The sequence below is a fragment of the Macaca mulatta genome, chromosome 14, assembly GCF_049350105.2.
Source record: "Macaca mulatta isolate MMU2019108-1 chromosome 14, T2T-MMU8v2.0, whole genome shotgun sequence".
Classification (NCBI taxonomy): Eukaryota; Metazoa; Chordata; class Mammalia; order Primates; family Cercopithecidae; genus Macaca; species Macaca mulatta.
The window spans coordinates 11,663,546-11,735,259 of record NC_133419.1 but is presented as its reverse complement, the minus strand read 5'-3'; the positions used below and the strand labels follow the sequence as shown (position 1 = coordinate 11,735,259).

Sequence of the window (71,714 nt, the reverse complement as noted above, 5' to 3'; positions counted from 1 at the left end):
TTCGTCCTGGAAGGGCAACCGCCAGATGCCAGCCAGAGCTCTCCTGTATGAGGAGTCTGTCAGTCCCTGCTGGGAGGTGTCTCCCAGTCAGGAGACACAGGGGTCAGGAACCCACTTGAGGAGGCAGTCTGACCCTTAGCAGAGCTCGAACGCTGTGTTGGCAGATCCACTGCTCTCTTCAGAGCTGGTAGGCAGGGACGTATAAGTTTGCTGAAGCTGTGCCCACAGCTGCCCCTTCCCCCAGGTGCTCTGTCCCAGGGAGATGGGGATTTTATCTATAAGTCCCTGACTGGGGCTGCTGCCTTTTTTTCAGAGATGCCCTGCCCAGAGAGGAGGAATCTAAAGAGGCAGTCTGGCTGCAGTGGCCTTGCTGAGCTGTGGAGGCCTGGTTTTGTTTACATTGTGAGGGGAAAACCACCTACTCAAGCCTCAGTAATCGCGGATGCCCCTCCCCTGACCAAGCTCAAGTGTCCCAGACTGACTGCAGACTGCTGTGCTGGCAGAGAGAACTCCAAGCCAGTGAAACTTAGCTTGCTGGGATCCACAGGGGTGGGATCCACTGAGCTAGACCACTTGGCCCCCTGGCTTCAGCCCCCTTCCCAGGGGATTGAATGGTTCTGTCTCACTGGCACTCCAGGTGCCACTGAGGTATGAAAAAAAAAAAAAAAAAAAAAAACTCCTGCAGCTAGCTCGGTGTCTGCCCAAACAGCTGCCCAGTTTCGTGCTTGAAACCCAGGGCTCTGGTGGCATAGGCACCCAAAGGAATCTCCTGGTTTGTGGATTGCAAAGACCATGGGAAAAGCATAGTATCTGGGCCAGAGTGCACCATTCTTCATGTCACAGTCCCTCACAGCTTCCCTTGGCTAGAGGAGGGAGTTCCTTGATGCCTTGTGCTTCCCTGGTGGGGTGACGCCCCACCCTGCTTCAGCTCGCCCTCCGTGGGCTGTACCCACTGTCTAACCAGTCCCAATGAGATGAGCCAGGTACCTCAGTTGGAAATGCAGAAATCACCCGCTTTCTGCGTTGATCTCACTGGGAGCTGCAGACTGGAGCTGTTCCTATATATATAGGTTTAATTTTCCATCAATCCTTTAACTTATTAGTACCTGTGTTGTTCCCCAAATAAAATAAGTGCACTAGCTCAGTCTCACCTCCCTTCAATCACTTCTACATTATACCTCCATCCTCACCATTTTACAACATCTAAAATTAATCCCTGGTTGTCTCAGTTCACTTTCTCCTTTTTTAGATCTTGCTTTCTTGGAATACAATAAACTTTACTAAAATATTTGCTTTCCCACACCTCTCATATCAGCATTCTGGTTTTATTTCTCTTCTTACTGAAGTTCTTTCTTTAAGATTCTGTTCACAGAAAGTTTTTGTGTGGCAAGTCGTATTAGGCTATGTATTAGTCCATTCTCACACTGCTATAAAGAAATACCTGAGACTGGGTAATTTATAAAGAAAAGAGGTTTAATTGACTCACAGTTCTGCAGGCTGCACAGGAAGCTGGTGGCATCTGCTTTGAGGTTTCAGGGAGCTTTTAGACATGGTGGAAGCCAAAGTGGGAACAGGCATCTTACATGGCAGGAGCAGGACCAAGTTGGGGGGAAGGCCACACACTTTTAAACAACCAGATCTCACGAGAACTCACTATTGTGACAACAGCACCAAGAAGAAATGACGTTAAACCATGAGAAACCACCCCCATGATCCAATCACCTCCTACCAGGCCCCACCTTCAGCACTGGGGATTACATTTCAATATGAGATTTGGGTTGGGACACAGATCCAAACCGTATCAGGCTACATGTATCAGTTAGAAATTTATTTGGCTACAAATAACACCCAAATGACTGACATAAACAAGATGGTGGTATTTTGTTTTGTTTTGTTTTGTTTTGAGACGGAGTTTCACCCTTGTTACCCAGTCTGGAGTGCAATGGTGTGATCTCGGCTCACTGCAACCTCCACCTCCAGGGTTCAAGCCATTCTCCTACCTCAGCTTCCAGAGTAGCTGTGATTACAGGCGCACGCCCCCATGCCTGGCTACTTTTGTATTTTTAGTAGAGATGGGGTTCACCATGTTGGCCAGGCTGGTCTCAAACTCCCGACCTCAGCTGATCCACCAGCCTTGGCCTCCCAAAGTGCTGGGATTTCAGGCGTGAGCCACCGTGCCCGGCCGGTTTCTCTTCTTTTATATAAAAGAAATCTGGAACTAGTTGTTGTAAAGTTGGTACATTGACTCCATAATAATCAATTTCCCAGGCTCCAGGCTCTTTTTCTCTGTCTGAATTTCACCCTACTCAGTTCATGGTTTCAATACTCAAGGTGGCCTCATATTCTAAGAATGCCAGAGCTCCAATCATCATGTCCATGTTCTGCGAAGGGACAAGGAGAGAGGGAGAGCAAGGGGCACATTTCCCATCCAGATGTGCTGCCTGGGCCGGGTGGGTGAGGGCTGCACACAGAGCAGAAGTTCATCTGGAGACTTACACATCCACCACACAGAAGCTCATCTGAGTCCCTGGCCGAGTCCTGATCCAGCTGCAGTAGCTTTTTCCCTGTGAAAGTTAATCTTCAGGAAATGGGCATCCCACTCCGTATGTGGCAATGAATTCCAGGGCTTCCAGGTTGAAGCTCCTCTGCCTCTGTCACCCGCAAACATCAGGCAGCAGCGATGTTCAACAGGACCGGCCCGCGGTGCTCTCTGCCGCTGCGCCACAGCACCACCTGCTGGTCAGGAGACTGCTCGGCATCCCCGCCGGGGCTGGAACTCCACTGCCACCTCAGATCAAGAGCAAGTGGAACCTCTCCTGCAGATAATGCACGATGAGAGGACATTACAAGAGGCCCCAAGCCTGTAATCCCAGCACTTTAGGAGGCCAAGGCGGGCAGATCACCTGAGGTCAGGAGTTTGAGACCAACCTGGCCAACATAGTGAACACCCCGTTTCTAATAAAACTACAAAAATTAGCCGGGCATGGTGGTAGGTGCCTGTAATCCCAGCTACTTGGGAGGCTGAGGCAAGAGAATAGCTTGAACCTAGGAGGCGGAGGTTACAGTGAGCCAAGATCGCGCCATTGCACTCCAGCCTGGGGGACAAGAGCGAGACTTCATATGAAAAAAAAAAAAAAAGACATTACAAGGAAGTGCCACAGCCGGCTGGGTCCTCTGCTCTGGCTGGTACTATAGAAGGACGCATGGAGCCCTTGACAGCATTTTCAGGGCAGGGTAATTCCCCATTTTATGCTCAATCGCAAGACCTTATTTATTTTCTTTTTGTTTATTTTCTTTATTTTATTTTATTTTATTTTTTAGATTGAGTCTCATTCTGTCATCCCAGCTGGAGTGCAGTGGCACAGTCATAACTTACTGCGGCCTCAGCCTCAGTGGGCTCAGGTGATTCTCCCACGTCAGCCTTCCAAGTAGCTGGGACAACAGGCGAGCACCACCACACCCAGTTAATTTTTGTATTTTTTGTAGAGACGGGGTCTCATCATGTTGCCCAGCCTGATCTCAAACTCCTGGCTCAAGCAATCCACCCACTTTGGCCTCCTAAAGTGCTAGGATTACAGGCATGAGCCACCGCATCCAGCCTGGCCATTAAGCCTTAATTCAAGGCAACCAGTTCTTTCCAATCCCTACACTCTACCTTCCAGGCCAGCCCAGAATAAGACTAGCACCTCCCACCTCATGAACCCAGAACTACCCTTCTTGCCGCCTCAGAAACCAGCTCCCCACCCCAGAATGAAATCACTTCTCATTTAAGCTCTCAAAATACATAGGGTCTTATCATAGTCCTCGCCTCAGATGCACAGGGCCTCCTTCCCTACTCCTGTGCTTCCAAGGATGGCTACTGCGATGGAGGTCTTGCATTGGTACCCACCCCACCTATCATAATTTATAATTCTCTATCCTGCTCTAGGACCTGGTGGGCTAACCTGTGTGTTCTACATAGACAGACCCCTTTGCCCTCTGGATTCCAGTTGGATTTGGCCAATGAGAAGCACTGGCAAGAGATGAGGGAGAGAGCCTGGGCACGATGGCTCATGCCTGTAATACCAGCACTTTGGGAGGCCAACACGGGCAGATCACCTGAGGTTCAGGAGTTTGAGGCCAGCCTGACCAGCATGGCAAAACCCAGTTTCTACGAAAAATACAAAAATTAGCCTGGGGTGGTGGATGTGCCTGAAATCCCAGCTACTTGGGAGGCTGAGGCAGGGAGAATTGCTTGAACCCAGGAGACAGAGGTTGCAATGAGCCAAGATCTTACCACTGTACTCCAGCCTGGGCAACAGAGCATTACTCTGTCGAGAGAGAGAGAGAGAGAGAGAGAGAGAGAGAGAGAGAGACAGACAGACAGACAGACAGACAGAGATGAGGGAGAGAGGAGAAAGAGATCAAGTCTTTATTTCCCCACTTCCCTCTTTGTAAGGTGGCAGCATCCCTTGACCAAAGGCCACAGCTCTTATCAAGCAGCTCCCTCCACAGAGCTCTTTCTGACCCCAGGTTCTGGCAACTGCTTATTTCCCTTGTATCTTCAGGGCTAGGAGAGGTCACAGAGCCCTGTCGCTAGGGTACTGTGCTATCCCTTGTGTTTCCTACCTCCCACCTACACCTTTGTAAAGAGTCCCCCTATGTACTTCTCCTTGATCTGAGTGTGCGCTCTTCTGCCAGGAGCCTAAGACAGTTACCTTCAGTGGCAGTCATTTCAAGGTGGTTTTCTGTACCAGGATGCACTGTAAAAACCTAGAGCTTTTCTTGCTAAAGAAAAGAATAATCACAAACTAATCCCAAGCAGGACAGCCCTCTCCAGAAGTTTCCCCAACCTAATTTACAGAGATGATTTTCACAAGGGTTATGTCTTTTGACCCTAAACTTTTATATACCATACAAGCAAAATCATATTGACTGCTAGGTGGTTGGCTAAGTCCCCTTGAGAGCTAATTGGCTGACTCCCTCCCACTAACCTTGAAACATGAATGATTTTACTTTATACCTCAACAAAAATACAAACTTCTGGGAATATTCAATCTGGGAAGGCCAAGAGTAGCCAGCTTCAGAGGGAAAACACAGTGACCAAAGAAGGCACAGGACACGGTGCTCAGGCCACCCAGCTCATCCTCACCAGCTGAGGTCACGTAAACCATACCCCACCCCTCCCATACACAGGACAGCATCTCAGGGAGAGAAGCAGGGGCGGGGTGCAGGCCAGTTGAGAGTAGAACAATTTTATCCAAAAGAGGGTGAACCCTACCTAAAGGTGATTTGCTAATCAGATCCTAAGTTTTTAACTGGATTGGACGTTTAGTGAAATGTTTTTGTTTTTTGTTTTTTGTTTTCTAACCAGTAGGTAGGGGACTTAGGAGGAAGGCCAGATAAGTTATAAGAAAAAAAATTTTAATTATACTTTTTCTGTATTTCTAAGTTGTGATATAGGTTAAATTTTTGCAACTTGTCACGCTTACTAAGGAGCATTTCTGTCAAGGAAATCAAAGGGAAACGTGACTTGGAAAAGAGACTTCCAGCAGGAGTAAGGAAGTAGGAGACCAACTGGGCACTGGTGCCAATGTAACTATAGATACTATATATATATCCTATATAGATATGCTATACTATATAGCATATACACTCCACTATTAATATTACAATAGTATGTATACTATAGTATACATACTGAGTATATATGAGTAATAATATATTACTGTTTATACATAAAAATAATTATATATTGTGTAATAATATATTTGTATGATAGATTACTATATACATTATTAGTTATATTATTAGTATAACTATTAGCATAATATGTTATTATATATAATCATATATAGTTGTATATTATATTTACTATATATAATTATGGTTATTACATAAGTGTATATACATAGCTAGTTAAGTATATAATAATCTATCATACAAATATAATTAAATTATTACATAATTAATACATAATTATTATGTATAAACGGTAATATATTATTACAGTTTTATATCTGTATACTCAATAGTATATAGATACACACTACACACACATGCACACATGCACATACACAAATGTGTACATCGAAGTGTTTCTGGTGCTATCTCCATATATTAATACTTTAGGTGGGAATATTCAATCCGGAAAGATCAAGAGTAACCAGCTTCAGATGGAAAAGGCAGTGACCAAAGGAGACACAGGACACTGTGCTCAGGCCACCTATGGATATTTTTCTTTTAAAAGAATTTGAATATTCTGGTTACACCTGCATTTGATATTTCAGGTGAATTTGTTTCCACAGATCTTAGCCACTCCCTTGATGTTTCTGACCCAAGCACAGGGCAGAGCCCTTTGTGGCTGGCTTGCAAAGTAAGGCGAGAACACAGTAGAAGTTTCTCCAACCCCAGCCCTTTCCCTCCAGCAGAAACCTTCGCAGATCCGCGTGGAGACTCTGGCCCAGCAGCAGGGTGTTGGGAGCCCCTTGACATTCTCTTGGTTGCTGGTATCTGGCCCCATCACGAGCGCTGCAGTTGGAAAGCTGCAGAGGCAGGGGCCTCGCCTGCACCTGGAGGGCAAGGTTCTGCAGCTTACATCCGACTAACGGGGTCACTGATGGCTTCTTGGCACAGTAAGGGCAGCACATGGAGCTCCCAAGGGTGAGGAACTGGACTTCGGTCATTTTGATCTTTGGTCTTTTCTTCACACCCTCTCCTTGAATCTCCCTCTCCCTCTGCCAGAAAAATTGCAGATCCCTTCGAGAATAATCTATGGAGCCTCCTTATCAAAAAACGCTCACACTTCAACATGATCTTTCCATGCTGAGTTCCCGTAATTTTCCGGTCTAGAGACTCTTTACTGGAAGGTTTTGGGAGAGGCAGCTTGCTCCCCTAAGGAGATGCTAAGAAGTTGACGGGGGCACTATTGGGCTGCGGTGAAAAGCACAGGCTCAGACATCCGTTGACTCTTGATCCCAGTCCTTTGCTGTGTCACCATGAACAAGTTAGTCAACCTGTCTAATCTTGATCTCCTCACTTGTAAAATAGAGGAAATAATACATACTTCGTACAGTTGTAAGGATCAGTTGAGATGTGCCTGGAAACTCCATATCACAGTTTCTGGCCCTTAGTAAACAGTAAATTATCGTTATAATTATGACCGCAGGGAGCCCTCTTCTGCCCATTCTTTCCAGATGCTTAGTGAGGACCACTGTGCATAACAGAATCTTCCCAATGGGGACCTGTGGCCCATGTGAACCCTGCGGAGTCAGAACAAAGATCTAGATCCACTGCATTCGCCAATTCTGCCCAACCTCATACATTTGGGCACATATACTTGTTACCCACACTAGAATGAAAGTGTCTTACAGAAATGTCATATTCCTTTTGTATCCTCCACAATGTCTACAAATCCCTGGGTTGGGCATGCTATTAATATTTGATAAATGCTAGTTGATGAATTGTTGCTAGTAGTACACTGGAAAGTAATTAGGATGAACAGTGGCCTATCATCATCGGAAAGCATCTGGCATCATGGAAAAGTATTTACTGCCTACCATTCATCCTTTAGTAGAAATAGCGCCCTGCTTATAAATTAGAAACCCTGATTGTCTTGATGGATGCCTCTTTTGCAGCCTCAGGTAGTTTGACTTTGCTTACTGTTAAGGAGGTGTTCAAATTATTTAAAACAATTACTCAAATTGTTTTGCAAAGCCTGGAGAGCATCATAAAAACTCTAGATCATAAATCAGAAAGAAAAACAAGACAGAGGCAAAGTCACAGATGTGACCTTTGTTTTCAGTATTCTTTCCAATGAACAGCTTGGAACTGCCACGATGTCAAAGCCATGGCTGCCTTAGTTTTCATGTAAAGTATTACTGCCTTTTTCCAATCAATGAACAGTGTCCACTATGGGCCAGGTTCTATACTGAGCTCTGAGGCTATAACAGTGAAGAAGATGGATAAGGCCCCTGTCCTCCTGGAGTTCACAGTCATGGCTTTTGTGTTTGGCGGCGGGGGTACTTGTGTCCTTCAAAGATGTTGTCCATTAACCTAGGGATTAGCACTTTGTAACATTCTGTGTGTCACTTTTAGAGAGGCAGCTCCCAAAAGACAGGGCCCATGTGAGGTCCATGGCATGATGTGCTACATGGGGCAGCCTGCAGCCTGGGAATAGAGGAGATGCAGAACCGAAAAGAAGATGGGATCTAAACAAAAGTCAGTGTCCACAGGAGACATGCAGGAGAAAGTGAATATCGAGTGACAGAAACAAAAGTCAAAATGAGGCTGGGCGTGGTGGCTCACGCCTGGAATCCCAGCACTTTGGGAGGCTGAGGCAGGCAGATCACTTGAGGTCAAGAGTTCAAGACCAGCTTGACCAACATGGGGAAACCCCGTCTCTACTAAAAATACAAAAACTAGCTGAGTGTGCCAGCGCATGCCTATAATCCCAGCTACTGGGGAGGCTGAGTCAAGAGAATCGCTTGAACCCAGGAGGCAGAGGTTGCAGTGAGCCGCGATCATGCCACTGCGCTCCAGCCTGGGTGACAGAGACTCCATCTCAAAAAAAAAAAAAAAAAAAAAAAAAAAGTCAAAATGGATGCGCCTTCGCGAGGTGAATCAAAATCCATCCCTGCCTGCGCCAGGCCCCATGGATACACACGGGAGCCGGAGAGCCACAGAGCTGACAATGCAGACGGGGAGAGCCATCATAGACTCCAGCTGCACGGTTACTGATTTCAGCGGGGAAAGACTCTCCAAGGGAGAAATAGGGGTTCTACGAACGCATCGTACAGGGACCTATCCTGGCCTGAAGGGACTGCTATATCCTTTCCAAGAAACCTAGACATAAAAGATGAAATAAAGGGCAGGCACGGTGGCTCACGCCTGTAATCCCAGGACTTTGGGAGGCCGATATGGGCGGATCACGAGAGGAGATCAAGACCATCCCGGCTAACACGGTGAAACCCCGTCTGTACTAAAAATACAAAAATTAGCCGGGCGAGGTGGCGGGCGCCTATAGTCCCAGCTACACGGGAGGCTGAGGTGGGAGAATGGCGTAAACCCAGGAGGCGGAGCTTGCAGTGAGTGGTGATCACGCCACTGCACTCCAGCCTGGGTGACAGAGCGAGACTCCGTCTCAAAAAAAAAAAAAAAAAAAAAAAAAAAAAAAGGTGAAGTAAAATAAACATGATAGAAGAACTGGACACACGGGTGGGTAAGGAAAAACCAAAAATTCCAACTTAGCAACTGGGAACTGATGGTGCTGTTTATGAGGTGGGGAATTCTGGAGACAGAAAAGATTTGGAGGAAGCATATTAAGTTCAGCTTGGGATGTGCTGAGTTTGAGATGCCTAGAGGACATCAGAGTAGCCAAAGTGATCATTTAAATTGTTCCATAGAGGCTGGGCGCGGTGGCTCACGCCTATAATCCCAGCACTTTGGGACGCCGAGGCAGGTGGATCTCCTGAGATCAGGAGTTTGAAACCAGCCTGGCCAACATGGTGAAACCTCATCTCCACTAAAAATACAAAAATTAGCCAGGTGTGGTGGCACACGCCTTTAATCCCAGCTACTCAGAGGCTGAGGCAGGAGAATCACTTGAATCCGGAAGACGGAGGTTGCAGTGAGCTGAGATCATGCCACTGCACTCCAGGCTGGGTGACAGAGCAAGACTCCATCTAAAAAAAAAAAAAAAATTGTTCCATAGAACCTTCCAGTGGCTTGCCAGCAGAAGCCACACTTAGGATAGAAGCCACACTTTTTTCTTTTTTTCTTTTCTTTTTTTTTTTTTAAGGCAGTCTGGCTCCGTTGTCCAGGCTGGAGTACAGTGGCACAGTCTCGGGTCAATGCAACCACCGCCTCCGGAGTTCAAGGGATTCTCCTGCCTCAACCTCCCGAGTAGGTGGAATTACAGGCGCATACCACCATGCCCGGCTAATTTTTGTATTTTTAGTAGAGACAGGGCTTCACCATGTTGGTCAGGATGGTCTCAAACTCCTGACCTTGTGATCCACCCATCTCAGTCTCCCAAAGTGCTGGGATTACAGGCATGAGCCACCGTGCCCAGCCATGAAGCCACACTTCTTACCAAGGTTTTTGGGGTGTGGACCTTGCTGACTGGCACAGCCTCATCTCATGTTTCTCTCTCTTACTATGCTCCACCCACAGCAACCTTCTCTCTCTTTGCTGAGTACGCCAAGCCTGCTCCTCCTTCCCTGGACAGATCTACCCCTGGATTTTGCACAGCTGATTCTTTCTTACTATTCACAGTTAAACCTAAATATCCTCCCATCAGAAAGAGCTTTCCTAACTAAAAGAGGTATTCATGTCCTATCACCCTGTTTTATTTTCTTCAAATGCCTTTTGCTCCCTGAAATTATCCCATACACTCATTTGTGTCTGTCTTTCGACACCCTAATTTTACCCAGAATGTAAGCTGCTCCATGTGGGTCAGGGGACTAACCCTGTCTTGTTCAAGAATGTACTGTGAGTACTTAAAACATGGCCTGGAACATAATGGAGGCTCAATAGCCATGGAATGAATGGATAAGATATTAAGGAATACGTAATATATGTGGATTTGCAAGTGAGATAAAAGGTCTGACTGCAGGTAAATACCTTGGAGTTGTCAGTGTACAGATAACAACTGAAGTCAGGGAAGTAGTGGGTCTAGGGAGAAAGATTACAGTTAAAAGAAAAAAAAAATTTTAAGCCAGTCTAGGCTGGAGCCTGAAAAACACCCAGTAGGTCAGGTGGGGCTCATAATGGAAACTGAGAAGGAAGGTCCAGAGAAGGAGGGAGGAAGAGGCCTAAGAGAGTGCGAGGCCACCGAGAAACGGAGAGGAAATTTGGAGGACAGAGCGGTAAAAAGACTCAAATGCTACTGTGAGACCAAGCAAGACAAGAATTACGAAGTGTATTTTAAATGTAGTGCCTTTTAAAAGTTTTTTATTTTTAATTTTGTGGGTACACAGTAGGCGTATGTATATTATTTTCGAGTTACATGAGATATTTTAATACAGGCATACAATCTATAATAATCACATCAGGGTAAATGGGGTATCCATCACCTCAAGCATTTACCCTTTGTGTTATAAACAATCCAATTATACTCTTTTAGTTATTTTTAAATGTACAACTGAATTATTATTGACTCTACTCACCCTGTTGTGCTAGCAAATACTAGGTCTTATTCGGTCTTTCTATTTTTTTGTACACATTAACCATCCCCACTTCCTCCCACCACCATCCCCCACTACCCTTCCCAGCCTCTTGCAACCATCCTTCTACTCTCTGTTTTCTTTTTTTTGTTTGTTTTTTTGTTGTTGTTGTTTTGCTTTTGAGATGGAGTCTCACTCTGTCGCCAGGCTAGAGTGCAGCCGCGCAATCTCAGCTCACTGCAATCTCCGCCCCCAAGGTCAAGTGATTCCCCTGCCTCAGCCTCCAGAGTAGCTGGAATTACAGGTACGTGCCACCCAGCTAATTTATTTTATTTATTTATTTATTTATTTATTTATTTTCTGAGACGGAGTCTCGCTCTGTCGCCTAGGCTGGAGTGCAGTGGGCAATCTCAACTCGCTGAAGCTCCGCCTCAGAGCTTCAGCTCTGAGAATGGTTCGCACCATTCTCCCACCTCGGCCTCCCAAGTAGCTGAGACTACAGGTGCCCGCCACCACGCCCGGCTAATTTTTTGTATTTTTAGTAGAGACAGGGTTTCACCATGTTAGCCAGGATGGTATCAATCTCCTGACCTCATGATCAGCCTGCCTCGGCCTCCCAAGTGCTGGGATTACAGGCGTGAGCCACCGCCCCCGACCTACTCTCTATCTTTAGGAGTTCAATCGTTTTAATTTTTAGCTTCCATAATTAAGTGAGAACATGCAGTTTGTCTTTCGGTGCCCGGCTTGTTTCACTTAACATAATGACCTCTAGTTCCATCTATGTTGTTGCAAATGGCAGGATCTCATTCTTTTTATGACTGGATAGTACTTCCTTGCCCATATGCACCACACGTTCTTTATCCGTTCATCTTTGATAGACATTTAGGTTGCTAACAAGTGTTGGCTATTGTGAATGGTGCTGCAGTAAACCTTGGAGTATGGATATCTCTTCAAAATCCTGATTTCCTTTCTCTTGGGTATACGCCTACCAATGGGATTGCTGGATCATATGGCAGCTCTGTTTTTAGTTTTTTGAGGAACCTCCAAACTGTTCTCCATAGTGATTGTACTAATTTACATTCCCAGCAACAGTGTACAAGGGTTCTCTTTTCTCCACATCCTCACCAGTATTTGTTATTGCCTGGATTTTGGATATAAGCCACCTTAACTAGGGTGAGGTGATATCTCGCTGTAGTTTTGATTTGTATTTCTTGGATGAGCAATGATGTTGAGCACCTTTTCATTTGCCTGTTTGCCACTTGTATGTCTTCTTTTGAGAAATGCCTATTCAGATATTTGGCCCACTTTTAATCAGATTATTATTTTTTTCCTATAAAATTGTTTAAATGTGGCCAGGCATGCTGGCTCACGCCTATAATCCCAGCACTTTGGGAGGCCAAGGCAGATGAATCATTTGAGGTCAGGAGTTCGAGATCAGCCTGGCCAACATGGCAAAACCCCATCTCTACTAAAAATACAAAAATGAGCCAGGTGTAGTGGTGGGTGCCTATAGTTCCAGCTACTCGAGAGGCTAAGGCGGGAGAATTGCTTGAACCCAGGAGGCGGAGGTTGCAGTGAGCCAAGATTGCTCCACTGCACTCCAGCCTGGGCAACAGAGTGAGACTCTGTCCCAAAAAAGAATGTTTAAATGTAATGTTTGAGCAGACAGGTTGACCTTGGAGGGAAGAGTTTGGATGACAAGTGTGCTGGTGGCAGGAATGGAGTGAGTGGGTGGTGGGATGGGGACACAGGGAGAGAAGAGGATTTTAGAGAGAAGATAACGCAGTTGGCAGATTCTCTAGAGCCTATTAAGGCATTGCCTTGTGGGATGAAGTCATTATAAATATGGGATCTCAAAAAAACAATGGGTATAGGGATCACGCAAAATCGTGAATTTATGTACAAAGCCTCAGCTGCCCACATATAAAACAGGCCAGTGTGAAACTCCCAGTTAACCGTGCTTCTGAGGAGAGTGTCTGTTCATCTGAGGCTAAGGCAACACTGACCATTATATCTCCCACTGAAAGCTGATGGTTCTGGCTTTCAAGTCAGGGACCTGTGGTTATCAGTCCTGGATAAATCTAACAAAAGGAGTGACAGGCAGAATTGCCTGCAGCAGTAATGAGAGAATCCAAAACCAAAAAAGATATATAGGATGACTCCTCCAGGATACTTGGACATGCACCTGGAGGCTCTGCAGTTAACCTGCATATAGGAAGGGAGGAGCCTGGGATTCTGTCGCTGACACTCCAGCTTCTGTTGCATCCCCTCTCCACTTTTCCCAAAGGCACAGCAACTCCTTGGGTCATCGTACATTGGCAGGAGAAAGCTGGGTTTGCCATCAGACAAAGAGGATGACCTCGGTTAACAAAAGTAAAGCATTTGGGAGGCCAAGGCGGGTGGATCACCTGAAGTCAGGGGTTCGAGACCAGCCTGACCAACATGGTGAAACCCCATCGCTACTAAAAATACAAAATTAGCTGGACATGGTGGCACATTCCAGTAATCCCACCTCCTTGGGAGGCTGAGGCAGGGTAATCACTTGAACCCGGGAGATGGAGGTTGCAGTAAGCCGAGATCGCACCATTGCACTCCAGCCTGGGCAACGAGAGCGAAACTCTGTCTCAGAAAGAAACACAAACAAAAACAAAACTAAAATAACAGGAATGCTAACGAGAAAGGGCAGCTCTGGGTCAGCAAGCACACCCTTCTTTGTCCAAAGGTCAGAACCCAACACCAGCAGCAGAGAAGGAGCCCAGGATAACCTGGAGGAAGACATCAGCTGGCAGTCAGAAAGGCTGCTCCGGGGCTGGTCAGGCAAACGAAATGACCTCAGCCAAGCCTATCTTATAAAATAACAATCATGTCCAATATATCATTCTAGTCTACATCTCATAAAGTACTTTCACATACATTATTTCTTCTCATTAATCAGTTGGAAGGAATATATTCTAGAGTGGCTCCTGGAAGAGAATGGTCTAGATTTATTTGAGCATAGGGAGGATAACAGTGTTGGTCCAGCTCAGAAGAAGCAAGTGAGGCTGCCAGGGTCACCCAAGGCAGACACACAGCATGGGAATTTCGGCGTGGGCCCTTGACCCTAAGATGCACAGGAATGGAACACTCAGGCTTCATTTTAAGCTTTCCCTGCTTGTGAAGGTTAATTTCAGGTGTCAGCTTGACTGGATTAAGGGATACCCAGATAGCTGGTAAACCACTGTTTCTGGGTGTGTCTGTGAGGGTGTATTCAGAAGAGGTTGGCATTTGAATCACTGGGAAGATCCACCCTCACCTAGCGTGGGCCCAATCAGCTGAGGGCCCACATAGAACAGAAAGGCAGAAGAAGGGTGAGTTTGCTCTTGCTGTCGTTCTGCTGGAGCTGGGACACCCTTCTTCTCCTCCCCTAGGCCATAGGAACTGGAGGTTCTCTGGCCTTTGGACTCTGGAACATACATCAGCTGCCTCCCAGTTTCTCAGGCCTTCAGCCTCAGACTTCCATTTCACAATATCAACTCCTCTGGTTCTGAGGCCTTTGGGCGTGGACTGAGCCATGCTTCAGGCTTCCCTGGTTCTCCAGCTTGCGGCTGGCCTGCCATGGGACTTCACAGCCTCCATCCTCACATAAGCCAATTCCCCCTAACAAATCCCCACATATATTTATACAGATATATAGTTATATATAATCTCCTGTTGGTTCTGTCTCTCTAGAGGACCCCAACTAATACACCACTCCACACAGCTGTACAGTAATGGAGGTCTAAATGATAATCTTAGTAAAATGTTTGCTAACTACCTGCCGTCTCTAATTAGCTACCCCGTTAGCTAGATCAAATAGCTAATCAACTAGCTAGACCAACATGCAAAGGAGAGAATCCTCCTCTCATTACACATACTTCTGGAAAGGCTAATAAATGTAGAAGAAAGAAAAGTGTCAATCGCCTAACTCAGGATCAGCAAACTTTCTGCAATGGACCAGGAAGTAAATATATGAGGCTTTGTAGGCCACCATACTCTGTTCCAGCTACTCAACCCTGCCACTCTAGGGTGAAAGCAGCCGGAGGCATTATGTAACAAACAAATGAATGTCAACTAATAAGAAATAAGGGCCGGACACGGTGGCTCACACCTGTAATCCCAGCACTTCGGGAGGCTGAGGCGGTAGATCATGAGGTCAGGAGATTGAGACCATCCTGGCCAACATGGTGAAACCCCATCTCTACTAAATTACAAAAAATTATCTAGGCATGGTGGTGTACGCCTGTAGTCCCAGCTACTCAGGAGGCTAAGGCAGGGGAATCACTTGAATCCAGGAGGCGGAGATTGCAGTGAGCAGAGATCGCACCACTGTACTCCAGCCTGGCGACAAAGCGAGACTCCGTCTCCCCCACCCCTCCCCACAAAAAAAAGAAAGAAAACCCCTGCAGGGCAGCAAACAAGAGAGGAATTGCAATGCAGGAGACACAAATCTAGCAAGCAGCTAAATCACGTTCCCTCCAAGTGAGGTTGAGCAGGAGATTATAGAGGTTTACTGTAAATTTACACAAGTGGGATAATTTAGCATGGTCTATGATTAATGGTGATTGATTGACAGCTTCGAGTGTCTCTAGCAGATGACCAGCTTATGTTGGCACAGGTCTCTCCCCAGGAGATTTGTGATCAGGCCCAATATAAATAGGTTAAACTAAAAGTACCTGCTTCTTCAGGATGTTTACAGTTTGGCCCAGTTCCACAGGTGACATTCTGTCTGGGTGTATATAGGCCTGGGTCCAACTCTTCCTGCCCACCCAGCAACTTTTTAGATGCCTCTGACATAGCCATTTCCATCCTGGATTTCCTTCCATATGAATGTGTTTGTTTCCCAATAAGACTTTATTTCTGAACCCTGAAATTTGATTTCACATAATTTCCATGTGTCACAAAGTACTGTTCTTCTTTTGATTTTTTTAACCATTTAAAAATATAAAATCCATTCTTAGCTTTCAGAATGTATCAAACAAACAAATAACAAAAAAAAAAATGTAGGGCTGGAGTTGGCCCACAGGCCATGGTTTGTGAACCTCTGATCTAACTCACTAAAGATTGCCAGCGCAGGTAAGATTTACTAATTTTCACAAACCTTCAAGGATCAGATCATTTCCATGCCATTTTGACTGTTTCAGAGCACAGGTCAAACAACAATAGCTAACATTTATTGCGCGTTTAGTGTGTGTCAGGCAATGTGTTATGTTCGTTCTACCTACTATTTAAATAGTCCATGTTCCAGAATACCAAACTGAGACTCAGAAAGGGTGATTTGCCAAAGGTCACAAAGCTAGTAAATGAATGAAAGGATCAGGATTTGAACCTGGGTCCTCTGCCTCCGGAGCCCACACTGTTGCTTTGAGGGTATGAAGGCATCACATCTCTTCTGAGTTTTGAATCAAGTGAAAAACATGCCTGGGAGTAAAATATTACTTTTAATGGCGAAAACCGCAATTACTTTTGCACCAACCTAATAGCCATCACAAGATCTCAACATCAAGTTAGATTCTAGGCCAAAATGAACTTTGCGAACCACTGTGGCTCCATCTTCAGGCCTGCCCCACTGAGCTTAAAAACATTCAGAAGGGCCGGGCACAGTGACTCACGCCTGTAATCCCAGCGCTTACTTTGGGAGGCCAAGGCGGGCAGATCGCCTGAGGTCAGGAGTTTGAGACCAGCCTGGCCAATGTGGTGAAACCCCATTTCTACTAAAAATACAAAAATTATCTGGGCTTGGTGGAGGGCGCCTGTAATCCCAGCTACTCGGGAGGCTGAGGCAGGAGAATCACTTGAACCCGGGAAGCAAAGGTTGCAGTGAGCCGAGATCGTGCCACTGCACTCGAGCCTGGGCGACAGAGCGAAACTCCGTCTTAAAAAATAAATAAATAAATAATTTTACAATGATAAAACTCAGTTTAAAATAATAAAGCAGAGGGCTGGGTGCGGTGGCTCACACCTGTAATCCCAGTACTTTGGGAGGCTGAGATGGGCGGATCACCTGAGGTCAGGAGTGTGAGACCAGCCTGACCAACATGGCAAAACCCTGTCTCTACTAAAAATACAAAAATTAGCTGGGCATGGTGACGGGCACCTGTAATCCAGCTACAGGCGCTGAGGTGCTGAGGCCTCCCAAAGCAGCTACAGGGAACCTGAGGCAGAAGAATCACTTGAACCCAGGAGGCAGAGGTTGCAGTGAGCCAAGATCGTGCGCCACTGCACTCCAGCCTGGGTGTCAGAGCAAGATTCCGTCTCAAAAAAAAAAGAATAAAGCAGAAAAGGAGAAGCAGTAAATGATCTAAATCTTCATCTAGCCAAGCAAGAAGTCAGTAAGTAATGTTAAATCGGGGAGTTATGGGTGTATACACTTATCCGTAAAAGATGTGGTGCAGCTTTTCCCTGGTGTGATTCCAACCTGCGCGGCTGTTCTCTTGAGCAGTGGTCATTTATCTCCATCCACCTTCTCTCCCACCTAAGTGCGTGCGGCCACCCAATGGAAGATGCCATGGACATGGACATGAGCCCCCTGAGACCCCGGAACTATCTTTTTGGTTGTGAACTAAAGGCCGACAAAGATGATCACTTTAAGGTGGATAATGATGAAAATAAGCACCAGTTATCTTTAAGAACGGTCAGTTGAGGGGCTGGTGCGAAGGATGAATTGCACATTGTTGAAGCACAGGCAATGAATTACGAAGGCAGTCCAACTAAAGTAACACTGGCAACTTTGAAAATGTCTGTACAGCCAATGGTTTCCCCTGGGGGCTTTGAAGTAACACCACCAGTGTCTTCTGGTTGAAGTGTGGTTCAGGGCCAGTGCATATTAGTGGACAGCACTTAGTAGCTGTGGAGGAAGATGCAAGAGAAGATGAAGAGGAGGGGGATGTGAAACTCTTAAGTATATCTGGAAAGCGATCGGCCCCTGGAGGTGGTAGCAAGGTTCCACAGAAAAAAGTAAAACTTGCTGCTGATGAAGATGATGATGATGATGATGAAGATGATGATGATGATTTTGATGATGCGGAAACTAAAGAAAAAGTGCCAGTGAAGGAATCTATATGAGATACTCCGGCCAAAAATGCACAAAATTCAAATCGGAATGGAAAAGACTCAAAACCATCGTCAACAACAAGATCAAAAGGACAAGAATCCTTCAAAAAACAGGAAAAAAAAACTCCTAAAACACCAAAAGGACCTAGTTCTGTAGAAGACGTTAAAGCAAACATATAAGCAAGTATAGAAAAAGGTGGTTCTCTTCCCAAAGTGGAAGCCAAGTTCATCAATTATGTTGAAGAACTGCTTCTGGATGACTGACCAGGAGGCTATTCAAGATCTCTGGCAGTGGAGGAAGTCTCTTTAAGAAAATAGTCTAAACAGTTTGTTAAAAATTTTCCATCTTATTTCTTTTTGGTAACAGTAGATATCTGGCTGTCCTTTTTATAATGCAGAGTGAGAACTTTCCCTACCATGTTTGATAAATGTCGTCCAGGTCCCATCGCCAAGAATGTGTTGTCGAAAATGTCTGTTTAGTTTTTAAAGATGGAACTCCACCCTTTGCTTGGTTTTAAGTAGGTATGGAATATTATGATAGGACATAGTAGTAGCTGTGGTCAGACATGGAAATGGTGGGGAGACAAAAACATACATGTGAAATAAAATTCAGTATTTTAATAAAGTTAAAAAAGAGAGAGAGAGATGTGGTACAGTCTCCCAGAAGATATAACCAAAAGTTGTAAAGTGGCTGTCCCTGGGTAGAAATGCCAGCGTTGGGAGGTGGGGAAGTGGGGAGTGGTGAGGGGGAAAAGAAGAAGACTATACCTTTAATTTTAAATTATTTTGTGCCATTTCATTTTTTAACTATATGCAATGGAATAAAATTATGTGCTTTTCCTCTTTCCTGTATTTCTCTTCATATCATGACTCTCCTCCCAATGAGACTTCCAGACTTCAGTTTTGTGTGTGTGTGTGGTTTTTTTGTTTTGTTTTGTTTTGTTTTTGAGACAGGGTCCAACTCTGTCACCCAGGTTGGAGTCCAGTGGTGTGATCTCAGCTCACGCAACCTCTACCTCCCAGGCTCAAGCAATCCTCCCACCTCAGCCTCCTGAATAGCTGGAATTACAGGCATAGGCCACCATGTCTGGCTAATTTTTTTTGAATTTTTGGTAGAGACGTGGTTTTGCCATGTTGCCCAGGCTGGTTTTGAACTCCTGAGGTCAGGAAATCCACCTGCCTCCGCTTCCCAAAGTGCTGGGATTACAGGCGTGGACCACTATGCCCAGCCATGGATTTTGAGTTTAAAAGAGACAGCCCAGATATAAATCAAAATATTTATAGGAATCCAAATTCAAGCACCCATACATGCCCCATCCTAATGAAACAGGAAAAGTTCCTTATCCCCCTCGCAGGGCATGCAACAGAGGGAGTGGCTCGCTTCTTCAGTGCCCCACGGCTCAAAACTCTAGGGAAGCATGCAGATGGGCAGGTTGTGTGGCTCCGACCCCTCGGCAGCACCTGCGGGTGAATGCTGACAGCTCCTGAAGCCCCAGTGGGCGTGTGTTACAGGGTGCTCTTTTAGTTTTGCCATCCACAGGCAGCTTGTGTTAATCAGCTCTATTAGACCTTCTGCCTTATCACAAGGACAGAGGGCTTTCTGTATCCCGGGGTTCCTGCCTTGGTGTACCAGAAGAATTGGATCACACGTGGGCTTGGAGAATGAGTGCAAGGTTTTTTATTGAGGAGTAGCTCTCAGCGAGGTAGATGGCGAGGCCAGAAGGGGGATGGGGTGGAAAGGTGATTGGTTCCCCCCTGCCCCGCCCCGGCTGCCCAGTGGCCAGGCTCTCCTCTAACTGCCCCAGGCAAACTCCACCATTGTTCCACCGCTCCATGGCCTGCTGGCATCTGTTGGTGCCTGTCAGTGTGCTCTTCCACCGATGTGCTCCTCTCAACGTCCAGCCACTTGTGTTCCTGCCCCCTAGGGTCTTGAGGTGTTTTTTTGTTTGGTTTGGTTTGGTTTGGTTTGGTTTGGTTTGGTTTGGTTTGGTTTGGTTTGTCTTTGAGACAGAGTCTCACTCTGTCACCCAGGTTGGAGTGCATTGGTGCGATCTCGGCTCACTGCAACCTCCACCTCCCGGGTTCAAGCGTCCTCCTGCCTCAGCCTCCTGAATAGGTGGGATTACAGGCACACACCACCACTCCCGGCTAATTTTTTGTATTTTTAGTAGAGACACTGTGTTAGCCAGGATGGTCTCGATCTCCTGACCTCGTGATCCGCCCGCCTCGGCCTCCCAAAGTGCTGGGATTTCAGACGTGAACCAGCCACCACACCTGGCTGGGTCTCGGGGTTTTTATATGCACAGGATGGGGGTGTGGTGGGCCAGAGTGGTCTTGGAAAATGCAACATTCTAGCCCGAAGGCAGGAGTGCCTGTCCTCACCTAGGTCCATGGGCACAAGCTGGGGGTGGAGCCCTAGAAAGGGACCATGCCCTTCTCTACCCAGCACTTCCCTGCCCCCATCCCATATCACTAACTGAATTACAACTCTCTGGTCAGAGGGGAGGAGAAGAAAGTTAGAAAGAAGTGCTATTGCACAAAATGCTGATGTGGGCCTCCTAAAAACAGCCTCACGCCCCGTTCCTGAACAAATTCATGAGTTCTAGATCTCCTAAATAAATTCAGGGATCTCAGAGTTGAAAGGTACGTGTCCCGCTTCTTGTTTGAAAGCCCTGGAAGGCAGCAAGCTCAAGATACTTTTACACATTCTAGAATTTGGAGGGAGCCTCACAGATTCGCATCCTGCCCCCAGTGGGGTCAGCCAAAAGCCTTTTCCTCATGTAGCTGAGACTGGCGGGAATGGGAAGTTGCTAGGCAGTAAGAACGTAGTAAAGGCAGCCTGCCGGTTCCCCAGTGGACCTTCAGAAAATGTTAGTTGTGGCCAGGTGTAGTGGCTTACACCTGTAATCCCAGCACTTTGGGAGGCCAAGATGGGCAAATCACTTGAGGTCAGGAGTTTGAGACCAGCCTAGCCAAGATGCTTAAATCTCATTTCTACTAAAAATACAAAAATTAGCTGGGTGTGGTGGTGCATGCCTGTAATCTCAGATACTCGGGTGGCTGAGGCAGGAGAATCATGTCGGAGCCTCGGGAGATGGAGATTATAGTCAGCCAAGATCACACCACTATACTCCAGCCTGGGCAACAGAGTGAGACTCCGTCTCAAAGAAGAAAGAAGAGAGAGAGAGAGAGAGAGAGAGAGAGAGAATGAAAGGGAAGGAAAGGAAGGAAAGGAAAGGAAGGAAATGTTACTTGCTTCTTTCTTTCTGTCTTCTCTTCCTCCCTCCCTCCCACCCCCATTCCTTCTTCATCAGTCTCTCTAACATGCCTCCTTCATTTCTGACCCAGACCCTCCCTGCTCAGTCCTCCTTTTCTGGTCTCATCTCCTCTCCCCAACTCTGGCATTCCCTAACGCAAGCCTCCTCCTCCTTCTAGAACATCCAGAGCCACTGTGGTTAGAAGCACCTCCTCGGGACTCTAGTCAACCTCCCTAGTCAACCTCACACAAATGGGTTACCCCTCCCTTTAAAATCCCTCTAAAATGATAGTAAACAATCTTAAAAAGAATACTACCCACAAAGACAGGAAGAATGGGAGAGATGACAATGGCAGGTGAAAGAGATCACTTTGGAAGATGAATAACAAATGGCAGATTAAAGGAAGTTATAATCTACTCGAGAGGTGAATCCATTTGTTCTGGAGAATGCTTGAGAGACTCAGTGCCTAGACACACAGGAATCTCAAAGATGGGGAGGCAGGCGTGGCAGGTGTTCCCAGCTGTCTATCCAATAGCCTGTCACCCTTCCTTCTTGCCAAGAGACCTTGATTTTATCCAGGGCCATGATGTACTCTGCTGAAATAAAAACTCATTCCCCAGACTCTCTTGCCACTAGAGGCAGCCCCTCAATCCAGTTCTGGCCAAGGAAAGTCCACTTGGAGGACTTCCAGGAAAGCTAAAGAGTTTTCCTGAATTAAAGGAGCAAAGGGGAGCAAGCAAAAGCCTTCTTCCCTCTGCCTTTCCGCATTCCTCCTGCCCCAATAGTGATCAAAGTACCTAGCAGTGCCACAAGTGTGAAAGCCACACTCCGAAGGGAAAGAGAAGGAGATGGGACATCTGTGTCACCTTGGAGCTGCTGCATCAGCCTGGGCAGCAACCACTAGATTTCTTGTTGTTGTTGTTATTTTCTTTTTTTTTTTTTTTTTGAGACGGAGTCTTGCTCTGTCACCCAGGCTGGAGTGCAGTGGCCGGATCTCAGCTCACTGCAAGCTCCTCCTCTCGGGTTCACGCCATTCTCCTGCCTCAGCCTCCCGAGTAGCTGGGACTACAGGCACCCGCCACTTCGCCCGGCTAGTTTTTTGTATTTTTTAGTAGAGACGGGGTTTCACCGTATTAGCCAGGATGGTCTCGATCTCCTGACCTCGTGATCCGCCCGTCTCGGCCTCCCAAAGTGCTGGGATTACAGGCTTGAGCCACCGCGCCCGGCCGTTGTTGTTATTTTCAAATTATCTGGTTAAACCACTGTGGTCACATTTTGTCAGGGACAGTTGAATACAATCCTTAATCCATAAAATGGTTGTTGCTGGAACATCGTCTACAGAGGAGTTAGCCAGGTTCCTTCTCCTATCCCACAGAGTCAGACAAAAAGATGCTTCCTCCTTCCTCCTCAAAGACCAGAAGGTTATTTTCTAGAGAATTTATCTAAGAGACTTTGCACTGGGACAGGGAATATGAAGCCCATCAGAGAAGTAGATATAGGCATGAGGCTGAGATGGGAGGATCAAATGGAAACCAACACTCTACCCGCCTGGGCCACCAGCCGCCTTCCCCAGCCTCGACAGATTCTTACATTCCAGATCCATCAGGAAAAACAGTAGCGATGGGGTTTGAGTTAGGGCTGGGCATAGGGTAGGGTTTAGGTTCCTATAAATAGCTGAACCCAAATGATGGTGAGCTGTGTTACGATGACACAAGCAGGCTCACAAACGAGACACGTGCTAAAATAATCCTCTTCCAAGAGGTGAGTGTGGTAGACAGAATAATGGCCCTCAAAGGTGTCACATCCGCATCTCCACCTGTGAACATTCCTCACGTGGCAAAAGGGACTTTGCAGATGAGAATACAAATTGTAAGAAAGGGAGACTATCCTGGACTATCTGGGTGGACCCAATGTCATCCCTAGGGACTTCCTTTAAGAAGGAGGCAGAGGCCGGGCACGGTGGCTCAAGCCTGTAATCCCAGCACTTTGGGAAGCCGAGACGGGCGGATCACGAGGTCAGGAGATCGAGACCATCCTGGCTAACACGGTGAAACCCCGTCTCCACTAAAAAATACAAAAAACTAGCCGGGCGAGGTGGCGGGCGCCTATAGTCCCAGCTACTCGGGAGGCTGAGGCAGGAGAACGGCGTAAACCCGGGAGGCGGAGCTTGCAGTGAGCTGAGATCCGGCCCTTGCACTCCAGCCTGGGAGACAGAGCGAGACTCTGTCTCAAAAAAAAAAAAAAAAAAAAAAAAAGAAGGAGGCAGGACAGTCAGAGTCTGAGAAGAAAATCGTGATTATGGTGACAGAGAGAGAAGTGACACAGCAGCAGAAACAGAGGCCAGAGGGAGAGAGAGTTAAAGATGCTAGGCTGCTGGCTTTGGCAATGGAGGCCGAGGCCATGAGCCAAGGATACAGGCAGCTTGTAGAATCAGGAAAAGACGGATTCTCTTCTGGAGCTTCCCCAAGGGACTCAAGCCTGCAGACTCAGTTTGAATTTCTGATCACCAGAACTGTAAGATAATGTGTGTTGTTTGAAGCCAATAAATTTGTGGTAGTCTCTCACAATAGGTCACTAGAAGGGGAATGACCGATCCTTAGTGGGATGCCAGGGAGGCTTTGCAGGAGGGGTTCATTTAAACTGGGCCTTAAGGCAGGAAACGAAGGTAAAAAGGAGTAAAGGGAATTCCCAAGAGTGGTAAAATATGTTATTAGTGTGGGTAAACAAGAAGGGAAGGGATTCTCCAATCCACAGGAGATCAATCACAGTTTGCCTGGATCTGTCCCTGTTTATGCCCATTGTCCCAGTATAATTTTTTTTTCTTTTGTTTCGGAGTTTCACTCTTGTTGCCCAGGCTGGAGTGCAATGGCGTGACCTCGGCTCACCGCAACCTCCGCCTCCCGGGTTCAAACGATCCTTGTGCCTTAGCCTCCCGAGTAACTGCGATTACAGGCATGCGCCACCACGCCCGGTTAATTTTGTGTTTTTAGTAGAGACAGGGTTTCTCCATATTGGTCAGGCTGGTCTCGAACTCCCGACCTCAAGTGATCCGTCCGCCTCGGCCTCTCAAAGTGCTGGGATTACAAGCCTTGAGCCACTGTGCACAGTCTAGCGTAGATTTTCAATCTGCAATTACAAAACTGTGGCACGCCACTTCACGCTTCTCGCCACCAACCCAACCACCCAGCCTCTGCGCTGGTCAGGAGGAGGAGGGTCTCCGCATGCCACCACTAAGCTCGCGCCGGCCAAGAGCCGAGACTCAGAATAAGAGTGAGATCGGTGCGTGCCGGCCGGGCTTCGGGGCTTTACGGGAACTGGGCGGTGCGGCGGCCCCGCCCTCGTGCGCAGGCGCAGAACCGTTGTGGCCGGAGCGGTTGCGGACTGAGCGGTTTCAAGCCGGCGTCAGGGAGCGGCGGTACTGGGCGATTGCTGGGGCGGCTCGACCCAGCCTGAGGCCTCGGCGTCCGCCTCCCGCGGTGCGCTGGGTAAGTCGGCGGCCCTCCCGGAGCAGCCGCCCGAAACGCGGGAGGGCGAACGAAATAAACGAAAATAGACATTTTCCCCAAGGCGAAATAGACATCCTCCCACGGCGCCGGGGCTTGGAGGCGGGCGGCGGTGGGCGCGGGATTACGTCCCCGGGGAAACTGAGACCCCAGCTGGTCCGGGCCGGGGCGGAGATGAACGCAGGAAGGCGCCGGGCCCCTGGGCTCTTCGTACCAAGCCCGACCGAGCCGCCCCTACGCACCCCCAGCTGCGAACCCGGCCTCGCATAATAGAGACTGGGCATTATCCCACCGGGGTCTCCCGAGGACCTTGTGCCCGCGCGACTTCCCTGGGCTGGGTTTGGACGACGCTTTCGCCTTCCTGCTGCCTAGGATCCGCCGACATGAATCCCATCGTAGTGGTCCACGGCGGCGGAGCCGGTCCCATCTCCAAGGATCGGAAGGAGCGAATGCACCAGGGCATCGTCAGAGCCGCCACCGTGGGCTACGGCATCCTCCGGGAGGGCGGGAGCGCAGTGGATGCCGTGGAGGGAGCTGTGGTCGCCCTGGAAGACGATCCCGAGTTCAACGCAGGTAAATGTGCCTTTCAGCTAGTAAATAATGTGAGTCAGGTCAAGCTCCTTCTTCAGAATAAATATAACCTACGTAAAGCGTTAGGGAATCTAATGAGCCTTGGGGTGAAACTCTGTAAAAAAGAAACAATATTTAATTTTTCTACCTGTGATGAAGAGAGTCAAACGCTAAAATATTTGGAGAGATTTATACTGAGCCAAATATGAGTGACCAATGGTCTGTGATACAGCTCTTGGGAAACCCTGAGAACATGTGCTTTTAGAGACATTAGATGTCAATCAATACATACTAGAGGTACATTGGTTCCATCTGGAGAGGCGAGACTACTGGGGGAGGGGGAGTGGCTTCCAGGGCATAGGTAAGATTCAAAGATTTTCTGATGAACAGTGGTTTAAAGTTTTGTCTAAAGACCTGGAATCCACAGAAGGGAATGTCTGGATTATATAAGGACTTGAGACTGCAGATGGAAGTAATAGAAGGCGGTTTAGCATGGTGGCTCACTCCTGTAATCCCAGCACTTTGGGAGGCCAAGGCCAGTGAATCACCTAAGGTCAGGAATTTGAGACCAGCCTGGCTAACAGGCGAAAGCCCATCTCTACTAAGAATACCAAAAAAAAAAAAAAAAAAAAAAAAAGCCGGGCATGGTGGCAGGAGCCTGTAACCCCAGCTACTGGGGAGGCCGAGGCAGGAGAATCGCTCGAACCTGAGAGGCAGAGGTTGCAGTGAGCCGAGATCATGCCACTGCACTCCAGCCTGGGGGACAGAGCAAGACTCCGTCTCAAAAAAAAAAAAGCTGAAAAAAGAAGGTGTGCCTTAAGATAAGGGGTTGGGGAGACCAAGATTTCCCTTATGCAGAGGAAGTCTCCAGGTAGCAGGCTATTGAGAGAATAGATTGTAAATATTTCTTATCAGAGTTGATCTCTTCTGAATCAGGAAAAAGGCCTAGGGGATTTTCAGAATCAGGAAAAGGAAGGGGATTCTCTTCAGAATGTAGATTTTCCCCACAAGAGATAACTTTGCAGGACTATTTCAAGATATGGCAAAGAAACATAATTTGGGGTAAAATACTTCACTTTCAGGGCTTACTGTCATGTGATGTCATACTAGAGTCCCGCTGCAATTTGGTATCTTGTTGCTACAAAGTCTGCTTTGTCCGTCTTAAGATCTGTTTTATTGTAAATGCTGGTCAACTGGGCTTGAATTCCAAAAGGGAGGAGGGAATAATGAGGCATGTCCTACCTCCCCCGAGAAGGTTCCAAAGTTTTCAGGTTAACCTTGGAATGCAGAGTGTATTCCTTTGTGTTTCGCTTCTTTCACTCAGTTCACCCTTTTTTAGAATACTAATCATTATAGCTAATTATGAGTATCTACCATGTATCAGGACATGGTCTAAGAAATTTACTTGATTTATTTAATCTGAACATTAAATGAGTTGATCATTTAACTCAGTTAAGTTGGTTAATTTGTGTTAAACTAACTCATGCTAACTCTTAATGAACATTAAATGATTAACTCACTTATGAGTTAATCACTTAAACTCACTTGAGTTAAATGAGTTAGGTATAAGTTAGGAATAATTATTATCCTCATTTCTCAGATCAGACTAAGGCACAAAAAGATTAACTTGCTGGAAGACATTCATCTCCTTGTTTTAAAATGGAACACCTAACATCTAGGCTAGGGATTGAAATACTTCTTGGAATTATACCACCCACCCAACATCTGTCAGGGAAAAGAATTTCAGGAAATCTTAATTAATCATCAAATATTTACTGTTTGTTCTGTCCCCTTTACGCAACACTCTTTAACACTTGTGAAAAATTGTGTAAGTCTTCCTGAGACTGGCGCAGTGGCTCACGCCTGTAATCCCAGCAATTTGGAAAGCTGAGGTGGGTGGATCACTTGAGCTCAGGAGTTCAACGCCAGCCTAGGCAACATGGCGAAACCCCATCTCTACAAAAAAAAAAAATACAAATATCAGCTGAGCATGGTGGCATAAGCCTATAGCCCCAGCTGCTCAGGAGGTTGAGAAGGGAAGATTCCTTGAGCCCAGGAGGTCAAGGCTGCAATGAGACAAGACTGCGCCACTGCACTCCTGCCTGGGTGACAGAGTGAGACCCTGTCTCTGAAAATAAAACTAAGTCCATCTGAATTTAAAATGAGACCTAATAGTGTGCTTTCATGGCTCCATTTGTAGAGCCAGAATTTACCAGATAGGGACTGACTTTGCCAGCAGAGGGAGCAGCCAGCTCTTTCTGTAGGTGACTTGTTAAACCATATGCCTCCTAGCACTCAGAGCCCCCTGGACTGACAAACCCTCACTTATTTACACAGGACCTTCATTTGAAATGGGTCACTCTGGTTTCCGACCATCTCTTATTCTAACCATTTGTCATGTGCATGAATTGGGAAGCACAGATTAGGGAATTGGAGCAGCTAGTTCTCATTATTTTTGCTCTGTATCCAGAGGCCTTCCTTCTCAATGTCTGCCCTCTCATCTTTCAAATGTCGTCTATTCAGCACATTGAGGAAGAAAAGAGTAGAGCTGAAAAGAAGGAAAGCAAAGATTATGGGGGGAAAGGTGGGACTTTAAACGGCATACTGTGTACCTTGGCTTTTCCCAGCCGAGGTCAGTACAGGCAGGCAGCATTCCCAGCAGCCTCTGCTATAATTCTCTAGAATAAATAACTGTTTGGGAACTTCATACAAAAAGCTGACTCTCAGTAGATATTGAGTTCAGTGGCAGTGATTAGCATTCATGACACAACTTCTCTGAACATTTGTAAAAACATTGTTTATTTACATTCTACTCCTGTTTCAGTATGGATTTTACTTTATGTTTAAAGCTTATTTCATAATAGTTTATTAAAAAGTGGTTGATTTTTAGATACCAACACTGTAAAGATTGAACTTTTAAATTTGAATGCTAGAAATATTCTTTAAAAACTTACTTAGATTGGCAACCAAATGACCATTTGCTTTCACTAGAGTTCAACGATATTTACACAGCATTTGAAATATTCTCTCTACAATTCAATTTTATAAGCTATTAAAGAATCTTTGAGATAACAGGATTTTTTCTTTTTTTGTTTTGTTTTGTTTTGTTTTGTTTGAGACTGAGTCTTGCTCTGAGACTGAGTCTCACTGTGTCGGCCTGGCTGGAGTACAGGGGTGCGATCTCGGCTCACTGCAGGCTCTGCCTCTCAGGTTCAAGCGATTCTCCTGCCTCAACCTCTTGAGTAGCTGGGACTATAGGCGCCCACCACCACGACTGAGTAGCTGGGACTATAGGCGCCCACCACCACGACTGGCGAATTTTTTGTATTTTTAGTAGAGATGGGGTTTCACCGTGTTAGCCAGAATGGTCTCGATCTCCTGACCTCGTGATGCGCCCGCCTCGGCCTCCCAAAGTGCTGGGATTACAGAGGTGAGCCACCGCGCCCGGCTGAAAACAGGATTTTTTTCATTTATCCACTGTCTTTCTGGACTTACAATGTAGAATCAATGAGGTAAAATCTGTGGTGGGGTCTAGGAATTGTGATTCATTTCTTTGTTTTGAAGATTCCCAGGCGATTCTGAGATACAACCAGGTTTAGAATGTACTAGCCTAATACCATACAATTTTAATGGGTTTGGTGTTGGTTTGTTGGTATAATTTGCATACAGTAAGATCCCCTTTTTAGTATACAGTTCCATGGCAGTGACAGATACATATAGTCATGTAATTACCACCACGATCAAGATATAAAACAGTTACATTACTCTCCCACATCCCTTTGAGTCCACGCCTCCATTCACTCCCAGCCCCTGGCAGCAACTAATCTGTTTTCTATCCCTGTCGTTTTGTCATTTCCAGGATGTCATATGTTTGAAATGTTTGGTTTTTGGTGCTGTAAAGAAATAGTACTCGAACATAAATGTATTTAGTAAGGCCATTTTTATTTTTTGTAGAAAGGGTACACTTGTCACCATTTTCGTCACGAGAGTATACTGAACACAGGAGACGGGGTTGTTTATGACCTGACGCATTTACCCTACTGCTGTGTCCAGTTTCTATTGGCTAGAACGGGACCTTACATTCTGTATTTGTGTCGATTGGCTAGCAACTTAGAATTTCTTAAAAGAGGCAAAGGTAGAGGAGAACAAAGGAAGGAGGAAGTAACCTGTGGAATGCTGAGGAAGGTAAAAACACCTTTAAATAAGAAAGAGGAACAGGCTATGACCTGATGCTCGCTTGGACCAATATAAGCCTGCCAGGGCAAATATTTAGGCTACATTGTGGGAGCTAAGAACGTAAAGTACAGTGATTTGTTTATTACGGCTAGCAGATGCTCAAGAACGTTAGCACAGGTCTTTGAATACATTTTGCTTCTAAGAGAAGTTGCTGTTTATTCCTAATTAGACAGGAAGGAAAGTCTTTGAAGAGGAACCTCCACTTTACTTTTTACACATAAATGGCAGCACTTTCAGAGGCCGAGGCAGGTGGATCATTTGAGGCTAGGAGTTCAAGAACCGCCTGTCCAATATGGCAAAACGCTGTCTCTACCAAATATACAAAAATTAGCCAGGCATGGTGTGGCACACCTGCAATCCCAGCTACTCAGGAGGCTGAGGCACGAGAATCACTTGAACCCAGAGGGGGAGGTTGCAATGACTCAAGATTACACCACTGCACTCCTGCCTGAGCAGCAAAGGGAGATTCTGTCTCAAAAAAAAAAAAAAAAAAGTCATAAATGGAATCATGCAATGTGTAGCCTTAGTCTGGATTCTTCGGTTCACATAATGCATTAGAGTGTTACCCGTGTGGACACGGGTATCAGTAGTTTTTCCCTTTGTATTGAGTAGTATTCCACTGTATGAATATGCCACAGTTGGTTTAACCGTGTAACAGCTAAAGGACATGTTCCATTTGGGGCCATTATAAATAAAATCACTGTACACATGTGCATACAGGTGTTTATGTGAACATAAGTTTTTATCTCCCTTAGGTGAATACCTGGGAGTGGGACTGCTGGTTTATGGCAAGAATTTAACTTCAGTAGAAACTGCCAGCCGGGCGTGGTGGCTCAATCCTGTAATCCCAGCACTTTGGGAGGCCGAGGCAGGTGGATCACCTGACATCAGAAATTCAAGACCAGCCTGGCCAACATGGCGAAACCCTGTCTCTGCTAAAAATACAAAAATTAGCCAAGTGCAGTGGTGGGCGCCTGTGGTCCCAGCTGCTCAGGGGGCTGAGGCAGGAGAATCGCTTGAACCTGGGAGGTGGAGGTTGCAGTGATCTGAGATCGCGCCACTGCCCTCCAGCCTGGTTGACAGAGTGAGACCCTGTCTCAAAAAAAAAAACTGCCAAACTTGTACATTCCCACTAGCAATGTATGAAAGTTCCTCTTACAGGCCGGGCGCGGTGGCTCATGCCTGTAATCGCAGCACTTTGAGAGGCCAACATGGGTGGATCACGAGGTCAGGGGTTTAAGACCAGCCTGGCCGACATAGTGAAACCCTGTCTCTACTAAAAATACAAAAATTAGCCAGTTATGGTGGCACATGCCTGTAGTCCCAGCCACTCAGGAGGCTGAGGCAGGAGAATCACTTGAACCTGGGAGGCGGAGGTTGGAGTGAGCCCAGGTCACGCCACTGCACTCCAGTCTGGGCAACAGAGTAAGACTCCAGCTCCAAAAAAAAAAAATGTTCCACTTAATCCACATCTTCACCAGCACTAACGAGTGTCAGCATGTTTTATTTTGGCCACTCCAGTAGGCATTTAGTGGAATCTTATTATGGTATTGATTTGCATTTCCCTAAATGGGAAGAGATATTTAACATCTTTTCATGTGCTTTTTTGTTGTTCTTTTTTTTTTTTTTTTTTCTTTTTGAGATGGAGTCTCATTCTTGTTGCCCAGGCTGGAGAGCAGTGGTGTGGTCTCAGCTCACCACAACCTCTGCCTCCCGAGTAGCTAGGATTACAGGGCGTGTGACCCCACACCCGGCTAATTTTTGTATTTTTAGTAGAGATGGAGTTTCATCATGTTGGCCAAGCTGATCTTGAACTCCTGACCTTGTGATCCACACACTTCGGCCTCCTAAAGTGCTGGGATTCCAGGCATGAGCCACTACGCTTGGCCTGTTGTTCATATTTCTTCAGTGAAGTATCAAAGTCTTGCTGATTTTTTGGTTGGTGTTGTTGCTTACTATTGAGTTTTAAGAGTTGATATAGTCTAGATATACCTTTTATCAGATGCGCCGACGTGGTCTGCAGATATTTGCTTCCAGGCTGTGGTTTGTCTTTTCTTTCTCAGTATTTTATTGCAAAAAGCAGAAGTTCTCAATTTTGCAGAAGTCCAGTTTATCAGTTTTTTAAAAATCAGTCATGCTTTTTGTGTTATATCTTAATATTTGCCTAACCCAGCATTGCAAACATTTTTCTTATGTTGTCTTCTAGAAGTTTTAGGTCTGTGATTCACTTTGAATAAATTTTTGTATAAGATGCAAGGTATATATCAAGGTTCCATTTTTTGTTTTTGTTGGGTTTTTTTGTGGCTACTTAGTAGGTGTATTTATTTGTGGGACTACATGAGATACTGTGATACAGACATGCAATGCGTAATAATCAGGGTAAATGGGATATTCATCCCTTCAAGCATTTATCCTTTGTGTTATAAACAATTCTATTCTTTTAGTTATTTTGAAATGCATAATTAAATTATCAACTATAGTCACTGTTGTGCTATCAAATACTAATTCTTATTCTATTTTTTGTACCCATTGCCTATCCCCCCTTCTGCCCCAACCCCACTGTCTTCCCAGCCTCTGCTAACCATCTTTTTACTCTCTATGTTCATGAGTTCGATTGCTTTGATTTTTAGCTCCCACAAATAAGTGAGAAAGTGTGAAGATTGTCTTTTTGTGCCTGACTTATTTCACTTACCATAATGACCTCCAGTTCCATCCATGTTGTTGCAGATGACAGAATCTCATTCTTTTTTATGGCTGAGTAGTACTCCATTGTGTATATGTGTCCTTTCTTTATTCATCTGTTGATGGACACCTAGTTAGCTTCCAAATCTTGGCTATTGTGAACAATGCTGCAGCAAGCAAGGAGTGCAAATAACTCCTCCATATACTGATTTCCTTTCTCTTGGGTGTATAGCCAGCAGTGGGATTGCTGTATCATATGGTAGCTCTATTTTTAGTTTTTTAAGGAACTCAGGGTTGTTTTTTGTTTTTGTTTTTGTTTTTTCCTGGAGTGCAGTAGCATGACCTCGGCTCACTGCAACCTCCACCTCCTGAGTTCAAGCAGTTCTCCTGCCTCAGCCTCCCAAGTAGCTGGGATTACAGGCACCCACCACCATGCCTGGCTCATTTTTGTATTTTTAGGGGAGACAAGGCTTCACCATGTTGGCCAGATTGGCCTTGAACTCCTGACCTCAAGTGATCCACCCGCCTCAGCCTCCCAAAGTACTGAGATAACAGACATGAGCCACCACCCCTGGCGCAGCACCAATTGTTGAAAAGGCATATTGCAAGTCCCCTGGTTATGCACACTTCTGTCCAACGTGGCCACAAATCAAGGGTTACCATGACCCCCCCCTCAGGCTTGATAATTTGCTAGGATGGCTCATAGAACTCAGGAAAACATTTATGTTTACCAATTTATTATAAAGAATATGATAGAGCAGTGGTCCCCAACCTGTTTGGCACCAGGGACCAGTTTCGTGGAAGACAGTTTTTCCACAGAGACTCGCTGGCCCAGTTCACAACAGGGTGCACACCCCTATGAGAATCTAATGCTGCCGCTGATCTGACAGGAGGCGGAGCTCGGGCAGTAATGCTCACTCGCCTGCCACTCACCTCCTGCTGTGGGGCCCAGTTCCTAACAGACCACAGACCAGTACCAGTACCGGGGGATTGGGGACCCCTGTGATAAAGGATACAGATGAAGAGTTGCACAGGGCGAGGTCAATTCAGTTCTGACGCTGTCTATCTGGGGTCAGAGTCCAATCCCACAGGTTCAGGGCTCAGTCCCATAAGACTGTGTCCTACTTCAGATGCCAATCTTTAGTAGTAGCTTGTCACTTCTACTTCTGACCAACCAGCTATAAATCGGGGTTCCCGTGACTACCTCCTTGAGTTCAGTTAATTTGCTAGAGCAGCTCGCAGAACTCAGAGGAATGTGTTTACCGGTTTATTATATGAATACTGGATACAATGGAGGATACAGACAGATGAAGAGATGCAGAGGGCCAGGTGTGGGGGCAGGGGTGTGGAACTGCCCTGCCCTCTTCAGCACACCACCCTCCTGGCACCTTCACATATCCAGCAATCCAGAAGCTCTCCCGTCATCAGCCCTATGGGTTTTTAGTGAAGGCTTCTGTGCGACTGAGTAACAAATGTAAGAAGTCATGTTTGCTCATTTCTACATGCCAACGTCATTTCACAAAGCCCCTGACTCTGTGACCATGTGCAGATGTGCCGCTCTCTGGAAGAATGATTTGAAGACAAAACTGGATAGAGCACACGGCCTCCATGTCGCTTGCCTGAGTCACTGTATGTCTTAAAAGATAAATGGGCCGGGCACGGTGTCTCACGCCTGTAATCCCAGCACTTTGGGAGGCCAAGGTGGGTGGATCATAAGGTCAGGAGTTCAAGACCAGCCTGGCCAAGATGGTGAAACCCCCATCTCTACTAAAACTATAAAAATTAGCCAGGTGCGGTGGCAGGCTCCTGTAATCCCAGCTACTTGGGAGGCTGAGGCAGAAGAATTGCTTGAATCGGGGTGGCAGAGGTTTCAGTGAGCTGAGATCACACCACTGCACTCCAGCCTGGGCATGAGACTCTGTCTCAAAAAAAAAAAAAAAAAAAGTAAATGATATATGATCCTAGTCCTTGCCTTTACCTACACTTAAGATAACATCTGGGCCGAGAGTGGTGGCTCACACCTGTAATCCCAGCACTTTGGAAGGCCAAGGCAGGCAGGTCACCTGAGGTCAGGAGTTCGAGACCTGCCTGACCAACATGGTGAAACCCCATCTCTACTAAAACTACAAAAATTAGCCAGGCATAGTGGTGGGTGCCTGTAATCCCAGCTACTTGGGAGGCTGAGGCAGAAGAATTGTTTGAACCCAGGTGGCAGAGGTTGCAGTGAGCTGATATCACGCCACTGCACTCCAGCCTGGGCATGAGACTGTCTCAAAAAAAAAAAAAATGGTAAATGATATATGATCCTAGTCCTTGCCTTTTCCTACACTTAAGATGACATCTGGGCCGAGTGTGGTGGCTCACACCTGTAATCCCAGCACTTTGGGAGGCTGAGGCAGGTGGGTCACCTGAGGTCAGGAGTTCGAGACCTGCCTGACCAACATGGTGAAACCCCGTCTCTACTAAAACTACAAAAATTAGCCAGGCATAGTGGTGAGTGCCTGTAATCCCAGCTACTCGGGAGGCTGAGGCACGAGAATCACTTGAACCCAAGAGACGGAGATTGTGGTGAGCCAGGATGAAGCTGAATTTGTCTCACGCCAAGTACTCCAGCCTGGGCGACAGAGCGAGACTCCGTCTCAAAAAAAAAAAGGTTAACATCTGACAGGATTAGTGATTATACATACCTCTGTCATCTATAGCCAGATGCACTCTTGCACCCAAACTTTGATGTGATTCTGCTTTAATGTAACTTCTGAGCAAGTCTCATGTAACCTCCGAGCCTGTACTAACCCTCCACAACCTGTGTATCAGCTGTGAGCGGAGACACGGTTTGGGAGCAGTTTGAAGCACCTCTCTGAAGGACCCCTCCGTACTGTAGTCATCAGTCTGTAGTCCTCAGTAAGATTTCTAAATAAAATGAATTCTTTAAAAGCTCAGTTATTTTTTTCTCTAGTTGACATTTCATGGCATAGGCACAGTTGATTAAATCGTTGGCCATTAGTTATCAACCTTCAGCCTCTCTCCCTGTCCCCGGAGGTAGAGAGGTGAGACTGAAAGTTCTGGCCCTCTAATCACACGGTTGGTTCCCTGGCAACCAGCTCCCCATTTTGAGGTTATCCAGCCCCTAACCATCGGTCATCTCGTTGGCATACAAAAAGATGCTTTACCACTTTGGAGCTTCCAAGTGTTTTGGGAGCTGTGTGTCAGGAAACAGGAAGACCAAACTTTGTGTCCAGGCCTTCCACATCTGTGGATTTACCTAATCTCAGGTTGAAAATATTTGGGGAAAAAAAAATCCATAGAAGCCTGCCTTTGCAGGCCAGGTGTGGTGGCTCATGACTAATCCCAGCACTTTGGGAGGCTGAGGCGGGTGGATCACCTGAGGTCATGAGGTCGAGGCCAGCCTGGCCAACATGCGAAACCCCATCTCTACTATAAATACAAAAATTAGCCGGGCGTCGTGGCTCACACCTGTAATCCCAGCTACTCGGGAGGCTGAGGCAGGAGAATCACTTGAACCCGGGAGATGGAGGTTGCAGTGAGCCAAGATCGCACCACTGCACTCCAGCCTGGGCAACAGAGCGAGACTCCTTCTCAAAATAAAAAAAAGAGAAATGAAAGGGGGCTAAAACTGTCCTCTTTTCCACTGAATTGTTTCTGGGTGAGGCCACAGGGGAGGGGGTTGGCAGGTCCAGGTAGAGCCATGCATGTCAGACATGCATAAAAACCTAAAAAGATATTGCAAAAGGCCAGTCTGCAGTAGTGGTGGTATCTGAAGGAATGGTTGGCAGTCTGTATCTACACCTCATTAGAATCAGGTTCCCCTCCTCCCCCAGCTTGATGAACTTTTTATTTTTTTGAGATGGAGTCTCGCTCTGTTGCCCAGGCTGGAGTGCAATGGCATGATCTCGGCTCACTGCAACCTCCACCTCCCAGGTTCAAGCAATTCTCCTGTCTCAGCCTCCTGAGCAACTGGGATTACAGGCATGCACTGCCACGCCCAACTAATTTTTGTATTTTTAGTAGACAGAGTTTCACCATGTTGGCCAGGCTGGTCTTGAACTCCTGACCTCAAGTGATCCACCTGCCTCAGCCTCCCAAAGTGCTGGGATTACAGGGTTGAGCCACCGCGCCCGGCCCCCTAGTCATTCTTTTAGGTTAGGCCTGCTGGCAACAAATTCTTTCCATTTGCCCTTATATGTGTTATGGACTGAATGTTTGTGTCCACCTGAAAATTCAAGTGTTGAAGCCCTAACCTGGTTGTGTTTGGAGATGGCCTCCGAGGAAGTAATTAAAATGAAGTGAGGTCATAAGGATGGAGTCCTGAACCAATAGGATTAGTGTCCTTATAGGAGGAGACACCAGAGAGCTTGCCCGCTCTCATGGGCACAAGGAGAGGTCATGGAGCAGTGTGCACGCGGTGAGATAGTCACCACCTACAAACCAAGACAAGAAGCCTCAAGGCTGGGCGCGGTGGCTCATGCCTGTAATCCCAGCACTTTGGGAGGCTGAGGCAGGTGGATCACTTGAGGTCAGGCATTCAAGACCAGCCTGACCAACATGGCGAAACCCTGTCTCTACTAAAAATACAAAAATTAGCCGGGTGTGGTGGCACATCTGTAATCCCAGCTATTCAGGAGGCTGAGGCACAAGAATCACTTTGACCCAGGAGGCAGATGTTGCAGTGAGCCAAGATCACACCACTGCATTCCAGCCTGGGCAACAGAGTGAAACTGTGTCTAAAAAAAAAAAAAAAAAAAGGCCGGGCACTGTGGCTCATGCCTGTAATCCCAGCACTTTGGGAGGCTGAGGCGGGCAGATCACGAGGTCAGGAGATCAAGACCATCCTGGCTAACACGGTGAAACCCCATCTCTACTAAAAAATACAAAAAATTAGCCGGGCGTGGTGGTGGGCACCTGTAGTCCGAGCTACTGGGGAGGCTGAGGCAGTAGAATGGCATGAACCCGGGAGGCAGAGCTTGCAGTGAGCTGAGATTGCGCCACTGCACTCCAGCCTGGGTGACAGAGTGAGACTGTCTCAAAAAAAAAAAAAAAAAAAAGCAGCAGCAGCCTCAGAATGAAACCCACCCCTTTTTGGCACCTTCCTAATACAATCTGAGAGTGTCTTGATTTCTCCTTCGTTCCTGAAGAATATTGTTGCTGGATATAGAATTCTGGATTGATAGTTCTTTTCTTCAGCACTTGAAAATGCTGTTCTTCCTTCTGGCCTCCATGGTTTCTAGTGACAAATTGTTTTGTCATTAAAATTGGTTTCTGCCCTATAGGTAAGGTGTCATTTCTCTCTTGCTACTTTGAATATTTTTTAGTCTTTCGTTCACTGGTGGTTTGGTTATGATGTGTCTTAGTGTGAATGTCTTTGTGTTTAGTCCTATTTAGGGCTTGCTCACCTTCTTAAATTGGTAGATTTATGCTTTTTACCAAATACAAGGAATTTTCAGCCATTATTTTTTTGAATACTTCTCATTCCCACCCATTTCTCCTCCCCTCTGGGAGTCTAATGACTTGAATGTTAGTTCTTTTGTTATGGTCCCACTGGTCTGCGGGGCTTTGTTCATTTTGGTGTTTTCCAGGCCCTGTTCTGCTGTTCAGACTGAGTGATTTCTAAGTCCAGTATTACATTTTTTCAGCTCTAACTTCCATTTGGTTTTTCTTTACATCTTATATTTCTTTGCTGAAACTTAATAATTTTTTTAGTTATTTCAAGTTCATTGAAGCATTTTTATGATGCTGCTTTTTTTTTTTTTTTTTTTTTTTTAGGGACAGGGTCTCAGTCTGTCACCTAGGCTGGCGTATGGTGGTGTAATCACAGCTTACTGCAACCTCGAACTCCTGGGTCAAGTGATTCTCTTGCCTCAGCCTCCCAAGTAGCTAGGGCTTTGAGTGTGTGCTACTATGCCAAGCTAATTTTTTTTTTTTTTAAAGATGGGGTCTTGCTATGTTGGCCAAGTTGGTCTTGAATTCCTGGCCTCAAGAGATGCTTTTGCCTCAGCCTCCCAAAGTGCTGGGATTACAAAGCACAGGTATGAGCCACCATGCCTGGCCAATGGCTGCTTTAAAATTGCTGTCAGGTAATTCCAACATCTGTGTCATCTTGGTATTGTCATCTGTTAATTGTTTTTCCTTAGGTTGAGCTGTTCTTGGTTCTTCGTATGATGAGTGATTTTCTCTTGGACTCTAGACATTTTGCATATTATGTTTTAAGACCTTGGATCTTATTTATTTAAATCTTTTATCAGGTCTTCTCTAACCTGTGCGGATCAGTGTAAGGGGATGCTGCCTTGTCATTGCCAGATGGAAAAGGTGTGAGCTGCTTTGGCAGAAGAAAGTGTCTAAGCCACACACCTGGATTTGATTCCTTGCTCTTTACCCAGAAGACATTTGATATTGGAAAGTTGCCTTTTTGGTTTCCCCACCTGTGAAATTGGCATGTAATCAGGGCAGCAAACACTTACTGTTTACCTCCACATGCTAGACATTATTCCAAGTGTTTAATATGCAATACCTACCTCATTGATGGTTGTAAGGATTAAACGAGTTGATGTTCTTACTCATTTTACTCATGAGGAAACAAGCACAAAGAGATTGAGAAGCATAGCTGGATTGGTAGGCATTATCTGGGCAGAGAAGTATGGAGAAAGGGTGCTAGTGGTAAAAACAACAGCATGTGCAAAGGCACAGAGACACACAGGCTCCTGGCATATAGTAGCCCTCCCTTATCTCTGGGGGATGTGTTTCAAACCCCCAGTGGGTGCCTGAAACCACCAGTAATACTCAACCTTTTAGCAACTGGTTTGGTTTTTTTCTTTTCATATATACATTAATTAGCCACAGTAAGAGATTAATAACAACTGATAATAACATAGAACAATTGTAACAGTATACCAGCATCACTACTCTTGTGCTTTGAGATCATTATTAAGTAAAATAAGGGTTTCTTGAACACAAGCACTTACAGGTGCTATTGCAGTTGATCTGCTTGATATTCAAGACAACTGCTAAGTGACTAACAGGCAGGTAACCTATACAGTGTGGATATGCTGGACAAGGGGAGGAATCACATCCCTCTGAAGGATAGAGTATGATGGTGCAAGAAGTGTTTATTTCTGGAATTTTCCATTTAATAAGGGGCCATGGTTGGCTAAGGATAGCTAAAACCCCAGAAGCAAGGCTATAGATAAAGGGACTACTGTATTCAGGGAAAGCTAATATTTCAGTAAAATGTAGCCAAGGAGAGAAAATGAAGCTGGAAAAGCAGGTCAAAGGCCAGGTTAGGAAGGGCTTTGTACTTTTTATTTTGTAGGTCATGGAGTGCCAAGTCAGATTTCTCTTTTTTTTTTTTGAAACGGAGTCTCAGGCCGGGCGCGGTGGCTCAAGAGGCCGGGCGCGGTGGCTCAAGCCTGTAATCCCAGCACTTTGGGAGGCCGAGACGGGCGGATCACGAGGTCAGGAGATCGAGACCATCCTGGCTAACACAATGAAACCCCGTCTCCACTAAAAATACAAAAAAAATTAGCCGGGCGTGGTGGCGGCGCCTGTAGTCCCAGCTACTCGGGAGGCTGAGGCAGGAGAATGGCGGGAACCCGGGAGGCGGAGCTTGCAGTGAGCCAAGATCGCGCCACTGCACTCCAGCCTGGGCGACAGAGCGAGACTCCGCCTCAAAAAAAAAAAAAAAAAAACGGAGTCTCACTCGTCACCCTTGGCTCATGGCAACCTCCGCCTCCTGAGTTCAAGTCATTCTCCTGCCTCAGCCTCCCAAGTAGCTAGGATTACAGGCACGCACCACCACGCCTGGCTAGTTTTTATATTTTTAGTAGAGACAGGGTTTCACCATGTTGGCCAAGCTGGTTTCAAACTCCTGACCTCAAATAATCCACCTACCTCCTTCTCCCAGAGTGCTGGGATTACAGGCGTGAGTCACCACATCCAGCCTCTAAGTCAAGATTTCTCTCTCTTTTTTTTTTTTTTTTGAGACAAAGTCTTGCTCTATTGCTCTATTGGAGTGCAGTGCCGTGATCTCGGCTCACTGCAACCTCCACCTCCCGAGTTCAAGCCATTCTCCTGCCTCAGCCTCCCGAATAGCTGTGACTACAGGTGCGGGCCACCATGCCCAGCTAATTTTTTGGATTTTCAGTAGAGACGGGGTTTCACGTGTTAGCCAGGATGGTCTCAATCTCCTGACCTCGTGATCTACCCACCTCGGCCTCCCAAAGTGCTGAGATTACAGGCATGAGCCACGGTGCCCAGCCAAGATTTCTCTCTTAAAAAATAAAATGTTCCTCTGGCAATGGAATAGAGGATGGATTAAAGGGGGCAAAGCAGAGGAAAATCTGGAGCCATTTCTAAATTCTTAATTCTTGCTTTTCAACTTCTTTTTGGTTTTAGGTTGTGGGTCTGTCTTGAACACAGATGGTGAGGTTGAAATGGATGCTAGTATCATGGATGGGAAAGACCTGTCAGTAGGAGCAGTGTCCGCAGTCCGGTGTATAGCAAATCCCATTAAACTTGCTCGGCTTGTCATGGAAAAGGTATATGTGACTAAAGCAGCCTTTTCTTATGAATTGTTATCACTATACTTCAGTGATAAGGGCTCCAACTGTGTGGAAATACTTGAGATCACTGTTCTCCTAAAACATATATACAAAACAGAAGCAGTGTATTTGAGTTTCTCACTCAGCCAAGATTGTTGACTAAGAATCACTTGACCAGTGAGTGATTACTTTATCTTCCTGTATTGTCTTCATACCACATACAAACTGACCAGACCAGCTATTTAATAGCATGTGTTAAAGATGGATTGAGGGCCGGGCGCGGTGGCTCACGCCTGTAATCCCAGCACTTTGGGAGGCCGAGGCGGGCGGATTACAAGGTCAGGAGATCGAGACCACGGTGAAACCCCGTCTCTACTAAAAATACAAAAAATTAGCCGGGCGTGGTGGCGGGCGCCTGTAGTCCCAGCTACTCAGGAGGCTGAGGCAGGAGAATGGCGTAAACCCAGGAGGCGGAGCTTGCAGTGAGCCGAGATCACGCCACTGCACTCCAGCCTGGGCGACAGAGCGAGACTCCGTCTCAAAAAAAAAAAAAAAAAAAAAAAAAAGATGGATTGAGTTCTCTAAATTTAACGTAATATGTAAATCGCATCTCTAGTAATGTTCCATCAATTGGGGTCTTTTCTTTTTTAATGCAAAAACTCAGTCAGGCTTTTTTCAGCATACAGAAAAGCAAACCACTGGAATTTGTATTTTGGATCCTTTGCACGCAGAGAGAAGTAATTATTTCAACACAGTTGGAACAGTTAAAAAGATTTAAAATTTTCAAAAAAAACAATCATTTTCTCTTTTCTTTCTGGCCTCAGACACCTCATTGCTTTCTCACTGACCAAGGTGCAGCACAGTTTGCAGCAGCTATGGGGGTTCCAGAGATTCCTGGAGAAAAACTGGTAACAGAGAAAAACAAAAAGCGCCTGGAAAAAGAGAAGCACGAAAAAGGTGCTCAGAAAACAGATTGTGAAAAGTAAGTTATCAGGGGAACCCACCCCCAATAATTCAACGTAGTTTCTTTTCTATTTGCCTAAGTGTCGGCCGGTCTGAGAAATAAAGGGAAAGAGTACAAAAGAGAGAAATTTTAAAGCTGGGTGTCTGGGGGAGACATCACATGTCAGCAGGTTCCGTGATGCCCCCTGAGCCATAAAACCAGCGAGTTTTTATTAGCAATTTTCAAAGGGGAGGGAGTGTACAAATAGGGTGTGGGTCACAGAGATCATATGCTTCAAGGGCAACAAAAGATCACAAGGCAGAAGGTCAGGGCGAGATCACAAGGTCAGGGCAAAACTAGAATTACTGATGAACTTCCGTGTCCTGCTGTGCACGCATTGTCATTGATAAACATCTTAACAGGGTTCAAGAGCAGAGAACTGGTCTGGCTAGAATTCACCAGGCTGGAATTTCCTAATCTTAGCAAGCCTGGGGGTGCTGCAGGAGGCCAGGGCATGTTTCATCTCTTATCTGCAACTGCATAAGGCAGACACCCCCAGAGCGGCCATTTTAGAGCCCTCCCCCCCCCCCAGAATGCATTCTTTTCCCAGGGCTGTTAATTATTAATATTCCTTACTGGGGAAAGAATTCAGCGATATTTATCTTACCCGTTTTCAGTAATAAGAGAAATATGGCTCTGTCCTGTCCGGCCCACAGGCAGCCAGCCTTTAAGGTTATCTCCCTTGTGCCCTGAAAATCGCTGTTATCCTGTTCTTAAGGTGCCCAGATTTCATATTGTTCAAACACACATGCTCTGCAAACAATTTGTGCAGTTAACGCAGTCGTCACAGGGTCCTGAGGCAACATACATCCTCAGTTTACGAAAATGACGGGATTAAGAGATTAAAGACAGGCATAGGAAATTATAAGAGTACTGACTGAGGAAGTGATAAATGTCCATGAAATCTTCACAATTGATGTTCTTCTGCCATGGCTTCAGCTGATCCCTCCGTTCGGGGTCCCTGACTTCCCACAACAGTCAGTCTTACCTGTGGCTCACATTATTTGGGAGTTATTAAAATATGAAAGTTTGGCAAATACCTGGTTATCTACAATTCATTTGTTTTGTTATGTTTTTTGTTTGTTTGAGACTGAGTCTCCCTCTGTTGCCCAGACTGGAGTACAGTGACCTGATCTTGGCTCCCTGCAACCTCTGCCTCCCAGGCTCAAGCGATTCTCCTACCTCAGCCTCCTGAGTAGCTGGGACCACAGGTGCACACCACCACACCCGGCTAATTTTTTTTTGTATTTTTGGTAGAGATGGGGTTTCGCCATGTTGGCCAAGCTGGTCTCAAACTCCTGACCTCAGGTGATCCGCCTGCCTTGGCCTCCTGAAGTGCTGGAATTACAGGCATAAGCCACCGCGCCCAGCCTCTGACATGATTTAGTAGAAGAATTTCATGTATTAATGTATCAGTTATCTGGATTCTTCTTGATCAGTTTATCTTAAATAGACTAAACAGGTTATCTGTGATCTAGTGTACCTTATAAACATAAGTACTCTTACATAGTTTAGAGAAATCAGCACAACTCTTAGAAATTCAAATTAGTCATGTTCTGAATTACAGTTTTCTGTTACAGATTTTTAAATCCCAAATAAAAGACCACTTATTTAAAGCAAAATTTGAAAGTAAAATGTGAATATGGCCTGGGAGTTTATAATGGAATTTAATCTATTGACTCTGCGTACTTTTTAGAGTAATAATATTTAACCAGAGGTATACCTTGTATCACCTAGGAGCTTTTTCAAAATATACATGTTTAGGCCACCTCGCCAGAAGAATCAGGTTTAAATAGATCTGAGGTGGAAAGGCCAGACAGGTATGTTATAAAAAGCGTTCCCAGGTCATTCTGATGTGTTCCTCAGGTTCAGACTCTGTTTTAAAAGATTGGCGTTGGCCGGGCGCGGTGGCTCACACCTGTAATCTCAGCACTTTGGGAGGCCGAGGCAGGCGGATTGCCTGAGCTCAGGACTTCAAGACCAGCCTAGGCAACATGGTGAAACCCCGTCTGTACTAAAGATACAAAAAAGTAGCCAGCCTCGGTGGCACATGCCTATAATCCCAGCTACTCGGGAGGCTGAGGCAGGAGAATCACTTGAACCCGGGAGGCGGAGGTTGCAGTGAGCGGAGATCCCGCCATTGCACTCCAGCCGGGGTGACAAGGCGAGACTCCGTCTCAGAAAAAAAAAAAAAAGATCGACCTTACGTTGGCAGCTGTTGACGACCTGACTGAGTGTGCTTTTGTGTCTGTGGGCTAGAGTCATAGGAGTGGGGTTGCCTTATTCATGATTTACGTTCATTTTGAAAGATGTCACCACATTGCTTTCCAGAAATTCAGTAACACCTCTCCAGCAGCCCCTGCTGCTTTTCCACGTAAGCAAGAGGGGCTCCTGCCGTGGGCCCCGCACTTTAAGGACCTTCATATCACACACAAAACAATTGACTTATTCCAGAACACATAGGACCCCTTTGTCACTCAACATTGACACAGCTTGACCCATAACCCTAATCATTGCTCTTGTGACTAACACCATTCAGCCACCAAGGAAATCTCCACATCCCTTGCTCTGTGTCTTGGAAGCAAAAGGCACCTGAGTTCAAGGTTTGTGGGTAGTGCCACTATTGACCTCAGAAATGGACATTGCTTTGGAGTGTGGGGAAGATTCAAACAGCAGAAGGACTTAGGTAAGAGAAAAAGACTAATTAATTAACTGGTGAAATAGATTCTTGCCTCACAAAGTATTATTTCCCTGTAGTGCCAGGTATCCATTTTCTTGCCTCTCTACGTGTTGGAATGTGTGGTTCTGAAGATTTTCACAGGGAGGGTTCTGTGGTGTAATGGTTAGCACTCTGGACTCTGAAGATTTTCATGAGTTCGTGTAGTGTCTGCAGAAGTTGCACATGGGGACTGTTACTTTTCAGTTTGTGTATGGGTAGGTCTAGAACAGCACCGTCCAATAGAAATACTGTGAGAGCCACAAATGTAATTTAACATTTTCTAGTGGCCACATCCACAGTGGCTCACGCTTGTAATCCCAGCACTTTGGGAGGCCAAGGAGGGTGGATCACATCTGAGGTCAGGAGTTCAAGACCAGCCTGACCAATAGGGTGACCCATGTCTCTACTTAAAATACAAAAATTAATGGCCAGGCGCGGTGGCTCAAGCCTGTAATCCCAGCACTTTGGGAGGCCGAGGCGGGCGGATCACAAGGTCAGGAGATCGAGACCACAGTGAAACCCCGTCTCTACTAAAAATACAAAAAAAATAGCCGGGCGCGGTGGCGGGCGCCTGTAGTCCCAGCTACTCAGGAGGCTGAGGCAGCAGAATGGCGGGAACCCGGGAGGCGGAGCTTGCAGTGAGCCGAGATCGCACCACTGCACTCCAGCCTGGGCAACAGCATGAGACTCCGTCTCAAAAAAAAAAAAAAAAAAAAAAAAAAAAAATTAGCTGGGTGTGGTGGCGGGCACCTGTAATCCCAACTACTCAGAAGACTGAGGCAGGAGAATCGCTTGAACCCAGGAGGCAGAGGTTGCAGTGAGCTGAGATCACGCCATTGCACTTCAGCCTGGGCAACAAGAGCGAAACTTTGTCTCAAAAAGAAAAAAAGTGAAATTAATAATATATTTTATTTAACCAAATGTATCCAAAATATCATTTCAACATGTAATGAATATAAGAAATTATGAAATGTCTTGCTCTTTTTTTATACTAAATCTTCAAAGTTTGATGTGTTTTACACTTACAGTACGTCTCACTGAGAACAGCCACATTTAGCTAGCAGCCACTCAGTAGCCACATGTAGATGTAGCTTCTGTAAGTGCACAGCACAGGTCTAGACAGAACCTGTGTGAGAAAAACTGATAACAGAGAAAAACAAAAAGCACCTGTAGTTGCTAATTCTCCATGTTAGCAACTACATGGACGTTAACTATTAGAATTATGAATGGTTTTATTTTGATGAAAATATTTAAAAGATGTAGTTAATTTAAAAAAAATATAGTGTTGGCCGGGCGCGGTGGCTCAAGCCTGTAATCCCAGCACTTTGGGAGGCCGAGACGGGCGGATCACGAGGTCAGGAGATCGAGACCATCCTGGCTAATATGGTGAAACCCCGTCTCTACTAAAAATACAAAAAAAAAAAACTAGCCGGGCGAGGTGGTGGGCGCCTGTAGTCCCAGCTACTCGGGAGGCTGAGGCAGGAGAATGGCGTAAACCCGGGAGGCGGAGCTTGCAGTGAGCTGAGATCCGGCCACTGCACTCCAGCCTGGGCGACAAAGCGAGACTCCGTCTCAAAAAAAAAAAAAAAAAAAAAAAAATATATGGTGTTAAAATTTTTAGCTTTTATGTATTGTATTTACTAATTATAATTCATGTTTTAATGTTAATAAAAATTTTGTATATTTTATAATTACTTTTATAACTTTTTGGAAATTATATCTGCAAATTACTGGGTTTTTTCTTTTTTCTTTTTTCTTTTTTTTTTTTTTGAGACAGCGTCACACTCTGTTGCCCAGGCTGGAGTGCAGTAGCACGATCTCGGCTCACTGCAACCTCTGCCTCCCAGGTTCTAGCAATTCTGCCTCAGCCTCCTGAGTAGCTGGGATTACAAGTGTGCACCACCACACCTGGGTAATTTTTGTATTTTTAGTAGACACAGGGTTTCACCATGTTGGCCAGGCTGGTCTCGACCTCCCACCACCACGCCTGGCTAATTTTTTATATTTTTAGTAGAGACGGGGTTTCACCGTGTTAACTAGGATGGTCTCGATCTCCTGACCTCGTGATCCGCCCACCTTAGCCTCCCAAAGTGCTAGGATTACAGGTATGAGCCACTGCGCCCGGCCAACTGTTTTTTTTTTTTTTTTTAGATTAGCTCTTTATTTTTTGATGAAAATACATTCTCATTTTTTATACTTTGGATATAATTACATTTTACTTTTAATCCCTTAGATTATTGAAAATGAGTATAAGTCAAGATTTTGGTAGAATAAGAATGCTAAAGTGGAGCTCACAAAAGAAAAATGAAAAAGGAAGTAAAAATCTTCAAAGAAGCAGGCTGCTTGCATTTTCCAACACTGGAAGCAATAAAAGTAAGCGGTCTTCTTCCAGGGTGACCCACATAAAATTCACTAACCAGACCTTACAAAGGTTTTGTTAAATGAAGATTTACTTGTTAATCAAAACAATGAAAATTAGTAAGAAAATTATTCTCACCAAATCCCAGTTTGAACAAGTCAGATGAAATCCTTTGCAACTTCATCTTCTTTACTAAAGGAAGATTTAATTGCTAATCTCAAAGAATCACACACAAAAAAACACATATCCAGTTACAGGAATTGAGGGAAAGAGGCCAAATAAACAGACAATTGATTTTACCGGAAACAGAACACAATGTAAAATACTGATGTAATATTCTCGAAAGAATAATACAATGTGTCTAATATTTAGCCAAGCCTAATCATTCTTTTCATGACACCATTAGTACAGTGTGTGCAAAAAACAATGGAAATTTTCTAGGTTTAGTAAAAGAGATTTCAAAATTTGGTAAAATGCCAAACATGTCATTAAGACAAAAATAATGAAAGTAATGATCGTTCCCTAGGATGGAGAATTCCAACAGATTATGAGTTTAATAGGGAATAAAGTGAGATGTGAAGTCATATATAAAAATTTTTTTGTCAATAAATTTTTTGGTTTTGTGGGATTTTTTTGTTTGTTTTTTTTGAGACAAGGTCTTATTTTGTCACCCAGGCTCGAGTGCAGTGTTACAGTCAGAGCTCACTGCAGCCTCAATCTCCCAGGCTCAAGTGATCCTCCCATCTCAGCCTCCCAAGTAGGTAGGACTGCAGGCATGCACCATGCCTGGCTAATTTTATTTTTAGTAGAGACGGGGTGGTGCCATGTTGCCCACACTCGTCTTAAGCTCCTGAGCTTAAGGGATCCTCCTTCCTGCTTGGCCTTCCAAAGTGCTTTGGTGAGCCACCAAACCTGGCCAAATTTTTTTTTGAGAGAGAATCTTGCTCTGTCACCCAGGCTGAAGTGCAGTGACGTGATCGCGGCTCACTGCAACCTCCACCTCCCGAGTTCAAGAGATTCTTCTGCCTCAGCCTCCCGAGTAGCTAGGATTACAGGCACATGCCACCACGCCCAGCTAATTTTTGTATTTTTAGTAGAGACGGGGTTTCACCATATTGACCAGGCTGGTCTCCAACTCCTGACTTCGTGATCCACCCGCCTCAGCCCCCTAAAGTGCTGGGATTACAGGCGTGAGCCACCATGCCTGGCCCAAAATTTTTTAATAAAATAGTTACTCAGTTCAACTAGAGTGTACCATGGTACTCATAGTACCATGAGTGTACCATTACTGCTTGAAGAAAAGTCTGAATCATTCCATGTTTCATTGGCTTTATATCTCCTCCTTAAAGTGTGATTTTTGAATTACGTGAATAATTGAAAGAAAACTTTCCATTTTAGACATTAATTTCAAGGATTGTTGAAGGCAAGCCTGTGATAATGGAGCAAATGTGGTTGGCAAATGAGAGATGTACAAGCAAGAAGCTTGGCTAAGAATCCAGAAGCAAACTATGTGACGCATACAGCCCATCGTTTGAAATTTGTTTCTAGGATGCATGACCTCCACTGTGCCACTAGTGGTGATGCTTGGGAACAATAGAGGGAATACATGCAGTGTTTTCTAGATGTGCCCAAAGATGGAATATCCTGATTAAAGTTACATTTCACCCTATAACAAGTCTCAGGCGCACCATGAGAATACCAACGAAATGCTGTTGAAGTAATTAAATTGAATTTAGATAAGAAGAATTCAGCAAAACCATAAAAAGTCTTCAAAGAGCAAATCGTGGACTTTAGCAAAAAGCAAAATTAATTTTGAACTTGTAGTATTTAGTATAAATCTGATTTCTATTAATAAATTTAACAAAACCATAACCTATATATATATATGTATATATTTTTTCTGGGAGTACCTCCTTTCTTATCTGACATACACACACACACACACACACACACATATATATATAGCATAGCTACTTCACCTTTAAAGGATTTAAATTTTTTTTAAGTTTATAGAAACAAAACCGAAACTGCATGTGAGATATACAACAAAATCCAAGGAAATTGAAACAAGGGAAGAAAAGTATTTATCTGGCTTGAAGAAAATTCACAGATAATCCCTAAACCAGTTTCCATAGAGACTTTTTTCAATTCATTATAAATCAGAGCATAGTATCTGAAGAGAGATCTGAACAAAATTGAATAACATTCTCCTGTTTTTTTATTTTCTTCAATATGAATATACCAGCATCAAAACTTAAAAGAATTTATGTGCATAGACCTAGATACTGTTTAAAAGATTATAGAAACAACTGTAAGTGATTGTGATTTATATGATCAAGTTAAAAATTTTAATACTCTCTGCAGTCACAATTTATATATAAATCCATACAGTATTTGAGTGTGATAATGTGAAAATCAGGATTCATTTCTAAATCTAAGTACTGCTTTGAGAATTTTGTTGGTAATTCCAGTTGCTGCTGCTTCAGCAGAAGGAAGCTTCTCCAAATTAAAATTAATTAAAAACTTGCTAAAAACTATGTTGACTCAAGAAAGGTTTTCTTTTTTTTTGCCATTTTGTCAGTAGAATCCATGTTAAGTATAAGAACATCATCAGGCCAGGCTTGGTGGCTCACGCCTGTAATCCCAGCACTTTGGGAGGCCGAGGCGGGTGGATTGCCTGAGCTCGGGAGTTCACAACCAGCCTGAGCAACACGGTGAAACCCCATCTCTACTAAAAAATACAAAAAATTAGCCAGGCCTGGCGGCATGCACCTGTAGTCCCAGCTTCTCGGGAGGCTGAGGCAGGAGAATTGCTAGAACCCAGGAGGCAGAGGTTGCAGTGAGCCGAAATCACACTACTGTACTCCAGCCTGGGTGACAGGGCAAGACTCCATCTCAAAAACAAAAAAAAACCATCATCAGTACTCCCTGGAATGAAGCCAAGAAAAAATATTTTTATGGAATAAATACATAATTTATTAAATGTGTCTGTGTGTGTGTGTGTGCGCGCATGTGTGTGCGTGCCATTCATCTGCCATCACCAGCCAATTAACAAATGACCCTGGTATGCACAATAATAACTAAGTTAAGTCATCATTGGTAGTTTGTCAACTTTCGGTCATGTGAAAACCACAGCTTTTCAATATTTTTCCAGATAAAATAGTATGGAGGTTCCTAAAGAAATTAAAAATAGAACTGCCTTATAACCCAGCAGTCCCACTTCCGGGCATATACCCAGAGGAAATGACATCACCATCTAGTAAATATATCTGCACTTCCATGTTCATTGCAGCATTATTCAAAATAGCCAGGATATTGAAACAACTACATTGTCCATCAATGAAGAATGGATAAAGTATAATGTATATATACAGTGGAATATAATTCCACAGTAAGAAGAGGAGATCCTGCCATTTACAACATGATACTAAGTGAAATAAGCCAGCACAGAAATATACTACATGATCTCACTTACATATGGAATCTTAAAAAAAAAAAAAAAAAAAAAAAAAAAAAGAAAGATTGAGGCGGGGAGTGGTGGTGGCTCACTCCTGTAATCTCAGCACTTTGGGAGGCCAAGGCAGGCAGATCACCTGAGGTCAGGAGTTTGAGACCAGCCTATGGTGAAACCCCATATCTACTAAAAATATAAAAATTAGCTGGGCATGTGGCACACGCCTATAATCCCACCTACTCGGGAGGCTGAGGCAGGAGAATAGCTTGAACCTGGGAGGCAGAGGTTGCGGTGAGCCGAGATTGTGCCACCACACTGCAGCCTGGGCAACAGAGCGAGACTCCGTCTCAAAAATAAATAAATAATAAAATATTTTAATTTTGGGGGGGCAAGTGGATTACTTGAGATCAGGAGTTTGAGACTAACCAGTTTAGGATTACAGTATTATTGGCTGGGCGCGGTGGCTCACACTTGTAATCCCAGCAGTTTGGGAGGCGGAGGCGGGCAGATCACGAGGTCAGGAGATGGAGACCATCCTGGCTAACACGGTGAAACCCCCTCTCTACCGAAAATACAAAAAATTAGCCGGGCGTGGTGGCGGACGCCTGTAGTCCCGGCTACTCGGGAGGCTGAGGCAGAAGAATGGTGTGAACCCGGGAGGCGGAGCTTGCAGTGAGCGGAGATGGCGCCACTGCACTCCAGCCTGGGCGACAGAGTGAGACTCCGTCTCAAAAAAAAAAAAGGATTACAGTATCTCCCCCTTACCTGCAGTTTCACTTTCCGTGCTTTCAGTTACCCACACCCAACCGTGGTGTGATGTTTTGAGAAAGAGACCACATTCATATAACTTTTACTACAGTATATCATTATAATTGTATTATTGTTAATCTCTTACTGTGCCTAATTTATCAATTAAACTTTATCATAGTTGTGTACATACAGTATAGGGGAAAACATAGTGTTTGTAGAGGTCAGTGCTAGCTGAGCTTTCGGGCATCCACTGAGGGTCTTGGAACGTATCCCCTGCAAATAAGAGGGGACTACTGTATTACATCTACTGCTGCTGTGAACACCTTGTGTAAGCTTTTTTGGTGAACACCTGTCCACATTTCTGATGGACAAATACACAAGTGTATAATTTGCTGAGTCATGGGATGTGCATATGATCAGTTCCAGTAGACATTGTGAAATGGTTTTCCAAAGATGTTGGTACAGTCAACACTAACAGCAGTATTGAATGAGAGTTCCGGTTCCTGCACATCCTTGCCAGGTTTGATGTGCCTCTTCATTTTAGCCGTTCTACTGGAGGGCGGGTGGAGTGGAAAGTGATTTTTTTTTTTTTTCTTCTGAGATGGAGTCTCACTCTGTCACCCAGGCTGGAATTCTATGGCACAATCTCAGCTCACTGCAACCTCCACCTCCTGGGTTCAAGCAATTCTCCTGCCTTAGCTTCCCGAATAGCTGGGATTAGAGGCACGCGCCACCACACTCAGCCAATTTTTTTTTTTTTTTTTTAATAGTAGAGATGGAGTTTCACCATGTTGGCCAGGCTGGTATCAAACTCCTGACCTCAGATGATCTGCCTACCTCGGGCTCCCAAAGTGCTGGGATTACAGGCGTGAGCCCCCGCACCTGGCCAAGAATGATTATTTTTAAGATTGAACTGAGATTGTGTCACTTCTTAACTCAAACTGCCCAGTGTCCTCCCATTTAGCTCAGAATAAAAGCCTTTGCAATGGCCTAAAGGTAGGATGATTATATTCTTTAATGTTTAAACTGGAACTTAATTTTGAGAGTAAAAGTGGCGCTATTAATAATACAGCCATGACAGCAGGCATAAATTTGAACTGGCCTGGGTAACTGGTGTGTGTGGTCACCCCACTTGTCAGAGATGTTGTGATCTGGCCTTGGCTGTCCCTCCGATCATTCTCCTACCACGCTCTCCCTCATTTTATTCTCTCCAACCATGCTTGCCTCCTTCAAATTCCACACACGTGACAGGCATGTTTGTGCGTCAGGAACACTCGTCCCCAGTAGCTGGCATGGCATGATTGCCCCCCTGTCCTGTAGAGACACCCTGTATAAAACAGCACCTCCCCACCATCACTCTTCCCTGGTGCTGCTTTGTTTTTTGTTTGGGTTTTTTGTTTTGTGTTTTGTTTTTGTCACCTGACATATTACTGCCCTGTTACTACCACCGTCTACCCCAAACGCAGGCTCCATGGGAGAAGGACTTTGTTTCGCTTACCACTGTGTCCCAGCACTTAAAACAGTGCCTCAAATACAGTTCATTATAGAATCTTGCTGGTGGGTACGGGGTGTTCGTGTACAATTTCTTCAACTTCGTTACAGTCACGCGTCGCATGACAGGACGAGAAATGCATCCTGAGAAGTGCATAGCCGGGCAATTTCATGGCTGTGCAAACACCATAGGGTGCACTCACACAAACCCAGATGGTGGAGACTAGTACACATCTGGGCTGTGTGGTCCAGCCTGTTGCTCCCAGGCTACAAACCTGTGCAGCGTGTGACTGTCCTGAATACGGTAGGCAGTTGTCTCACAATGGTATTTATGTATCTAAACATAGAAAAGGTACAGTAAAAATAGAGTATTATAATCTCATGGGACATGCAATCTGTTGATCAAAACATCATAGGTGACACATGACTGTATTCGAGAATTCATAATAAAATGTTAGGGGAAAATTAACTGATTTCATCTTTACAACAACCCCGTGCACAGGGTGCATAGGCAGGCAGCATCAGCGACATCCTGGAGGTTGTCAGAAACGCAGGATCGGCCGGACGAGGTGGCCCACGCCTGTAATCCCAGCACTTTGGGAGTCCAAGGCAGATGGATCACCTGAGGTCAGAGGTTCGAGACCAACCTGGCCAACATGGTGAAAACCCCATCTCTACTAAAAATATAAAAATTAGCCGGGTGTGGTGGTGCGCGCCTGTAGTCGCAGCTACTTGGGAGGCTGAGGCAGGAAAATCACTTGAACCGGGAGGCGGAGGTTGCAGTGAGCCAAGATTGTGCCACTGCACTCCAGCCTGGACGACAGAGTGAGACTTCATCTCACAAAAAAAAAAAAACTGCAGGATTTTGGGTCCACCCGGTATCTACCAACTCACTTTTTCCTTTCCTTTCTCCTCTTGGTGGCAGCTTCAGAATCTCTGTGGGCCCAAGGATCCAAGGGATTCTTATATGCACTAAAGTTTGAGATGCACTCTTACTTTTATCCCCATTTTATGATGGGGACAGTGAGACACAAATTAAAACTTAAGGTCACAGCTAGAAAACGGTGGTGTTGGGATTGGATGTACTCTTAAAGCTGAGTGGTAGAGGAGTGCCCAGCGATCCTCCTGTAGCTTCCACGTAGAATGAGAAGCAAGCAGGTTCTGTCTAGAATGTTGGAATGGGTGCCCCATCTGCCATTAACATCTAACATGAGACTTTAAGTGGTTTTAAGCTACGCTATTGGTTATGGGGTTCATTCTCATTTTCAACCTGTCGCTTTTTTCCTGTTTATTTTCGGCAGAAACCTGGGAACCGTGGGTGCTGTTGCCTTGGACTTCAAAGGGAATGTAGCCTACGCAACCTCCACAGGGGGTATCGTTAATAAAATGGTCGGCCGAGTTGGGGACACACCGTGTGTAGGTAGGACCAAGGGATGGCTCCTGCCCCTTCTCCTTTTCTCCCACCCTCAGGCTCTCCTCATTGTCTATTCCCTGCCCCTCTCCCTTTCTTGATGCGTTGCCTTTCTGCTCTTGGTGCGGCTCCAGGATGTCTGGGAGTGACAGTGGGGTTGGAAGGGGTTATCCGGGGTGCTGCCTTGAGAGGGTGTTTGTATCTGGCGCCACTGTTTTTCCTAGATTGCATGCGTTTTTGGAACAACCTGGGGAGAGAAGTGGAGACAGGATGCTAACGTTGCCCCCAGTCTACCCTGTAGTGATTCTGTCTTCTCTTTAGCCGCAGTTTCAGGATCTGCAGACTTACTTGAGTAAGGCTTACTCCCAAGACATGGGCAATCTGAGAAATCTGAGACTGCAGTTATTAGATTTGAGCAGCCTGAAAGTGACATACTTCTACAGACACATTACAGATTGAGATGTCGTTTACATTAACGGGGAAGCGCGTCATCTCGTTCCCGGGAGCGGGTGAGAGGCGGGGCCGGGGGGCTGTATGTTTCACTCCGTGCACTTTCACACTTTTCATGCAGGAATCCTCATGAACCCCTGCAGGTGACTGAAGATTTGAGAAGCAGCTAAGTTGTTCCATCTGCCCTAAAGAGCAGCTTATTCTTTCAGAGGAAAATTAGCCTTACCTTCCCTTTTTAATATGTTGCTCTAGTCTTTAGTAATAATCTACACTCTTGACAATTCTTGACGCCCTTTTTCCGTCATGAACTCAGAGACCGTGGAAGCTTCCTTAAAGAGTAGGGGCTTGGCAACTCCTCTACTCCTTGGTGTATCACCCAAGAGATGTGAAGTAGTCTACCTTTCTTTCTCCTTGGCAAAAATCCCACCAAACTATGCCTGGTCAGTAGTGCAGCTTGCTTCAGCTGGGTTCAGACCAGACCACGGGGCCACTCCAGGTTAGATCCTAGAAATTAATTTTAAATTGAGTTACAGTGGTAAATCTTGACAAGAAATGGCATAAGCTAAATATTCAGAAGTCTTCGTCCAGCCGTGAGCACCAGGTATTCTCTGCCTGGCCTTCTGAGGAGCCTCTCCAAGGAGCCCTGCCGCTGGCCAGGCCCCCACCTGGACAGTCAGCAAGGACAGTGCTAGGCACATCAGTGGTCACCTCAGGCAATGCACTTGTCCTGAGAAATGCATGTGGCGGGGAGGACACCTTCACATACCCAATGCCTGTGCCAGGATCGCCCTTGGAGACACCTGGCCTTCTGTGGTCCTAGAGTAACTGGAAAGTAAGCAAAGACTTGGCTGCTTCCAAATATTAGGGCACATTGACACCATGGGACCTGGTCAGTTAATTCCCCAGCAGAAGCTTATAAGAAAAAGTAAAGGCGCCTCCTCCCACTGCAGCAGTTCATTTGCTGCCCGATGTCAGCTCCCTCCCGAGCCAGAGCCAGGGATTCTCTGCCTTTGAGAACCTGTGGGGCCTTGTGACAGTCCAGTGCAACATCTCAACTTCTGAGTCCTCGCCCATATCCAGCATCAGTAAGCAAGGCACATATCAATCATCTATGCTTCTGTATCAACTGCGGGAGGGTAAAGGCAAACCCTTCCAAGGCTAAAGGACTCGCAGGCTGGTAGCAGTGTGTGAACAGATACAAGAATGACTTAGAGAAAGCTATAAGGTTCTTTAATCCAAGACCAAAATAGGGAAGAAATCTTACCAAAGTAGCTTTCACTCCAGACCCCCACTTAAGGGGATAGCCCAGAGTAGTTCCCTCAGGTCCAGTTATGCCCACCCTCAACAAATGCAACTGCCACCCATCGGACAGTGTGCATGGCTGTTAGGTTGTGGGTACACGTTTTCCCCAAATCTCTGGAACGTGATGGCCTTGCTAGAGATCCATGTAATGCAGCCATGCTGTTTCCTCCTTCATAGTAGGTGGGGCATGAGGAGGAGACAGGGAGAGGGTGGCTTCATTGAGCAAAAAGGAGTGGCTATGCTTTGGGGCCAAGGAGATGCTGTCCTGCTGTAGCTGCTCTGTGAAAGGTCCGGCCTGCCCCTCTGAGGCTTCCTTTATCCTCCTAAATTCTGGGGCATCTACATGATGCTTTCTAGTCCACCTTTGCATCCGCGGATCATGGCTACTAACCTGACCTTTGTCTGTACTTGAGCACCCTTCGCGATTTAACTTTTATGTAGTGTCTGACTTCTAATATGGATTTGAATTTCTTGACTGTTACTGCTCAGAACAATCACCCTTTTTGAGCAGGAGCTGGAGGTTATGCTGACAATGACATCGGAGCCATCTCAACCACAGGGCATGGGGAAAGCATCCTGAAGGTGAACCTGGCCAGACTCACCCTGTTCCACATAGAACAAGGTACACAGACCACAGGACAAGTAACATAATTTGTGAAGATAAGTACATAGAAGGTATTTGATAAGTAAGCTATGAAGTGTAGGAAACCCTTTCCTGTTGGCTACAATGTTGCTTTCAGGTCCTTAACACCTTGTTTTGACTTTCCGCCTTCCCTTAGGTCTGGAATGGGAGAGCATTGAGTACTGTTACCTTCCCCATCTCAGGAGAAGGGGCCAGTAAAGAGACCCTGAGCCTGGGTGTGGGAGGGAAGACGCCTCCACTTGGGCTAATGCTAGGGCTCTGTCTCAGGGCAAGGAGGTGAGGACCCTCCTTTTAAGCGTTCAGGTGTTCATTTACCAAAAATCCTTGCTAGCTCACTTGGGCATTTCAAATGGCAAATGATTTTCCCATGAGATTCCTTTCAGTAACGTGTGTTGTTTCTCAACCCCTCCTTGTTTTCAGGAAAGACTGTAGAAGAGGCTGCGGACCTATCGTTGGGTTATATGAAGTCAAGGGTTAAAGGTTTAGGTGGCCTCATCGTGGTTAGCAAAACAGGAGACTGGGTGGCAAAGTGGACCTCCACCTCCATGCCCTGGGCAGCCGCCAAGGACGGCAAGCTGCACTTCGGAATTGATCCTGACGATACTGCTATCACGGACCTGCCCTAAGCCCCTGGAAGATTGTATTCCAGATGCTAGCTGAGAGGTCAAGTACGGTCTCCTCATGAGACGTAGCCTAATCAATTAGATCTAGAATTGGAAAAATTGTCCCGTCTGTCACTTGTTTTGTTGCCTTAATAAGCATCTGAATGTTTGGTTGAGGGGCGGGTTCTGAAGCGATGAGAGAAATGCCTGTTTTAGGAGGATTGCTCGAGCCTGGGAGGTCAAAGCTGAGGTGAACCATGGTTACTCCACTGCACTCCAGCCTGGGCAACAGAGTGAGACCCTGTATCCAAAAAAAGGAAAAAAAGCAGCAGCATGATCCTGACACCACAGATGTGGGAGACCCACAGCATGCAGACACTGTGGGCTGAAAGGTGGGAAGGGAGAGGCCAATGGAGGTGGAGGCGTTTGAAAGTGAGACAGCAGCAGCAGAGGCACTGGTGGGCCAAGTCCAGGTGACCCTCAGAATGTTGCACAAGAGCATCGGGGGAAAGAACCAGAATCCTTTAAGGGAAATGTTCTTCATGTACAAGAGAGTAAAGGGATTTTTCTAAGAAGGTTCAGCTCTTCTCTGACTTACCTGGACATTTCTAGATACTTCCAAAGGACCCTGTGGGAACCCATAGCTCCCTAACCTGAAGATGGGAGGTCGTAATGGAGATGCTGTGGGATTTCTTGAAGTTTCTTGGGTTCACAGAGAAGCCCCCTCACTTGTTGTTCTCCCGCGAGCCAGCCTCCACCTGCCAAAGACACTCTGGTCCTCGTATAGTGAGTAGTGGGGCTCACGGCCTCTCCAACAACAGAGAGGAGCTGACTGCTGTAGAGCTGGCCCCATGACTTCCTGAGTCCTCACCCTGTCCAGTGCTTTGAGATTCTTCCCACCTCCCCATCCCCCCAGCTGGATTGGGCGCTGTGCAGTGTGGTCAGCGTGGTGAAGAAAGTCATTTCTTTGGTGGACAATATTCCCCTTTATCTCTCATTACACTGGAAATGTTACTTCTGCTGTATCGTCCGTGCTCAAGGTTTTAGTCTGTCAGGGCTCACCTTCTCGCTGGAAAGAATTTGCTTAACTTGACATTCCATGTGCCGCTAATAAAATCTATTTTGAAAGAATAGGGGTGTGGTTGGGAGTCACTGTTGACAAAGACCAGAATGTACACGAGCTCTCCCCTTGGTCTCAGTTCCGACAGGTGTACCACAGAGACCTGGAGATGAGGATGGTGTGGGGGGTGATATGTGCCGCCTTGTGGAGTACTCGTGAGTTTTCCAGAAGAACTGAACTTTTTCTGAGTGGGTCAAGGAAGAAGTCAAACCATGATAGGGTTTATGGCTCAGTCTTCCTGCAGTTTGCCAGCATCCATCCCAGACAGAGGTGCACAGTAAAAACCTCAACATGCAACAGCTCCCCGTTTAGAAACAAGAATTTTATTAGGAGGTGCATTAGTTGAGGATTGCCACAACACGATTCCACAGAATAAGTGGCTTAACCAACAGAAATGTATTAATATTGTCTCACCTCTGGAGGCTGAAAGTCCAACATCAAGGTGTCGGCCGCATTGGTTTCTCCCGAGGTCTCTCTCCGTGGCTTGTCTAACAGCTGGCCATCTTCTCGCTGTGTCCTCACGTGGTCTTTCCTCGACATGCACAGCCCTGCCGTCTGTCTCGGCATGTCCTAATCCCCTCTTCCCATGAGGACACCCGTCATGTTAGATTAAGGTCCACCCTAATGACCTCATTTAACCTTCATCACCTCTTTAAAGGCTCTGTCTCCAAATACACTCACATGCTGAGGTGCTGGGGGTCAGGGCTTTCAGCATGTGAATTTGGGAGGGGACAGAATTCAGCCCATAACAGGAGGCAAAACAGAATCATATTGGGGTTTGGAAAGGGGAGACCCTTTGGAGAAGACAACAATTGCAAAGTAGATAGAAAAAAGGAAGGAGGGGCCGGGTGTGGTGGCTCACGCCTGTAATCCCAGCACTTTGGGAGGCTGAGGCGGGTGGATCACGAGGTCGGGAGATTGAGACCATCCTGGCTAACGTGGTGAAACCCCGTCTCTACTAAAAATACAAAAAATTAGCTGGGCGTGGTGGCGGGCGCCTGTAGTCCCAGCTACTCAGGAGGCTGAGGCAGGAGAATGGCTTGAACCCGGGAGGCGGAGTTTGCAGTGAGCGGAGATCGCACCACTGCACTCCAGCCTGGGTGACAGAGTGAGACTGTCTCAAAAAAAAAAGGAAAAAAGAAACAAGGAGGAAGCTGGGGTATAGGGAGGCCAGTTGAAAGATCTGGTTTTGAGCTTGTCTCATCAGTTCTCCAGTTCACAAGGAAATTGGCTCTAGTTACTTAAAGACTACCGTAGGCTCAGCATGTGGCCACTTGGCCTCTTTGGCTGGGCAGCCCAGGTACTAGGGTACGTACGGGGTCGTCAGCCCCTTTGTGCAAAGCCAAAGTGTGTATTTTTGCCCTCAGACCTGAGTTGTACCAAAAGCCACCTCCACCAGCCTGGGAGTTCTGTAAGTGGAGACCACGTACAGTTCTTGCTTTTGCCCCACAGCTTGTCCATGGACTGCTCATTGTCAAACAGAGAAATGAGCCTGATAGCATCTGAAAGGGGAAGACAATCTTGTTATCACTTCTGTGCCACAAGAGGGCAGCAAACTGTAAACTATGCATGGCTTCAGCCGCCTAAAGGGAAGGTACTGTTATCTGGATCAGAGCAGTCTACTTAGAAAATTTGGAACCAAAAGAACATTCTTCTTCCTGACCTTCATTTTCGTCCCAATACTACAATTTATTTTAGAGCAGAACTGTCCAAAACACAAACGCTAGCAAATGGCCCGAAGAACCCATCCAGATCAACAATGGAAGCTTGCTGTGCCCTGGGCGCTGCCAGATGCCGGATGCCAGATCCCACGGTGAGCAAGCTCTGGCAGCCAGGCCCTGCCCCCACTTGCTCCTTCCAGCCGGGAAGACAGATACGTCGTCATGTGACTGCACCCACCAAAATGGTAGGATAATAAGGAGCACAAGACGGGCCCCGAGCCAAGGGCAAGTGTCCCCAAGGAAGAGATGCTGCAGTCAGGACTCAGGCCCACTGCTGGGCTGCTGGGAAGAATCCTGGGTAAGGAAGGGCCTTGACCTTGTAGCTGTTGCATAATACACATTTTTCTCAAATAATATTCCTAGACTTCTTCCTCTCTAGCTTGAGGGATTGTAAACTCTGAGAGCAAAAGAAGGAGTGGGGCGCACGTTAGTCCCCTTCAGTGTCCTGTTTTCAGGGGTGATGGTGTGTGGGGAAGGCTGGGAAGGGACACTCATTCTTCCCGCCCCCACCTGCTCCTCTGAAGTCCTCCCATCAGCCTTCATCTTTGCACAAAACCATCACTGCATTTGGATTTTGTAACTGTTTCTTTTTTTTTTTTTTTTTTTTTGAGACGGAGTCTTGCTCTGTCGCCCAGGCTGGAGTGCAGTAGCACGATCTTGGCTCACTGCAAACTCCGCCTCCCAGATTCAAGCAATTCTCCTGCCTCAGCCTCCCGAGTAGCTGGGATTACAGGCACCTGCCACCATGTCCAGCTGATTTTTTTGTACTTTTAGTAGAGACGGAGTTTCATCGTGTTGGACAGGCTGGTCTGGAACTCCTGACCACAAGTGATCCGCCCGCCTCGGCCTCCCAAAGTGCTGGGATTACAGCACCACCCCACCCAGCCTTTGTAGCTGTTTCATGGGAACAAGGAGGTGGCCCCATCAACCTTGTCTGGCTAAGAAAAATGCAGGTGTCCTCTCCCTTTTGCATAGGTGTAGGTGTGACCCAGAGAGGAATGGGGATAGGCAGAAGGACAGAGGCAGAACCAGGCCTAGGAATGGGAGTGGAAGTACGGGCCTGCAACACAGTGGAGGTTGGGGGAGGTGGTGGGGGTGGGGGGGGGTGCCCATTAGTGGTTGCATCCAGAGTGTAAATGCCATTAAACAGAAAACCAGCCTTTCCACCTCACCCCACCCCACATCCACACCCCCACAAATTACTGAGCCACAGCCGTCCATAGTACGTCTCTTCTGAGAAGTTAAAAATATGCAGGGGGAGGCACAGGGATTATTCTACACTTTTGAAAGTTGAGAAAATAAGGCCTAGAAAAATTGGAGTCTCCCCAGGCTCCCTTCCCTCTAAGGTGAAAGTGAAGTTCCACTCAGCCTCCCCTGTTTCCACATCCTGTGGCTCTCACCGCTAAGCTGCTGCTCCTAGATCCAGGGGCAGCCCCAAAAGGGCCCCAGGCGAAAGCAGGAAAGACCAGCACACATGGACAGCCCTAGGTTTCAAATTCTGGGGTTTTTACAAACCACTACTTCAATGAAGTTGGATTTTCAGTCAAAGAGGTAGGGGCCAGCCATGGACTCTGCTGATAGGGGAAACCAGCCTCGGGTGATTTTTTTTTTTTTTTTAATCACTGATCATCTCAAGAGTTGCCTTTTTTGCTATGCAGTTATCAGCACTTTCTGGATCATGTGCAGAACTCAGATAAGGGTTAGAGTTCTTATCCACAGCAGGGAGCCAAGGAGAAAAGAGGCTGGATCTTCCTGTCCTGTCCCTGTAAGACCCTGGCCCGCTCCTCTCAGCGGCCACCACCTCATGCCTGCCCACCTTGGCCCTGGATTGTCACCTTGCAGGGCGGCAGTTATTAAACTTTTTTTTTTTTTTTTTTTTGAGACAGAGTCTCACTCTGTCGCCCAGGCTGGAGTGCAGTGGCGCGATCTTGGCTCACTGCAACCTCCATCTCCTGGGTTCAAGCGATTCTCCTGCCTCAGCCTCCCGAGTAGCTGGGACCACAGGCACGCGCCACCACACCCGGCTAATTTTTGTATTTTTAGTAGAGATGGGGTTTCACCATGTTGGTCAGGATAGTCTCGATTTCTTGACCTTGTGATCCACCCACCTCAGCCTCCCAAAGTGCTGGGATTTCAGGTGTGAGCCCCATGCCCGGACAAGAATAATGAAAAATTTAAAGCATACGTCAGGAAACATCAACAACAAAAAATAGGGGATGCTGGGCATGGTGGCTCACGCCTGTAATCCCAGCACTTTGGGAGGCTGAAGTGGGCAGATCTCCTGAGGTCAAGAGTTCAAGACCAGCCTGACCAACATGTAGAAACGCCGTCTCTACTAAAAATATAAAATTAACTGGGCATGGTGGCCTGTAATCCCAGCTGCTGGGGAGGCTGAGGCAGGAGAATCGCTTGAACCTGGGAGGTGGAGGTTGTGGTGAGCCAAGATCGCGCCATTGCACTCCAGCCTGGGCAACAAGAATGAAACTCCGTCTCAAAAAAAAAGGGGGGGGGGAAATTTCCTATCAGCCAGTGAATATCACCTTACTGTATGTTCTTCTAGATCTTTTTCTGGGTGTGTATATGCATAATTATTTTTTCAAACGTGAGACCATACCATATATGTTTCAGTTAACACTCTCCACCTTTCCTTGCCAAGAAATGTTCACCTTACCTAATATTTGGTCAATATTCAAATTTCCCCAGTTTTCTCAAAAATTGTCTTTTTAGCAGAATTCAAATCCTGCACTTTTCTTACTGGCACTGCTTGCTGGGTAGTTAGCGCCCCAGGCCCCTCAGTGTCACGTCTTCCGCTTGGTCAAGCTGCCCCTCGTTGAGTGAGGGAAGCACCTGGCTGAACACCGCCACAGGCACTGGGGGCCAGGCCGACCATTCCAAACAGAAACGTGGACACCCTGCCGCCGCAGGAGCCATGCAGCGCTGGCCTGTGGGCTGGGGAGGGTTCGGAAAGGGAAATATGGGTTGTGCCAAAGCACAAGGCCCCACCCAGAAGTTTGGCAAAGGGTGACTTAGAGTGAGAAGAGCAGGTGGGGAGCGAGTCCGCCCTGCGCCACCACCAGGAAAGGATCTGCCCCCACCCTTCCTCAGCGGCCTCTTCTCAGGTCAGTTTGCCTCGTACAAAAAGCGTCTGTGCTCCCTTCCCAGCTCCCCTCGCCTCAGCCTTTCCCACACAGCTAGGAGCTGGAGCTACCGCACTACGTGTTGGCCAAAGGGCCACTTTCAGGAGTGTTTACAAATTAGCTCAGGTGGAGGCCACTCACACCAAATCCAGGAACGTTTACCTTGAGCTCAGGATCCCATGGTTCCCCTGTCTTTGAGAACCACGTTCCCCTGGCTACCCAGTGAAGATCCCGGGGGCTTGAACTCCCAAATTCTCCCAACTTTCTATTGAGACACCAAGTATTTCATCTTTTTTAAAAGTGAGAAACACCAAGGCCAGTTCCCTTCCTCCTCCCATCTGCTCCCCACCCCTCCCCTGGGCCCCCTCCGCCCCAGCTCACTGCAGGCCCGCATGCCTCCCCGGTGACCTCACCCCGGATCTGGCCTTTCTCTGTCAGGCCTCACAATCTTCCCGGCCATCTTTGTTGTCTTATCTCTGGCTCTGGCACAAATATCACACCCTGGATGCCTCACGACTAAAAGTCCGTCGCTTTCCCCAAATCCTTTCCCAGTCTTCCCTAGAAATTCCAATATATGGCCGAACGCAGTGACTCACACCTGTAATCTCAGTACTTTGGGAGGCCAAGGCAGGCAGATGACCTGAGGTCAGGAGTTCAAGACCAACCTGGCCAACATGGTGAAACCCCGCGTCTACTAAAAATACAGAATTAGCTGGATGTGGTGGTGTGAAACGCCGTGTCTACTAAAAGTCCAAAATTAACTGAGCGTGGTGGCACACGCCTGTAGTCCCAGCTACTCAGGAGGCTGAGGCAGGAGAATTGCTTGAACCCGGAAGGCCGAGGTTGAAGTGAGCTGGGATCACGCCACTGCACTCCAGCCTGGGCGACAAGAACAAAACTCCATCTCAAAAAAAAAACCAATAAAGAAAAAATAAAAGAACTTCCAACATATTTGTCCACCGCTCTCAAGCACAAAGGGTCAGGACTCAGGGCAAGGCACCCTGCAGAACTGAGAATTCTCCCCACACTCGCCTCCTTAGCATTCCCAGCCCAGAGTTCGCACTTGGACTCTGTAGAGAACAGGCAGCCAGTTCGTGTGGTTGCAGATCCGCTGCTGCTGTTCTGCCGGGTGCCCCACCAGTGTGTCTACACCAGCTCCTTCAGACAGGACGCCTCCATCGTGCCAGCTCTGCAGTGGCCTCCCTGGCAGGGGGCTTCATTTTATTTGAGAGAAAGGGTATCAACACTGCTCCTGTCTCTAACCACCATGGCTATGGCCCTCCTGCCTCCTCCCCAACTCGGCCAGCCCCTGGCCAGGCTCTGCCTGCAGCAGGCTCAGATGGGGAAGGCATGAGTGTCCTGCTGGTGTGAGCAAGATGCTCCAGTCACCCCTAGGACCCAGCGGGCAGCACTGCCCTGACCTGCTTGGGGTCAGCTCCCAGGATGGGGTGCAGTGGCCCCTGGAGAGCTACTGTGAGGGCTAGGGCACAAGCAGCTCAGGACCAGGTTGCAGGCCATTTGGCTGCCACCCTGGCCCTGCCTGGGCTCTGAGACCCCATACCACACAGCCTGGCTTTTGAGCCCATCTCAGCATCGAGGCTGCCCGTGGCGGCCACTAGAGTGGCAGCTGGGCCTGTGCTCAAGGATGAAGACCCAAGAGTGAGGAAATCCCACCCCTTCCATGAACTCTCTACCCACGCCACTCCCAGAAGCGCCATCCTGTGGGGAAAAGAAAGATCAGCCTGTTACTGTGTCTATATAGAAAGAAGTAGATATAAGAGATTCCATTTTGTTCTATATTTGAGATGCTGTTAATCTGTGACCCTACTCCCAACCTTGTCCTTGCAAGAGACATGTGCTGTGGTGACTCAAGGTTTAACGGATTTTGGGCTGTGCAGGGTGTGCTTTGTTAAACAAGTGCCTGAAGGCAGTATGCTTGTGAAAAGTCATCACCATTCTCTTAATCTCAAGTACCCAGGGACACGTACACTGCCAAAGGTCGCAGGGACCTCTGCCTAGGAAAGCTAGGTATTGTCCAAGGTTTCTCCCCATGTGATAGTCTGAAATATGGCCTCGTGGGAAGGGAAAGACCTGGTCATCCCCCAGCCTGACACCCATGAAGGGTCTGTGCTGAGGAGGACTAGTATAAGAGGAAAGAAGGCCTCTGGACAGTTGAAATAGAGAAAAGCATCTGTCTCCTGCCTGTCCTGGGCAATGGAACATCTCAGTGTATGTTCTGTTTACTGAGAAAAGAGAAAACCGCCGTAGGGCTGAAGGTGGGACGTGCTAGCGCAATGCTGCTCTTTATGCATTAGAAAGGTTTATGGAGATGTTTGCATATGCCTATCAAGTCACAGCACTTTTCCTGAAACTTTTAATGTCACAGAGATCTTTATACACATGTCTTACTGCTGACCTTCTCCCTATGATGATGCTATTATCCTGCCACTTCCATTTTTCTAAGATGGTAGAGATAATGATCAATAAATACTGAGGGAACTCAGAGACCGGTGCCGGCATGGGTCCTCTGTATGCTGAGCGTGAGTCACCTGGGCCCACTTTTTCTTTCTCTATACTTTGTCTGTGTCTCATTTCTTTTCTCAAGTCTCTCGTTCCACCTAACGAGAAACGCCCACAGGTGTGGAGGGGCAGGCCACCCCTTCACATCCCACCCACCCTCCAGAATGAGGTCACGCAGGGGGCTCCAGGGGCTCCTCCTGCTGCCTGGATCCAATCTAAACCCCTTGGCTGCCTTTCAGGGTCCCATAGGCCAGCCTCTCCTGGCTGTAGGCCGGGTCCCCCGCTGACCCTCAGGATATGAGGGGCTCCCCAAGCCTTTGCACACCCAATTCCCTCTCCAGAAATGCCTTTCCTCCCTCAAAGGTCCTCACAGGGGGAACCATCGTAACCTCTCTGAGAGGGTTGTTATGAGGATTGATTAACAACTGGAAACTTCTCAGAAGTGTGCCTGCCCCCTCGTAAGCCCTCGGTAAACGTTAGCTATTATTTTATTAACCATACCAACCAGAGTGAGCCCTTCCTTTTCTGAGCCCCGGCCCTCATGTTCACCAGCCAGCAGCTTCTGAAATGCACCTCTGTTCCATGGACCCAAAGTTGCTTTGACCATTTTGGACATGTGGACCAGTGGGGGCGCGGCTATTTCTGTGCGGGGCTTGGCCACTGGGCAGAACCCCAACCCTCCATGCTATGAACACAGAGGAGAACCCCAGCTTCATATTTTATGCTTTATGAAACATGTTTGCACCTATTTCTACTTTGTGGAATAACCAGGGCAGAAATCGTCATTGCCATTTTCCAGTCGGGGCCCCCGACGCTCAGGGCTGTGGAGTGCCTTACCCGCGTCACACAGCAGCTGAGTGGCTGAGGCAGACTTCGAGGCCAGCTCTGCTTGATCCCAAGCCAGGGCTTCTTCCTCAGCACTGAGCTGGGTCACAACCAGTTAAGTGCATCTCCCTTCTTCTGAAAAGCAGCTCAGATGCCAGAGGAATTAGAGCCGGCCGCACAGTGAAAGCCAGACGCCCTGCCCCTCGTCCCTGGACCGGCTCCCAGGAAAGGGAGGACAGCTGGCTGATATGTGGCCTCTGCGGCCCGCCCTGCCCATGAGCTCAGCTCTGGCAGAAAGAGCTCCTCACCAGGGAAGGCCTGGTGAGCCCCTCGGCCTGGGAAAGCCTCTCCACAGAGCCAGGGCCAGACCGCAGGGCAGCCGAACTCCAGAGGTCAGAACAAGGAGTGCCCAAGGCCAGCCGCATGGCCATTAACCCTCTGTAACTTTCCCAGTCCTGCAAACTAGGTGCTGTGCCTGTTTTTCAGATGAGAAAACCGAGGTTTGGAGAAATGCGATTTTCACGCTAGCAAATGAGGATGCCAGGATGTAAGCCCATATCCTTGCATCTGCACCTTCAGGCCAGTTCTGGGAAGCTCATAGTTGGGGGTTGGGGGAGCGGCTCTCCCTCTGTGGCTGCCTTCAGGACAGAGACCACCTCTGCCTTGCTCATAGCCATTCTCCGGCACCGTGAGCAATAAATAGCTATGAAAAGAAAGAATGAATCCCTAGGTGCGTCCTTCACTTATCCTGAAGAAGGCGAGATTACAGCTGCTTCTGCCCCGGCTGCAAAGGTGCCTGGTTGAGGCAAGCCCACCCTGAGGCCTGGGAAACATAGCCAGCCCTGCCCACCACCCCCCCAACCCCACAGCCTACAGGGCAACCCTATGCACACCAGTCACTTCGCAGGGTTGGGGTCCCTTTGCCCTCACTCCCTCCCTTGCCTTTGAGGACAAGAGCTCAGCCCCCAGTCACTGGCGAAGCTCTCACAGGAGGGTCCCCTGCAGGTCAGGGCCTGCAGGAAGAGAGGGCAGGGCTCCATGAGAATGAGAGTTGGGGTGGAGGGAGCAAATGTGGGGGTGGTAAGAAGCTGAGAACAGAACAGGGGGATACAGGAGTACACACCTGAGAGCCCCCAAGTCACTGGCCCTGTGCACAAGGTACTGTTGCCTACAGGAAGGCCCGTGGGACTGAGGGCAGAGCCAGGCTGTGTGGCGCAAGGGGAGGCCCTGGCAGGGCTCAGGCCTGCGTGGGTGGTAGCCGGGTGGGATCCAAGTCCATGAACCCAGGCAGAGGGATCATTCACATTCATTTAACAAACATAACAACAGCCATGGCCACAAAGCAGAAATAACAATGAAACCAAACTCCACCCCAATCCCAACCCGCCCGCTGCTGGCCCGGAGAGCTCAGCACGCAGATCTCAAAAAGACCCTGAATTGAACTGTGGCCCCGGCGCCTGGCTGTGCCCACCTCCCTCCCACCCCCCAACAAACCCCATTCTCCAGTCCCTGGGGGCACTTCCTCCTCCCATGACCACTGCCCTCACCACCCCAGCCCCGCCTCCTTTGACCCCACTTTCATGCCTTTTGTAGTGTCCCATGGACTCCCAGGTGAAACCTCAACGCCTCTTTGGCACTCACAGCTATGGTCTGGCCCTGCCCTGGGGTTCCAGCCTTGTGAGCGCTCAGCGCCTCTGTGCCACGTGCTCCACTTCCTCCCACCACCGAGCTCCACCCTCTTCCCTCTGCCCACAGCGCTCTTCCTCCCCACTTCAGACACCAACAGAGCTCACTCAGGGCCACCTCCTCCGACCCCCTCACCCGGTGCTCCCTCCAACACCCCTGAATCTCTCCTTCCTGGAAACTGTCGCCATTGCAATGAGCATCTGTCTCCCCTACTAGACAGTGGCCCAGTGCTAGCACCAGGCGTGGCCTTCTTTTGTGTGTTGGATGAAAGAGCCTCGAACAGAGGCTCCTGGCCTCTCACAGCTCTGACCTTGCTTCCTCCCATGAGGTCTATCCCAGCCCCCACCAGACCCAGCCCAGACACCTCCTCCAGGAAGCCTTCTGCACCCACCCAGAAGTTGTGTTTTTTTCCTCTGAGCAATTCTTAGGGGACTTCCCATGAACTATCGTCAGATTTGTCCTTCTGTCTCCCCATTCAACTGTGAGACCCTTGAGGCGGTACCAAACCCCTGGGCCCGACCCCAACAGTGTCTTCCCACGCCAGCCCCTCGGCCACACCAGCCCACGCCCTCCGGGAGCTTTGATTCTTCCCTTCACTTAACAAGCTGTGGCAGCCCCTCTGATGTAGAGGCTGGTGGCCTCCACCAGCCCCAATTTACAGATAAGACCTCCGAGGCTTAGAGAAAAAAAGTGGAAAGTTCAGCTTTCAAACGTCCACATACTTGGCACTGTGTAGACTTGTGGGATGGAGGCCCAGAAGTGCCCGCCTTAGGGCCTGAACGTTTCACATGAAGGTCCCACCCTTCAGAAGAAAGAAAGAGAGACAAAGAGGACTTCATTACTTTAATCAGGACTGCATTTTAAAACTTACTCTTCAGCAGCTTAGACCACAGAGAAGTCTGTGATTTCATGAGAATTCTCAGATGACATTTACAGCAACTGCTTTCTGTTGGTCAGAGTTCTGTCAGCCCCTCCCATGGCATGATCTGTTCCTTCAAAACTTTTATATCTGATTCTATGAAGCCAATTTTTATTGGCAAGAATAATATAACAAAGGATGATATTAGCACCCCATCAGTCACCACCCCGTCAACTCCATCACCACCTCAGAAAGAGGACCAGCCTCAGAAAGAGGGGTGGTGGCTCAAGCCTGTAATCCCAGCACTTTGAGGGGCTGAGACAGAAAGATTACATAAGACCAGCATGGGCAACATAGTAAGACCCTGTCTCTATAAAAAGTAAAAAATCAGCTGGGGGTGGTGAGGTGCTGCTGCAGTGCCAGCTACTCAGAAGGCTGAAGTGGGTGGGATCACTTGAGCTCAGGAGTGAGTGAGCTATGATCAAGCCACTGCACCCCAGCCTGGGTAACAGAGTGAGACCTCGTCTCTTAAAGAAAAAAAAAAAAAGAGGCCAGGCACAGTGGCTTATGCCTGTTAGTCCCAGCACTTTAGGGGGCCGAGACGGGTGGATCGCTTGAGCTCAAATGTTCAAGACCAACCTGGGCAATATGGTAAAACCCCATCTCTACCAAAAAAATTACAAAAAGTAGCTGGGCGTGGTGGTGCATGCCTGTAGTCCCAGCTACTCAGGAGGCTGAGGCAGGAGGATCACTTGAGCCCAGGAGGCAGAGGCTGCAGTGAGCTGAGATTGTGCCACTGCACTCCAGCCTGGGCATCATAGGGAGATCCTGTCTCAAGAAAGAAAGAAAAGAAGGGGACCAAAACAGAAGGGGCTTCAGTTGGGGGGAAGAAGGGCCAGAATTAAATTCCATTTCACCCAGCAACTGTTATTGAGACTCAGGGTGTACAGAGGTTCTAGGAACAGCAAGGAAGACTCAGCCTCAAGATGAGGACACTTAATGGAAGGCATCCAGCAGGGACCAGTGCTACAAGTGAGGGGAGAGGTGAGGTAGGGCTGGAGGATGGTGGACTCATCAGGGCAGGTGTAGACAGTGGGTTTGGACAGTGGACTCAGCAGGCAGGTATAGACAGTGGGTTTGGGCAGCCTCCTGGTGTTTAAATCCTAGCTCCTCTCCTTGCTGACCATAGGGCCTTGGGCAGCTTCCTGAGGCTCAGTTTCTCCATCTTTAAAATGGGGACAGGAGCAGTGCCTACCTCAGAGGATCATTTCGAAGGTTAAATGAGATACTGCATTTAGCACAGGGCTGGCAGAATGCAGATGTTGGTTATCGCTGTTGTTGTCACGGTGAGACACTGAGTAATTAGTATGTGCCACACACTGCTCTGAGCACTGGGCACGTCCTCCCCACTGATTCTCCTGGAACACCTGGAAATGCAGCTGTAGGGTGAAAGGCTCAGAGCCCATCATCCATTCAATAAATATTTCATAAGCACCTACTAGGTAGCTGGGCCCGGGAGAATCAAAGGTGAGCATGTAGCTTACATTCTAGAGGGAGAGAGAGATCATTACACAAGGAAACACAGAAGCAAAGTCATTTCAGATGGTGACAAAGGTGATGAAAGGAAGAAAGTCAGACGCTGGGATCCTGAGGGGTTGGGGAGGGTGCGTCACAGTGACCAGAGAAGGTTTACCTATGAGGAGAAGAAGGTGCAGTCAGGAGATAACCTGGAGGAGGGCGCGCAGGCAGAGGGGAAACCAGAGTGAAGACCAGAGGTGCTCCGAGGGTGTTCCACGTACCCAGGAGGTAAGGAGGCCAGTGCGGCCACAGGGTGCTAGAGGGATACGGCGGTAGTGACACAGGATGAGGCTGGAGATACAGGTGGGAACAAATCACATGAGGTCTGGAGTTTTATTCTAAATGTTATGGGGAGCTAAGAAGAGTTTACACAGAGAAGGGACATGACCTGATTAACATTTTTAAAAGATCACTGGCCGGGCGCGGTAGCTCACGCCTGTAATCCCAGCACTTTGGGAGGCCAAGGCGGGCGGATCACGAGGTCAGGAGATCGAGACCATCCTGGCCAACACGGTAAAACCCCATCTCTACTAAAAATACAAAAAATTAGCCGGGCGTGGTGGTGGGCGCCTGTACTCCCAGCTACTCGGGAGGCTGAGGCAGAAGAATGGTGTGAACCCAGGAGGCGGAGCTTGCAGTGAGCTGAGATCACGCCACTGCACTCCAGCCCGGGTGACAGAGCAAGACTCAAAAAAAAAAAAAAAAAAGATCACTATGGTTGCTAGGGGAGAACAGACTTCATGGGGGCACTGTGGATGGCAACCTCGATCTTGGACATGAATCCCCTGCTGAGCCAGAGGTAGCCCCCTCACCTAGGCCCTGGCCCCTCCCGGGCCCCTGGGGAACAGGCTGCTTACACTTTCCCCTTGCCTGACCAGGGCCTCTCCACTTCCAGCCCTTGGGGCTGGGGGATGCATATTCTCCAGTTATCATATTTTCTGGCATTATGAATCCCCCCAGGAAAGACCCACAGATGATTTTAGAGGAAAGCAAATAGCAGCCAGCAGTGCTTGTCATTCAGCTTTTATAAGCCCCACAGCTGCATCAAATTCAGAGCATAAATGCATTGAAC

At 47.0% G+C, this 71,714-nt stretch overlaps 1 protein-coding gene, 1 long non-coding RNA gene and 1 pseudogene across 2 annotated transcripts; 2 read left to right on the top strand and 1 right to left on the bottom strand.

The window, feature by feature from the left end:
- Positions 1-17,554: 17,554 nt before the first annotated feature.
- On the top strand, positions 17,555-18,522 carry LOC722302 (nucleophosmin-like; annotated as a pseudogene).
- Positions 18,523-24,856: 6,334 nt separating this feature from the next.
- On the top strand, positions 24,857-58,292 carry ASRGL1 (asparaginase and isoaspartyl peptidase 1). Its single transcript, NM_001194716.3, is given in 7 exon segments — positions 24,857-24,954; positions 25,345-25,545; positions 40,867-41,009; positions 41,837-41,994; positions 54,090-54,208; positions 56,463-56,573; positions 57,015-58,292. Coding segments are annotated over 6 exon segments (927 nt in total). The 5' UTR covers positions 24,857-24,954; positions 25,345-25,355; the 3' UTR covers positions 57,221-58,292.
- On the bottom strand, positions 42,165-44,212 carry LOC144334181 (uncharacterized). Its single transcript, XR_013403693.1, has 2 exons — positions 44,112-44,212; positions 42,165-43,117 (listed from the first exon to the last, which is right to left on the bottom strand). It is a non-coding gene; the product is annotated as an uncharacterized LOC144334181 (long non-coding RNA).
- Positions 58,293-71,714: the final 13,422 nt, after the last annotated feature.